This window comes from Lactuca serriola, chromosome 5 (genome assembly GCF_051521515.1).
Source record: "Lactuca serriola cultivar US96UC23 chromosome 5, Lser_US96UC23_V15, whole genome shotgun sequence".
Lineage (NCBI taxonomy): Eukaryota > Viridiplantae > Streptophyta > Magnoliopsida > Asterales > Asteraceae > Lactuca > Lactuca serriola.
The window spans coordinates 282,657,142-282,729,230 of record NC_136412.1 but is presented as its reverse complement, the minus strand read 5'-3'; the positions used below and the strand labels follow the sequence as shown (position 1 = coordinate 282,729,230).

The following is a 72,089-nucleotide window of genomic DNA, read 5'->3' as shown; positions in this document are numbered from 1 at the left end:
AACTTAGAAAAATCATAACTTTCTCATACGAGCTCCGTTTTTTACGTTCTTTATATCCACGCGTAGGTAAAATCAAGATCTACAACTTTCATTTAGACTTCGTCGGCTAAATCTTGACCGATCTTAAAGTTAACAGTAGGAGGTGTTTAGACTGTTAAACGACCGCGAAGAATTCGTAACTCCTTCATACGAACTCCGTTTTCGTCCATATTTTTACCGTTGAGTTCCTATTAATGAGACCTTCAACTCTCATTTAGGTCGCGTAAGCCAAAAACCGCTCGAACTAAAATTCGAGTTTCGGGTTGTGCACTGCTAAGCCGAATCTTAGAAAAATCATAACTTCCTCATACGAAGTCAGATTTGGGTGTTCTTTTTATTGACGCTCTTATCTTAACATATTCTACAACTTTTGTTTAGATTGATAAGGCTAAATCTCGCTCTATCTTAAATTCACTATTTACGCTTTCCGGTGCCGTGCCGGTTTTGCCGTAAAACTTCGACAGGTCATAACTTCTTCGTTATAACTCGGATTTCGGCATTCTTTATATCTTCGGAATCCTTGTTTCGACCACTAGAACTTTATCCAATGATATCAAGTTTATTTTAAACTTAAATTTCGACGCTTATTTTTATTCTTAATTAATCAAACCACATAATTAAGCAATTAAGCACAAAACACATAATACTCAAATAATACATTATTATTATTTCAAAACGGGTTACAAAGGTTAACCTAGACTATTACATTTCTAAAAGTGGCAAGCCCGGAAACACAGGCGTTACATGATAATCCCTCGATCTTGAATCTGACCCCTTGGGCCTTTTGCCCGAACTCGTGACTGCCTGCATCTCATCCGGCTTCCTCTTGCGGATCTGCTCTAAATCAATCTCTCTCTCTCTCTCTCTCTCTAGCTCGAGTGATCATATCCTCCAACATTTTGCAGCTGGACCTGCTCACAAACTGCCTGATGTCATCCCTCAACATCTCGTGATATCGGGCCTTCTTCATCTCCTCATCCGCGACATACTGCGGTACAAGAAGAGCCATCTCCCTGAACTTGGCGGTGATCTCCGCTACAGTCTTAGTGGTCTGCGTCAAATCCTGAAACTCCCATGCCAACTGTTGCACCTCAATAATCGGCGAAAACTCCACCCTGAACCTGGCCGAGAAATCGCTCCATGTCACCGTGTCCAACGCGGCATCATCCCCCAAAGCATGACCAATCTCCTCCCACCAATCCCTCGCTCTGTCCTTCAGAAGACAGGAGGCGAGTCTGACCTTGTCCCCCTCGGGAAACCGGCTCGTACCAAATGCATTGGCGACATCGGCCAACCACCTGCTGCTAGCAATGGGGTCCTTAGCCCCATGATAATCTGGTGCCCCACAAACCCTGAACTCTCGGAATGTCAAAGTACGAGCTCCCATCAAAGCCATCATCTCTGTATGGAAGGCTCCTAGCCTCTCGTCCAAGATCTCCAGTATACCCTCCTTGACCGTGCCAAAGATCACAGGAGTGTGGTCTAGAATATTGCGCGTAACTTCAGCTGATATTAACTTCCTCATCCACTCCTTGAGATGCTCGGTTCCCGAACCCGAGCCTGATCCCTCTCCGGCGCCTGGTCCACCCACTGGCCTCTCTCGCAATGTCACCATGCTGACAAACATATCACACAACTATCAAAATACACATCACTACTGAGGGATCATACACGTTCACACTACAAGTTCCCCGGTCTCATCTCGGCCTTTCCCGAATCGAGTACGGATCCTCTGCTTTCAGTAGTACGGGCCCATACTACCTTCCACATCTATCTGTACTTTCCTCGGGAACTGCTTCGACTCCACCAGGTCCCTTTTCTACTACTACTGCTCCCAGCACTACCTCATCCTAGGCTTACCCTAGGGAAATATCTGACTCAAACCAAACTAGTCCTCAGCCGCTGAAGGCCTCCTTGTGATGCCAATTAGTCATCACCTGAATAGCATCACATGTGACGAGGCTCGGAAAATCCTTCAAGTAAAAGACTCATCCCTACAACGGTTGGGCTCAGACAAGAGCTACGCAATAGGGCCAAATCTATCACTCTAAGATTATTCAACCCTGATCACATGTGACGTGACGTATTCACCTAATGGCTAACTCCCATCACTCATAATCCCACAATGCACAGAGAAAGCAGCATTCGGACAAGGGAAAATCTAACCATAACATACTCAAGCAATCATATCTACATGGCAAGAATCTATACTAGCATGCAACATAAGCTCATATAATCAGGCATAACCTAAACAAGCTATCCTATCACTGATTGATCAGTACTGTCATGCAGCTCAAAGCACATATAACACGCACATAAGGCATCCTCCCTAGATCCTTAGTCCTAATCTAGCATGCTGTTCTATTAACTGATAATCATAACATAAACTTGTATGGGTATTTTGGGGTACTTACTTGAGCTCGGCTGATTGCATGCACCACACCCCTTTTTCTCTTTTCAAAATTCTTTTCTTTCGGAATTTTTTTTGCTTTTCTAAAATTGTTTTCTTTCTCAAAACTCTCTTTTTACAAAACTGTCCTTTCATTTTGAAAACTTCTATACCAATTCCTCAGTTCGAGTTCAGACACACCCGAGAGCATGTCCGAATCCCTCAAACCAAGGCTCTGATACCAACTTGTAACGTCCCAAAATTCAAGACTAAAAATTTCTTTTATAAAACATTACTTAAATCATAATCATCAATCTATAGCATAATCAGAGTATTAATTACCAAAACATATGTTCATTATCAGAGTAAAACATCCCAGACTGTCTAATCTATGGTGTGTGCCATGCGATCACCCCGAGCTCCTTCCTCCGCTACCGGAAGTACCTGAAACCAAAACTGAAAACCGTAAGCACGAAGCTTAGTGAGTTCCCCAACCTACCACATACCATGCATAACCACATACTGCATATATTGGGCCACGCCCGCTATTCTGGGCCTCGCCTCCTACCTCGGGCCTCGCCCGCTACAACGGCCCCGCCTAGCTTCGAGCCCCGCTCGGATACAGATCTGTTTCGTTTAGGCCTCGCCTGTCACTAGGCCTCGCCCGCCAACATATACTAACACATAACATATCACAACACATAAACTAAACATATACTACCGAATCCTGTTCTAAAGGCCTCACCTATCTTGGGCCTCGCCCATGTCCTGCAACTGATGAGTCATGGAACCTCGTCCACGCTCCTACTGATAGTGAGATACGGGCCCAACCCACACTCACTCTTTCCCTAACCTGGGCCTCGCCCCTACTCTGCTGCTAATGATACATGGAACACCGTCCATACTCTGTTACTGGTGAGATACGGGACCTCGCCCACACTCACCTTCCTACCAGGCACATACATGTATCACACAAACAAAAAGTATAACTATCATACAAACCATTCCTTGGGCACCCGCCCGCTACACTGGACCTCGTCCTGAGTATCATACTAACATACTGTGCCTAGGGCTAACCCCCGGGTCTTCCTACTCATAACTACATGGGCGGCATTGTAGTCGTAGACCCATTCACACAAGGGGAAACTCACCTGCACTTGCTGAACTTGCTGAAACCCCTCGGCTGCTGCCCGACCACTCTTCTAAACTGCAGCTCCACTAGCTCCCCGAGCTATCAATATCAATATAACACTTAGTCTAACTGTCCTCCGAAAGTCAACTAAGTCAACTCTGGTCAAAGCCAAAGTCCTGGTCAAAGTCAACCTTCTAGGTCAACCCTACTCGCCGAGTCTGCCTACTGACTCGCCGAGTTCAAATGCTCAGAGTCCTTCCATTCGCGACTCGACTCGCCGAGTCAGCCCATGACTCGCCGAGTCCACCGATTTCCGAGTCATGTCCTGTCCAACTCACTGAGTCTCCACCCGACTCACTGATTCGAGTCTTAACTCAAAGGGTTTGGGGTTTCGCGGCCTGACTCGCCGAGTCCAAGGAAAACCTCAACAGACTCGCCGAGTTGTTCATCCAACTCTTCGAGTTCCTCCTAATCTTCATACTACTCGTCGACTCCACTCGAAGGACTCGCCGAGTCTATTCAGTCCTTCATACAAACAGAAGCTTTTTGAGTCATGCAGGGACTCCAAACTGTAGATCCACTCTTCCAAGGCTTATTCCTTACGTAAAGTTGCAAACTTTACGTATAACTAAGGAGATCTAGGCTCAAAACAGTCTAGGGCTAGGTCTTAAGACAAAAGGGCTTCACCAACCACTCAATAACTGATGGTTTACGACATATTGGACCATCCCAACACTAGATCTGAAGTGGCAACCTCAAATCTAAGCCCCAAACCCGAAATAGATCTCAAACAACCATAAAACCCCAAATCTCATAACAAAAATAGATCTAGATGCAAAGGAGGGAAGATAACAGCTTAATACCTCCAAGATGAGCACAAACTGAAGTAGATCTCGAATCTACACCTCTCCTTTGAAGCAACCCTCTTGATCTTAAAGTTCCTTTCAAAATTCCCTCCTCCAAAGCTATTTTCTCTCACATGATGGAATCTCACACGAAATCTAGGGTTTACAGGCTCTCTAGGATGATATGGAGGCTGAGGAAGGGACATTACACCCTTTATATAGGGTACAACCCCCGGGATTAGGGTTTTCTCCTTCCAGCACCAACTCGTCGAGTCCAAGATTCCGACTCGGCGAGTTGGTCACTTAATCTGCGACCCTACCCCGCTCCGACTCGGCAAGTAAGCGAGCCTACTCGTCGAGTCCCTTCTTCAAATTGAACTTTCATTCCTTAAATCAGACTTCTGAAATTTCAGATGTTACATCCATAGTCGCCAGGGTTTATACATTAGGCACGAAGTCCATCGTCGTCACGGTTTACACACGGGCACTAGGTCAGCATAGTCGCTAGGGTTTAGGCAATAAGGTTGCATAGTCACCAGGGTTTAGGCACTAAGTCTGCATAGTCGCCAGGGTTTAGGCACTAAGTCTACATAGTCGCCAGGGTTTTTAAATTACAACTGGTGAGCATGTAGTTCAAAAATGCCTTATCCATACTCCCGAATCTAAAACTAACCTCTCTACCTGATCCATACTCCCGGATCTGGTATGTATGATCCATACTCCTGGATCAATAACTAATAACTATGTCTATACTCTGCTAAATGACTAGATCATCTTAAACACCGAGACCTCTCATCAATCACACATAATCTAATTCATCTACCCATGTTTTACCCAACATATTTGTAGATATAAAATACATATACAGTTTAAATCAATTAAAACATGTATAAAATGGTTCATCCATCATAGATAGCAAGTATACAGATAATACGCACACATAGCACGTAATTTATATAAATTACTTCATATCTATGTGTAAGATGAAAATAATATGCACTCACTTGTAGCGTGTTTTAATAGAATCTATCTAGAAATGCTCAGCGGTTCGTGATCGTCGGGCTCGGGAAGCGGAAACAGCTTCGGAAAACGAGAGAGAGAGAGAGAGAGAGAGAGAGAGAGAGAGAAAGGATTTGGTGTAAGGAATGGAAGGGGCTGAACTTGCTATTTATAGGGTAATTTTTGGCCTCTCACGTCGTGAGCTCGATCCCGCTCATCTCGTAGCTTCGCCATCTGTGTTCTAGGCTTGAATAGTGTCTGTTTGACTCCTAGCTTTGAAATGTGGCGTTTTGACTCCTCGCATCGTAAGAAAATAGGCTCACGTCGTGAGTCCAGTCAAATTAGGGTTTCTGACACATGTCATGTTCTTAGACAACTGCATCTTCGGATGGCCATAACTTTTGCATACGAGCTCCGTTTTTGATGCTCTTTAGAATCCTAAGGCTAAAAATTACTCTATCATAAACTCACTTTGTATGATTCCCGGTGTCGTGCCGGTTTTGTCGTGAAACTTCGACAGGTCATAACTTATTCGTTACAACTCGGATTTTAGCGTTCTTTATATGTACGGAAACCTTGTGACATATAATACAAATTAGTTAAGATTATGAATTATAAATAATCATCTATAAAAAAAAGTCACTTTTGACGTTTATCGTCTCTAAATTGACTAGCCCGAATCTGCGGGCGTTACAGATTTGAACTTGAATGATGAAATTGAGTTAGTAGGTGATGTTATATAGATTAATTACAACTTATTCAATTGATTATGAACTTTGTATGTGAAAAGTAGAAGTTAAAATGGAAGTTTAATCTTTGGGGTTAAGAACATATAGAGAGAGAAGATGACATAATGAATTAAGAAATTTGGTGGTAAAAAGGTTATATATTTGGTGTTCATAACTGATGAAAATAAAACTTTAAGAGTGTTAGACAATTGAATTATGTATGAGTTATGTAAGCTTGAAATGATAGCATTGTTATCTAAAATAGATGATATATGTATATGTATATATGAGCTAAGTCATTTAATTGACTTAACCATTTATCAATATGAGTTGTTTGTGATTAAGGAATCAAGGAAAATCTATAGATAAGGAGGTTAAAAGCTTGTAGTATCATCTACATAGGCCATGAACAAGGTGGGTAATTCTTGATTTGATTCATGCATTTAATAAATAGAGTTTGAATCTATTTATTATAGATTCCAGAATTGTTTAGACAATAATCATATAATTGATGGTGATACATGATATAACTTGATTGAATATATGAATCATACATGGTGAACTCATGAAAGAGGAATGAGTTACATAATGTGTAAGATCTTTGAAAGAGATATTTGTTGAGATTATGATAATTACATGACGGACTGTGAGTTATGAATAAATCAGATCATGTGAATTAGTTATTCTTGAGACTTCCATGATAAGAATATGAGACTTATATACAATGATAAATGATTGGATTTATTCAGTAAAGATTATTACTATGTCAAAAGATAACGATTATTATTGTAATATTATCTAAAGAGGTGAAACGAGTTGATTATAAAGAAAGCTTGATTTGAGTATACTATTCGAGAATGGTTATATACTGAGTTTAACCATATGTTGATAAATTACTCACTAAGCAATTAAGCTTCTCATTGTTGATGTTTCATGATTTCAGGTACAAGTCATCTGGATCGAGGAAAAGTTGTGAAGCAGTACCCATAATGGATGTTTTTGAAACAAAAACTTAATGTGATATTTTATAAAATGTAAACCCGACTCGATCATGTACTATTACTTTTGATATGTATGATATTGACTTGTATGTTAGGTTGATGTAATATACACTCCTTTTGATTTTAAAAAGAAATTTTTTTGGGGTATACTTTATTTTAACCGGATGTTACAATCAGACATTGTGAAAATAACATTGGAACAACCTTTGAAACAAACTCATTCTTGTAAAAAAAAAACAACCTTGGGACAGCTGAGCACTATACAAGGTTTCTAAAACAACAGAAAGTTATGATCTGTACGTACATAAATATAATAAAACAATAGACAATGGATAAGATCCTTATAGATCAACTATCATAAAATGGTTATCGTGAATGTAGGCGATCACAGCAAGTACATGATTTGAGATATCTTGTGGGTCATACCAAATTAGGAACCATGTTATAGGACCTTTTTTTGCTTAGATAATGAACGATAACACCATATATGTTAGCAATGAGAATAATAATGTCGTTAATAATCAACCAATATTCAAATGTCGTAGAACCTAATGTAGCTAAATTCAACGAGTGACTCATTGTGTTAAAATATTTACCATAAATCATTATGTACTCTCTGGTTAATATATCTTTGTATAAATATGATCGAATCTAATGTCGGTAATGACCAAGAGAAAGAGTAATAACTCGTAATCTACAATTTCCATCTCTAATTACATCTTTAATGTGCTCGATGTATGGATGAAATTTATGTGATATTTCATTCATGAGCATATTTGAATTATATATTGGTTGTTTTTTGTTGAAGTATGAGTTGGACATTGAAGGTTCTCGAAACAAATACATGATACGTCTTATTGGTTCCCGATTAAAGTCAAACCAATTAGTCTCTCTAAATCTGATGCATACATAGAATTACTATGTCAATACAGAGGTATTGTAAAAACCTTTAACAACGTAGTTATAATGTAATATTTAACTTTTAAATATTTTTTGATAAATAATAACATATGGCTTACATGATGACATCTGTAGAAATTTATGGTTACACGATCTTAAGGGCATGTTCGACAACGAGTTTTTAAAAGTTTTTATGAGCTTTTAGTTTGTAGTTTTTAAAAAAAAACTATAATTAAAGAATGTTCAGGAGTCCAAGTATAAAATTTTTATTTTAAATAAAAAAATTCATAATCTAAAAATATTTTAAGTAGCTTTTAACTTTTTTGTTTTTTAATATAATTTTTAACTTTTGAAGTTTCCGACTAGTTTGTCGAACACTTCTATATGTATAGAAGTTATAGTTTTGCAATGGAAACATAGTGGTTGATATGTGGATACACAAAAGGTTTTGGGTTCAAATTCTAACACTTTCAAAATATTGCTACTGTTTTGCGATTGACATTCTTTGAGCGGTTAACGTGGACCACTCATATGAAAGAGTTTATCATTTTTAAAAGTAATAGGTTATAGCTTCCAACTACCATTAGTTTGCTAAACACATCCTAAGTTTGATTATTAATTCTTTGTAATTGTTTTTTCCCAATTATAGCTTTTGGCTAGTTAATAGTAACATTTATGTTGTTATAAGAAAAACTCACAACAAAACACCACCTAAATTTCATAATAAAATTTGTTAAAAAAAATTGAGATATTAGATGGGAGAGAACCATGTTTCATGACAAAGATGGTGTGAATTTCAATTTATCCTGCTTTATCTTTTATGTCGGAATAATGTATAATGTATAACAAGACCGATGAGCTAATCCGATAGATGACAAAAATGAAAATTATCACATGTAAAAGCATATAAAGCAAACCCACACCAATTTGGTTTTGTTTACATCAAATTAAACATAATATAATATGATCATGATACTTTTCGTTTTAATCTAAAAGTAAAAGTAAAATAATAATAATAATAATAATAATAATAATAATAATAATAATAATAATAATAATAATAAATCTTATTGTATAAAAATCAATATAAAACTCAAGTTTCTTTATTTCTAATTTCTACCAACAAAGTAGCACTTCTAAGTTCTAAGTTTTGACCAAAAATCTAATTAAAGATATGCGTATTTTCATCTTTGACTAATTTATTGTAAATTAAACGAATTTGATACACGTTTTGGTCCATTTTAATGGTATTTTTTTTTCAAATTTATATATTTAATTGTTACATTTTCAATACTTAGGTGACTTTATAAAACATTAACCTTATTATGTTTGGTGGCGTAAGCATCTATGTAAGCACAAATGATTTGTTGTTGGGACATCATATGGGCCAAAAAAGATTCAAAAGTAATTTGGTGTTGAGAAAACACTTTTAATCACTATCTGAATTATGCCTGATTAAAACTTTGATTTGGATTGATAGCTTATGTGTCACGAATCTACGAATGGTCCCCCTTCCTAGTTCCATTGCGAGAATTATAATGTATACATAAAATTATAAAGGCAAAATTACATAAATGGTCCCTATTATTTATTACATGTTACAAATTTAATCATTGTTGCTTTTTTTTTTAACGAAAATAATCACTATGGTATCCAAAACTTAGATGAATGATCTTTTTGTTAACATCGTTAATGTGACAGTAATTTGGATTTTTAAGGTAGCAACGACTAAGTTCATGACTAAGAACAAACCATAGTTACTATTTATGTAATTTTGTTTATGTTTTATGTTTATGAGTTTGTGATTTTTTTCATCTTTTTATTTTTTAAAATGTCATTTTGACCCCCTTCACTTTGAACTTTATAAAATGTTATTTTCATCGTTTCATTTTCTAAACTTTCGTATTTATCTCCTGTAGTATATAGAATTTGTTTTTTTCTTAATCACTTTTGTTCGTTAACCTAAAATTTTAATTTTTTACATGCTTATTTTTATATGTGTTGGTATAAATTAAAGGTGGTCAATGTTTCGACATGTATTTATAATTTCCATTCGTTAATTTTTTTTTAAAAAGTACTTGTTTTTTTTTTTGCACGTGTCGTTTTATATTCGAGTTTGTCTATGTTTCGATGTAATTTTTTTAGCTTTAGTGTTTAATTTTCTATATGTTTGGTACGTATAAATCATGTCACATATAATAACTTTCTTTCATTAACTTAAAAAAATATATTATATTTGAGTTTGTCTATATACCAAAACGTGTATATATATATATATATATATATATATATATATATATATATATATATATATATATATATAATAAGTAATTTTTGTATATTAATGAACGAAAGTTCTAAATTTACGCTGAATACGTCGAAAAGTTGACCACCTTGAATTTAAACTAACACATACATAAAAATAAGCACACAAAAAATTTGGTTTTTTATTTAACAAACAAATTTAATGATATGTTACCTGACTTATATGTGGGAACATACATAAAACTAAAAACATAAACATAAAATTAATTTACTTCGAAACATAGATAAACAAAATATAATATGTTTTTTAAGACAAAACTGTAAAATTGGTCTTTGTTGTTTCACAAAAACTATGGATAAGGTTCAAAAGTTTCTAACTTACATGGTAGGTCCAAAATCATGAATTTCCCATGTTTTTGTTCAAAAAAAATTAAAAAGACGGTAATGCCCTTTTAATTTATTTGTTATGTTTTTTAAATTATTTTAATACTAGTTTATTTTAAAAAAAAATAAAAAAATAAAAGAATTAGCCATTCACCACCCCCACCACTCTCTCTCTCTCTCTCTCTCTCTCTCTCTTATATGTTATCCATCCCAAGTATATCTTCCCTATCTTTCTCACCCCACCTCACTTGCAATTTAAACTGCATACATACATACATACATACATACATACATACATACATACATACATACTTAAATCAAATCACACATGTACACTTAGAAAAACAAAACATTTTATATGTAACATCTCAAAAATCACAACAAATTTAAATTTTTCAAAACAAATCATTTAATAAAGAGAAGTGTTTACATAACCATTGTTTTCAAAAACATTATTCAAATCAAAGACTCCCAAGATCAACATAAAACCAAGGATGTGTACGGTCACACCTTCAGCTTGCTACGGTCCTCAAAAATACCTGAAACAAAACTAAAATTATAAGCCAACACTTAGTGATTTTCCCCAAGGTACCACCACATAAACATAACAAACAACAACATGCATATAGAGCCTCCAGCATGACTGGACCGCCTCACATGGCCTTCAACCTAACTGGACCGTTCTTTGGGCCTTCAGCCTGACTGGTCCGCCTCGCAGGCCTTCAGTCTATCCGGACTACCCTGGGTGTCTTGGCCTTCAATCTCAGCTGGTCTGCCTCAACCTAGTAACCATCCCATATCAACATACACCATAAAAATAAATAGCTAGCAGATACAGGCATTCATACATATCTAACAGATCACTACAACATAGCAACATCCTATATACCATAATACAAATCTAATAGATCACTACAACATAGCAACATCCTATATACCATAATACAGATCTAATAGATCACTACAACATATCAACATCCTATATACCAGGATATATATCTAACAGATCACTATTGATGGGTTTGATACAAAAGAACAATCTTATGTACTCATGCAAAACCCTAAAGCTTGGATCTAGCTTTCTCTATTGTACATGCAATTCATCCAAGACTTGAATACCCTAATATAGCATATATTGAAATCGAAATCTATAACAAAACGAGTTTAGATAATACATTTCGATGGTTTCAAGAATCCTTAATCTTCAAGAAGCTTAGTGTCACAAGTGTAACACCTCTAATGGCTTACAAACACCACAAGCAAGAGGATGATCTAGAAGAGAAAAGGAAAGAGGCTAATTTCGGCTATAGTAACTCTAGGGTTATTGGTGTAGTCGAAACTTGAAGCCCTGGGGTCCCTTATATAGCTGAGCAGCTAGGGTTTCAGTCAAAACCCTAATTGGATGACTTAGGCCCTAAGCAGCTTGTGAATCTTCTAGAATAAGGCCTCTATGGCCGAAATTAGAGTGGGCTTCCACTCCTAATTCCGTCCACCTCATATCCAGGAAGATCCACAGCCCAAAAACTAACTATCACACAATTGACAGTTCCAGTCCCCTTTATTCAATTAATCTCTTTTAGCCACAAAATTAATTCTTGACTAATATTAATTAAACTATATGATTTCTCCTTTAATATATTATTCACATAATATATTAATAAACCATAATACTCTCTCTCTCTCTCTCTCCATAAATCATCCTGTCAAGTTGCTTTGGTGAAGGCAACCCAAAAGGACCATGCACAACCGGGTCAAATACATACCAAATATAGTTACGGACTTAGACACTAATCCAACAGTCTCCTGCTTGGATAAGTCTAGAGTTAAAGAAGTAATTTGTCGTGTAAAGTCCCCTGTAGGGTTATACATTATATATAAACATGTTACACAGTAAGAGATAAATACAAGATCCTAAACATATGGATCTGATAGATACAACAATACATTTGAATAATCTTATCTCTTAACTTATCCTTTTACATTCCCCCTCAATCTAAACCGTGACAAGGTTTAGATTGTGTCTTAAATTTTGCAACATGTGCTTGGTCATCGGCTTAGTAAATCCATCTGCTAGTTGATCTCCAGAGGATATGAATCGAACATCAAGAGCACCCATAGCAACTTTTTCTCTAACGAAATGAAAATCCACTTCTATATGCTTAGTGCGAGCATGAAAATGGGATTGGCTGTCAAATAAGTTGCTCCTAAATTATCACACCACAACACATGTGGTCTTGGCTAATGAACACCTAGATCCTTGAGCAAAGATTGTATCCATGTTGCTTCTGCTGTCCCGTTAGCAAGAGCCTTATACTCAGCCTCAGTACTTGAGCGAGCGACAATGGGTTGCTTGCGAGAGCTCCATGATATTAAGTTTGGACCAAGAAATATTGCAAATCCTCCTGTAGATCTTCTATAATCCACACATCCTGCCCAATCTGCATCAGTAAAGACACTTAGAAGTGTTGATTTTGAGGGTCTAAAACAAAGTCCTGTGTTCACCGTTCCCTTCACATATCTTAAGATCCTTTTAACAGCCTCCCAATGAGTATCCGTAGGTTGAGATAAAAATTGACACACTCTATTTACAGCAAATGAAATGTCGGGTCTAGTTAGTGTGAGATACTGCAATCCTCCAACCATGCTACGATACTTAAATGCATCTTCACCATTAAGAGGCTTCCCATGATTACGAGACAATTTATCCATTACCGACATTGGGGTTGAAACACTTTTGCAATTCTCCATGTTAACACGATGTAATAGATCTATGGCATACTTTTGTTGCATAAGAGTGATTCCCCCTGAATTGTGAAGTACTTCAAGCCCAAGAAAATAATTTAGTTTGCCAAGATCTTTAATAGGGAACGAACCAGAGAGAGCACGTACTAGGTTATCAATGAGTTGTTGAGAAGACCCGGTAATAACAATATCATCAACGTAGATTAGCATGTAAAGAATGGTGGTACCCTGATGAAAAATGAACAAGGATGTGTCAGCTTTAGACGAATGAAAGCCTAGTTGATGAAGCTTATCACTCAAACGAGAAAACCAAGCTCTAGGAGATTGCTTGAGCCCATATATTGCTTTATGTAACTTGCAAACATAGTGAGGATGAGTAGAATCCTCAAACCCCAGTGGTTGTTGCATATAGACCTCTTCATTGAGAAAACCATGGAGAAAAGCGTTATTAACATCAATCTGTCGCAGGGGCCATTTGGGAGAGACCGCCAAGGAGAGAATTAACCGAATCGTGGCTAGTTTAACAACAGGGCTAAAAGTGTCGTGATAGTCCACTCCATGTTGTTGAGTAAAACCACGCGCCACAAGCCGAGCCTTATGCTTATCAAGAGAACCATCAGCATGTTGTTTGAGCTTGAAAATCCATTTGCATCCCACTATATTGACACCTGGTGGACGAGGCACAAGTGACCATGTGTTATTATGTTGAAGTGCCAAGAATTCCGCTTCCATGGCTTTGCACCAAGCCGGGTGAGTAGAGGCAATGCGATGCGTGGAGGGAACAACCATGAAGCCACGCTTAGTAGCATCATAAAGAACAGTCCCATCAGTAAATTGTCGAGGCCGAGTTATACCAGCATGTCCTCTAGTAACAACCCCTTGAGGAAGGGGTGAGGGGCTAGGTTGATCACTCAAGTCAGGAGATGAGACTGTTGGTGACGTCGGGGTGGAGGAAACTGAAGCCTCGGTGGTGGTTGCTGGTGAAGACATGGTCGAGAGAACTGGAGAGGACGGATTTGGCGGTGACAGTGGCTGTGGAGGATCACCAAGATTTGGTAGCCCCTGACCTGGAGGTGGAGCTGCAGCTGCATTAGAATTATTAGATAGCAACGATAGGTCATAACTCTTCATATGATCATTAGTAATTTCTGGTTCAACTTGAGGAAATGACACGACTTCAGAAGAAGAAGGTGATGTGTGACTGTTTGTGGAAGCAGCGAATGGAAATCTAGATTCATCAAAAATAACATCACGGGATATATAAACTCGATCGGTACTCTTGTCAAGACATTTATACCCTTTATGCATGGAACTGTATCTAATGAAAACACATAATTTGGATCGAAAATCAAGCTTATGTGAGTTGTATTTGCGCAGGCTTGGCCAACATGCACACCCAAAATTGCGAAGGAAAGAATAATCAGGTGTTATATTAAGTAGTTTTGTAATGGGGGTGGAGTTATGTATAGTGGGACTAGGCATGCGATTTATAAGATAGCAAGCAGTAAGGAATGCTTCATCCCAGAAACGAAGTGGGAGTGAAGAATGAGCTAATAAGGCCAAACCTGTTTCGACTATATGTCGATGTTTACGTTCCGCAATAGCATTTTGTTGAGAGGTATGTGGACTAGAGACACGATGAGAAATTCTTGTTTGTTGAAAGTATTTATGGAGCTTTTGGTACTCACCTCCCCAATCAGATTGGATGGTGCAAATTTTGGCATTCAGGAGGCGTTCAACATGATGTTGGAAGTTATAAAAAATTTGTTCAACATCAGACTTATGTTTAACAAGATAAATCCAAGCGTAACGACTAAAATCATCAATAAAACTAACATACTATCTATAACCACCGCTAGACACTTGAGCCGGTCCCCAAACATCCGTGTGAACCAACTCAAGTGGAAAAGATGACACATGAACAGAGTTTTTATAAGGTAATTGATGACTTTTAGACCGTTGACATGCATCACACACCAAGTGCTCATTATCTAAAGACACAACTAACTAATTTGACTTTAAAATATAATTGACTACTGTTGAATTTGGATGACCCAATCGTTGGTGCCAGTGAGACTTAGATACTCGAGAACTTGTGAACACCTGGTGGGAAGATGGAACATATGAGTGACTAATTGGCACCTGATAGAGACCACCCTTGCTTCTACCTATGAGTAGGATTTTCTTCGTGACCTTGTCTTTAACAAAGAAAACATCAGGGTGAATTTCAACAAACACATTATTATCAGATACAAGTTTATAAGCAGACAAGAGATGTTTATTGATTTTAGGAACACGAAGAACGTTTGTGAGAGTGAGTGGTTTGCCTGAACCAGAAATTTTAGAATGACCAATATGAGAGATTTGCAAACCTGCTCCATTTGCCACTTGGACTTGATCTTTTCCTTGATAGCGTTCCTGCACCATGAGGCGATCAAGATCATTTGTTAGATGATTTGTAGCTCCAATATCGAGATACCAGTGAGGATCGTTGATGTAGGTTCCGGTGGTGGCACTATTTCCTCCACGGTATTCCTCAGCCTGATATGCATGGTTGAATATGTTCCTACAGCTTAAAGCAGTGTGACCTGGAATTCCACATACCTGACATCGAGGGCCACTATTTCCCCTTCCTCGTCCTCTTCCACGCCCACAATTTCTTCCTTCTCGATAGTTCCCTCATTGGTTATTGTAGGAGTTCCGGCGTGGGGTGCTTTGGTCTTGTCGAGTCACATTGTTGGCAAAGGTCGAGAATTATGTTGCATTATTCATGGTGCTAGCTTGTGCTTCATGAGCAATTAGATATGAATAAAAGTCAGGTAGGGTTACCGTATGTTGATTGCTTAGCATTGTAATTGCAGTGAAGAGGTCGCCATGACCTGGCCCTAGTCCGGCAAGAATGTATCCAATGACCTCTTCATCAGTCATTGGGTGACCAATATTAGCCATAGTATCTGCAAGGCTGGTCATTTTGTGATAATATTCAGAGGCCGTCATATCTCCTTTCTTAGTTGTGGAGAGTTGGGCGCGTATTTGAATAGAGTTGCCACGATGTTGAGCTGAAAACATAGTGTGGAGGGACGTCCAGAGTTCGTAGGATGTATTTGAACATCTTGTGATTTGGGCAAGCACTTCTTCTGTCATGGAGGACAGAAGGGAACCGATAATTGCTTGGTCTTGGACAACCCATTCAGCGTATTGGGGGTTGTCAATTTGCCTGGCATCTGCACCTGTTCCTGAGGTTATTTTGGCAGTGGGTTTCGGTGTGGTACCATCAAGGTACCCGAACAGTTGGACACCTCGCAATATAGGGATGACTTGGGCTTTCCACAGGAGAAAATTGGTTCGAGTAAGTTTGCATGAGATGGCAGTGGCGATCTTGAAGGAGTTTATTGGAGACATGGTGAAGAAGAATCTGATAGAGAGGATCAGAGAGCCGGAAGATGGAGAGAAAATTACCAAGCCCTAGGAAGGCTCTGATACCAAGTTAAAGAAGTAATTTGCCGTGTAAAGTCCCCTGTAGGGTTATACATTATATATAAACATGTTACACAGTAAGATATAAATACAAGATCCTAAACATATGGATCTGATAGATACAACAATACATTTGAATAATCTTATCTCTTAACTTATCCTTTTACATCTAGTAACTATAAGTGCAAGTACTATCTGATTAGCAATCGTAGCTCTCAAAGACGTTGTCGAAGTCTGATCTTATTAGTAACCTGTCCTTTAGATAAGGGATCGTATAGTCCTTTATTCTAGATATCGTGCGGACAATTACATGGAACATAGTCATACTTATTGTCCACCAATTTGTTTCTTGATCTTTGATTCATCTGACATAGAACTTAATTGAACACATCGACTCAGTCCTAACCGGCCCCAGCACATAAGTCAAACCAAATCATCGAGGGGCCCAGATATCGCTTTTACCCTCTTAGGATAAAAGGAATAGATAAACTTCGACTTATATGCATTTACCATTCACTCATCAAATCATGCACAACAATGTGTTTTATAACATCAAGCAAGTGATGCATTTACGCATTATCACTACACAACCAACTCGCAAATAATAAACCATATATCTAGGTTTCAAGACCATATGATATTATCTTCTTGCGATCACTCGTGATAAATCCCATGAAGTGATGCCAGCAAGTGCGGGTTTAATCCAGTGCTCAAATCTTATTCATAAGCACTCATGAATGTTGCAACAAACTTTTGCTATGTCTAATACACTTTTAGACAATCTACAAACTAATTCTTGAAAATATTCTTTCATACCTACTCCCAAAGTATGAGCAATTGTGGAACGTTCGAATAATCTTATTATTCAGGAAGACAAAACATGCAAAGTGAAACAATAGGTAAACAATTAACATAAGACAATAAATTTACTCATAAATAATACTCCTTTATTTAATCATCAAATGTTAATTATAATTTATCGATTACACGTTTCTAAGCTATCTAATCTAAACTAATATTGTCCTTCAGCCCGATGCTCCTAGCGTGCTACAAGTGCTTAACCCTACTCAGTCCCTTCGTAAGGGGATCTGTTGGGTTATCCTCTAATGATACCCTTTTCACTACGAGGAGTCCCTATTCCACCCGATGTCGAATAAAATGATATTTCGTGTCGATATGTCGAGATCTACCATGATCCCTCGTTTCCTTGGTCAAGTCAACCGCTCCTTGATTATCAAAGAAAATTTTCATGGGCTCCTTTATGGCTGGTACAACTCCAAGGTCTCCAATGAAGTTCTTCAACCATATTGCCTCCTTTGACGCTTTACTCACCGCTATGTACTCTGATTCGCACGTTGAATCAGCTACGGTCTCCTGCTTGGAACTTTTCCAAGTCACTGCTCCTCCATTTAGGGTAAAGACCCAGTCTGACTGAGAATGGTAGTTGTCTCGGTTGGTCTGAAAACGGGCGTCACTATACCCTCGTACCCGTAAGTCATCACTCCCACCAAGGACTAGAAACCATTCCTTGGTCCTCTAAAGGTACTTAAGAATATTTTTGACTATGGTTCAATGTGCTTTACCAAGGTTCCCTTGATATCTGCTGACCATGCTCAAAGCGAAGGCCACATCAGGGCAAGTGCAAGTCATAGCATACATGATCGAGCCAACTGCGAAAGTGTATGGTACTCGGTTTATCTCTGCTATCTCGAATTTGGTACACGGGCTTTGATTCTTACTCAACTTGGCATTACTTTGGATTGGTAACTCCCCTTTCTTGGAATTCTCCATACTAAAACGCTTTAGTACCTTGTCCAAGTAAGTGTTATGAATAAGTCTTATTAGTCTTTTACTCCTGTTTCTCACTATCCTTATTCCCAGAATATAAGTAGCCTCTCTGAGGTCCTTCATAGCGAAACACTTCCCAAGCAAGGACTTGACTTCCTGCAGGGTCGGGGATTCATCCTCGCTTCGCAGAAAACCAAACTCTTTGACTTTCTCATCGAAACAAAGATTCCATCTGTGAGACGCTTGTTTCAATCCATAAATGGATCTCTCAAGCTTACACACTCTATTGGGGTGCTTTGCATCGACAAAACCCTCTGACTGACTCATGTAAACATCCTCAGCCAACTTTCCGTTAAGGAAAGCAGTTTTGACATCCATCTGCCATATCTCATAGTCATGAAATGCAACAATGACTAGCATCTCCCTAATAGACTTTATCTTCGCAACTGGTGAGAAGGTCTCATCATAGTCAACTCTGGGAGTTTGAGTAAATCCCTTCGCAACCAATCGCGCCTTATAGGTGTGTACCTTCCCATCCATGTCGGTCTTCTTCTTGAAGATCCACTTACACCCGACCATCTTACGGCTTGGCACATTGTCAACCAAATTCCAAACCTGGTTGTCATACATGGACTGAATCTTGCTGTCCATAGCCTCTTTCCATTTCGTAGACTCCAGGCCTGCCATGGCTTCCTTGTAGCTATTAGGTTCATCCAAATTTATTAGTGTAATATAACTAATAAACGTAGCACCCTCACTTGTTATATGAAAACCATACAACACAGGTGGAACACTAACTCTACTGGAACATCTAAGAGGTAAGGATTCATCAATTGGTTCAACTGGAGTTTCTTCCTCGAGTTGAGCGCCAGTGTCAGAGGTTCCTTCATCGCTTGACTCTTGAAACAACAAATAGTGGCAGTTTGCGCTGCCACTACCCCCGCTGCTCCAGCACCCCTGAGGCAGTATGCTGGAAACCTCCCCAACTGTTACAAGTGCAACTTTCACCACACCAGCCCTTGTCGAGAGATGTATTGCAGCAACTGCAACAAGAAAGGGCATACCACCCGATTCTGCAAGGCGCCATCCCAACAACCCACCCTGGCCGCCAACGTCGGGGCAAGTCGAGCCTGCTAAAGCTGTGGGGAGACCGGGCACTACAAAAGAGATTGCCCAAAGGCAAGAAAAGCAAATGTCGGCGGTGTCGGAAGGGTATTGACCTTAGGGAAAGGGGAAGCCATGGACGATCCCACAGTGGTTACCGGTACGTTTCTACTCAATAACTCCTATGCATGCATATTATTCGATAGTGGAGCGGAGAGGAGTTTTGTTAACCATCAATTCAAACAATTACTAAAACAAAATCCCCAATCACTAAAAAATACATACATCGTAGAAATGGCAAACAGAAAGGCAGAAAGCACTAACAAAATATACAAAGGGTGTACCCTCACTCTAGACAAACACTAATTCAAAATTGACCTAATGCCTATTTCAATAAATAGCTTTAATGTCATCATTAGCATGGGTTGGTTAAGTTCTAATCATGCCAACATTCTGTGTTATGAAAGGGTCGTTTGCCTTAATCTGCCAAGTGGGAAAACTCTCGTCATTTATGGCGACATACCTAGCAAAAACCTACAAATCATCTCTTGCGTCAAAGCCCCAAAAGTATCTCCGTAAGGAATACCACACCTTCTTAGCCCATGTAGTGGATAAGAAGCTAGAGGTGAAAGACATCGACGACATTCCGGATGTTTGTAATTTCCCGGATGTATTTCCAGAAGACCTTCCAGGAGTTCCACCCGCACGACAAGTCAAATTCTGAACCGATCTAATCCCCGAAGATACCCCCGTAGCCAAAGCACCATATCGCCTAGTGTTAGCCGAGATGCAAGAATTGGCCAGCCAACTAAACGAACTGTTAAACAAAGGGTTCATCCGACCGAGCTTCTCGCCTTGGGGAGCGCCATTTCTATTTGTGAAAAAGAAGGATGGATCGTTCCGCATGTGCATTGACTACCGCGAGCTAAATAAGCTTACCATAAAAAACCGATACCCTCTACCCCGAATCGACGACCTTTTCGACCAAGTCCAAGGAGCAACTTACTTCTCAAAAATCGATCTGAGGTCGGGATACCATCAAATATGAGTCCAGAAGGAGGATGTTCCTAAAACGACATTCAGGACCTGGTACGGTCACTACAACTTTGTAGTGATGCCCTTCGGATTAACAAACGCACCCCGCGGTGTTCATGGACCTAATGAACCGGGTGTGCTGGCCTTATTTAGATAAGTTCGTGATTGTCTTCATAGACGAAATACTGGTTTATTCAAGAAGAAAGGAAGAGCACAACCAATACCTACGAAAAGTATTAGAGACATTAAGGGTGGAGAAATTATATGCAAAATTCTCAAAGTGCGAATTTTGGATCCGAGAAGTGGGCTTCCTCGGAGATGTGGTTAGAAAGGAGGGAATACACGTGGATCCTTCCAAAATCAAGGCGATCGAGAACTGGTCAACACCAAGGATGCCTACAGAAATCTATCAATTCTTAGGCCTCGTTGGCTACTACCGAAGGTGTTGGATTAGTGTCTAAGCCCGTAAATATATTTGGTATGTAATTGACTCGGTTGTACATGGTCCTTTTGGGTTGCCTTCACCAAAGCAACTTGATAGGATGATTTATGGAGAAAGAGGATTAATTATAATTTATTAATGTATTATATGAATAATATAATAAAGGAGAAATCATATTGTTTAATTAATATTAGTCAATAATTAATTGATAGTTAGTTTTGTGACTAAAAGACATTAATTAAACTTAGGGGCCGGACTGGAATTGTAATTTTAAGATAGTTACAATTGGGCTATGGATCACCTTGGAACATAGGTTGGACGAATTTTATGGAAAGCCTATAAGGAATTCATCCAAGGGTTGTTCTAAAGGGAGTCCATGGGCTGCTTAGGGCATAAGCAGTCAAATTAGGGTTTCCTAGCGGATAACCCTAATTGCCTCACTATGTAAAGATCCTTATAGCCCCAAAAACGTGGGGAACTCTTTTGGAAGAACCCTAGGACGTTTTTGGTGCTTCTCATCCTTCTCTTTAGTCATCCTCTTGCTTGTGGTGTTTGTAAGCCATTAGAGGAGTGACACTTGTGACTCTAAGCTCCAAAGACAAGAAGATTCAAGCCATTGAAGAAGAGGTAATCATATAGATATGTATTCTTATGTCTATTTCGAAATACATATGCTAGATTAGGGTTCTTGAGTCTTGGATGAATTGCATGTACAATAGAGAAACCTAGATCCAAGCATTAGGGTTTGCATGAGCACATAGGATGTTCTTTTGTATAAAACCCATCAGAAGGTTCATCTAGAACTACTCCAAGATCGCCAAACCACTTACCACCCTGACCCAAAAGGGTGTGACCTTCAACTGGGGAGAGAAGCAAGAAACCGAATTCCAAACGTTAAAGCAAGCCCTGTGCAGCGCTCCGATCTTATCCCTACCAGGAGGAACCAAAGATTGTGGTCTACTATGATGCGTCGAACCAGGGTCTTGGATGTGTGTTAATGCAACGAGCAAAGGTCATTACCTACGCCTCGAGGCAGCTAAAAACACACGAGGTCAACTACGCCACACATGACCTCGAATTGGGAGCATTAGTATTCGCCCTAAAGATCTGGAGGCACTACCTCTACGGATCAAAATGTACTATCTTCATCGATCATAAAAGCCTTCATCACATTCTCAACCAAAAGGAGTTCAACATGAGGCAGAGGTGATGGGTAGAACTACTGAATGATTACGAATGCGAGATTCGTTATCACCCAGGCAAGGCCAATGTGGTAGCGGACGCCCTCAGCCGAAAGGAATTCCCGGACCTCCGAGTAAAGTCATTAACCATGACCATCCATTCACTCCTGTCCACAAAAATCAAAGAGGCCCAGCTAGAAGCTTTGAAACCGGAGAATGTGACAGGAGAGGCTTTACGAGGAATATACAAGAACCTAGAGGTCAAGGACAACGGAGTTCGTTATCTCATGAATCATGTAACGCCCATGTTTCTGGGCTAAAGCATTAATAATGGTGTAATAGTCTAGGTCAACCTTTGTAACTCGTTTTAAAATAATAAAGAGGAATTATGTGAATTATATATTTATTTACTTAATTATTACGATTTAATAAGTTAAGAATAAAAATAAGAGTCGAAAATAAACGTTAAAAAAATAAAAAGATTATTTAAGATAAATAATCTTAACGAAAATTGTAACGATAGAAAATCTCAAATTATATAAGATGTATTTGGTCTAAATACATTCAAGAGTAAATCCAGGTAGTAAAATGGTATTTCTATGTTACACTCATTTTTCGATGATATATTTTACGATGTTGGTCATCAATTATTAAATTTAGATAGTCGTAAAATAATATTTATTAATTATTTGGTGATATTTTGATATAAGGATAATAATAATTTGATTTTATATTATATATTTGTAAGTTATGATTCTTACAAACTACGTGTATATATATAAAAAAAGATCAACTTATGTAATTGTAACAAAATAGACGTTTTATGTGATATTACTCTAAACAATTATTTATAAATATTTTACATCAAAATAAAAACAAATAGAGAGAAACCCCCTAAATAACGTGTACATAGACTATTGGCCAATATGAGAGATATATTTAAAAAAGAAAAGAAATGATACATGTACCATGTAGATAAAGGAATGCAGTTTGTAGGTGATATGTGTCCATCAAATTAAGATATCCATACCCTCCAATTGATTATTAATGGTATACGTGTAATTTAGATGAATGACCACTATTTAAGAATTGTATGGAGCCTTTCAAGAGTCGGTTTATATTTTAGTATAAATAGGAGAATCATCTTTAAGTTTTGATCGTACCATATAATTGTTATTTTAGAGAAAATAGAGCCAGTGTTTTAAAGAGAATAGATTCTCGTGGAAATTATTCAACTATTTCTTAAGTCAGAAATATACATCCATCGTCTTATCAAGTTAGTGTATAGTCACTTTCATCTTACACATAAATATGAAGTATTTTCTATAAAATACGTGTTATGTGTATATTTATTGTTTGTTTATTTGAGATAGATGTTGAATGGATGTTTTATACAAGTTTTAAACTGTATATATATATATATATATATATATATATATATATATATATATATATTTATCTACAAATATCTTGGGTATAACATGAGTATATGAAATAGTTGGTGTGTGATAAAATGATGAGAGGCCTCGATGTTGTTGTTGTTCCGGTCATCTAGCGGAGTATGGATGACGACCACAGACTTTTCTAGACAGTCCAGTGGAACGCTAGCAGGCTCGCAACATGTAGGTGTTTGTGGGCTTGATGTTCACCGGTGTACTCCATCCCCCACATGGTTGCCTTAAGGACATTTATTGCTCAGGAATCCCCTTAGCAGTAGTGTCCATCCCGATGACGATCCTTAGGCTAGGTCCCTTATGATAGGTGTTTTAGGGACGTAAAGTGAGGATAACGGGAACGGGTAATCGGGTTATTGTTGGTTGATGAAATTAATAAACTTATTTATTGTGGGTTGAAAACCCTATGTGCTCACCAGGCTCCCAAGCCTGACCCACTCAGTTTTATGTATTACAGGTAGCGGCGCTCGAGCATAGTTGTGATGTGTTGGGATGAGGGATTACAAATATAGGCCTGTAGATATGAAATAATGTAGTAAGGCTTATATTGTATTGTTTATACTTATGTACTGTATCGAACATGACATCCCGAGTCTTTTAATAAAATACATTTATAAGGAAATGTTTTTGATAAATCTTTATCATATTATTGTTTTGGGACAAATTCCGCAACTCTTTTATTAAAAGATTACTCTGATTTTGAAATAAAGTATAAACAAAACCGGTCTTTTTTGGCCGTGAAAATGGGATGTCACAAATCGGATGTGGACACCGAAGTTCGGTGGATCCAGGGACGTCGTCATGAACGAAGCACAGAAAACTCGATACTCCGTACATCCTGGTTCAGACAAGATGTATTTAGATCTTAAGAAGCTTTATTGGTGGTCGAACATGAAAGCTGAAATTGCTACCTTCGTGAGCAAGTGTCCGACTTGTGCCAAAGTCAAGGTAGAATACCAAAAGCCCTCGGGCCTGTTGCAACAACCAGAGATACCCGAGTGGAAGTGGGAGCGGATCACAATGGATTTCATAACCAAGTTACCTAAGACAGCGGGTGGTCTTGATACCATTTGGGTGGTCGTTGACAGATTGACCAAATCCGCACACTTCCTACCAATAAAGGAGACCGACAAGATAGAAAAACTGACTAGAACCTACATTGAGGAAATTATGTGATTGCATGGCGTACTAATACCCATTATCTCTGATAGGGATAGTCGATTTACCTCACGGTTCTGGCAGTCACTCCAAAAATCCTTGGGAACTAGGTTGGACATGAGTGTAGCCTACCACCCATAAACCGACGGGCAGAGTGAGAGGACTATACAAACTCTAGAAAACATGTTAAGAGTGCGTGTGATAGATTTTGGTAAAGCTTGGGATACCCATTTACCTCTTATCGAATTGTCATACAATAACAGCTATCACACTAGCATCAAGGTTGCTCCATTCGAAGCCCTCTATGGCCGCAAGTGCAGATCACTGTTGTGCTGGGCTGAAGTGGGTGACACACAACTAGCTAAGGGAGAAGTCCCTAACAACACTCTCACTGGCCCGGAAATCATAAGGGAAACGACCGAGAAGATTGTCTAAATCCGAGAACGATTAAAGGCTTCTAGAAACAGACAGAAGAGTTATGTGGATAACAGATGGAAGCCCTTGGAATTCCAGGTCGGAGATCGAGTGCTGCTAAAGGTCTCACCCTGGAAGGGATTGATACATTTTGGAAAATGTGGGAAACTAAATTCAAGGTATATCGGGCCGTTCGAGATCCTCCCTATGATTGGCCGGGTAGCATACAAGCTTCGATTACCACAAGAACTCAATAAGGTACATCTTACCTTTCATGTGTCCAACTTAAAGAAGTGCTTGTCCGATGAGACTCTCGTCATCCCTCTTGACGAAATCGAAATCAACGAGAGTCTCCACTTCATAGAAGAACTGGTAGAAATCATGGACTGGGAGATCAAAAGAACAAAACAAAGTCGCATTCCCATTATGAAGATCCGATGGAACGTTAAACGAGGACCCAAGTTCACATGGGAACGCGAAGATCAGATGAAACAAAAATACCCACATCTTTTCCCCAGCCCTTGAAGTCCCTGATGAAACGCTAATTTTGGGACGAAACTCCTTCTAACAGGGGAATGATGTGACAACCGTAAGTTTCTGGGCAAGTCAAAGTCAACAAGTCAAACCGGTAAACTTAACTAGTGCTTGTATGATAGGGCTTACTCTATGGTTACTAATGTACAACTCTCTATCTTGATACAAAGTATCACTCAGAAATTTCATATGTTCAGAAAATTTTAAACCCTAACCAGGGTGAGTGATGTAACGACTCTATAAAGTACTATTTTGTACCCTTCGGGGGCTTAAGACACTCATAACTAGGCATAACGGGGTTTACGAAACTTGAATTATGGGGCCAAACACTAACAAAGGCTACAAACGAAGTCTCTCTCAATCTCTCCCACTCCATCTCTATCTTTCCCAAACCGCTCCCAAAAATCACTCTCAAACCTCTTGGTGATAAAAATCACATTTTCCAACGTGTATATGAACATTCATGCCATCCCGAACCTCCCCTTAGTCGAAAACAACTTAAAACGAAAGAAGAAAGTCAAAAAGAGGCTTGAAGGTTCGTAGGTTACTGTTCACCTGCGAACCCTCTCAGGCATTCGCAGCCTCCTTGCCCAAGTTTGTTTTTGGTAAAAGGTTCGCTTTTATTCGGGAGGTTTCGCTTCTGAACCTCTTGCAAGCAAAACCGGACGCATTTACACCCTACCCGAATCCATTCGCTTCTGGTCGTCATCGTTCGCATCTTCTCGACTAGGTTCGCACCGGACACTCTCACACCGAGGCTCACCTTTGCAGACGAACCCTCTCGGACCGAACCCTCCTCTCACCTGCGAACCCTCTCAGACCGAAACCTCCCCTGTCATGGACCTTCTCGGCTGCGAGCCTTCCCTTTGGAGGTTCGCATCCACTTCTTCGGTTTTCGACCACTTTCGCATTTTAAGCCCATTTTTGACGTTTTTGACGTGGGAATTTCACCAAATTCGTATTGTCATCATTTTAAACTCCTAAGACTCATATTTTATTCCCACCTTGAAGATTTATTGTCCATAAATCATATCTTTTGTCCAAAATGACACATAAAGGCTTGTTGACTTTTCCCATAAAGTTATGACACAAAGTCATCCCCACATCAACTTTATGTCACTATTCACATCCTACCTAGTCAAATGAATATCTTTCTTCAACACTCCATAAGATTTTCCTTGACCAGATCCACTCAATAGATTTTAAATCTTCACCTATTAAACCTCATTTTGCTTCCTCCAAAAACAAACTTTTTCTTTCTTTCTCTCTCTCTCTCTCTCTCTCTCCCTCTCTCTCTGAAACTCAAAATTTTCTCCAGGAAGTCTTGAACTCTTCCCTCATTCTTGGTAAGTTCTTCATTTTACTCCTAAATATTCTACATTCCTTCACACAAATCGTGATCATTTACACAAATATTCACATAATTGTTCTTAGGATCTTCAAATCTTCAAGCATCCTTCAAGTGTTATTGACTTGAAACTCTTCATCTTCAACCTTCCATTCTTCAAGAAATCACAGAAGGTGAGTTCATACCCCTACTTTTTCATGTTTTCTTCAAGTTTTAGGGGGGATACAAGTTACAACACCCAAAACATATTCTAAACTATACTAACAGCTTACAATAGAAAAGTTATGGTCCATTCACAAACTGTTTTGACCATCTTAAACTTAATATTATTCAAAACTGTTCAATATGAAAATAGTTCAGGTTTATACCTTTCTAATGACTACTTGCACATATTCATACGATTTTTCTACAATTTATGGAGATTTTTACAAAACTGCCTATCATTTCAGAAGCGATTCAGACTAGTCTGTGAATATGGACATTTTCACACTGGTTAGATACCTCTAAAAATCATAATAAAAATTATGAACAAACTAGACATATTTTCTAAACTCTCAAAGTTTATGGATCTAGTTTTCAACTTATAGTGATTTTTCTAAAAACAGTGACAAAATTATCAAAACTAAGAAAAACAGTCTACAAGTTTATTAACACTTTGTAACATGTTGTGCAGAGTGTATAGCAATGTTTAGCTACATCTTGATTGTACTTCATGTTAGTTTACCTCCATGAAACAGAATTAGTCATTTATCATAAGGATTTTCCTTCATTGCAAACATATATGATAAACTATAATAGGAATAGTTTATGTTTAGTTACACTACAAACATACTATGAAATGTTTCTAATTACACTAAAAAAGGGGTTTTCATTCACTACAAACATTTAGGATAAACTATAATAGGTATAGTTTATGGTACATTAACACTACGAACATACTAAGGAAGGTTCCATTTACACTACAAAAAGGATTTTCATTTACACTACACGTAAACTCGTTGAATCAAATTTGTGAGACGTTACTTCATTGTACTCTTTAGGGTACTGGTTAAAGTCTTGTATTATAACCGTAGTCTCCTGTAGGGGGAGCGTGATACTTGTATATAGATCTATATTGGGTGTAACATCCCATTTAAAATAAGATGATTAAATAATAAACCTGAGACCCCGAGAAATAATTCTAATTATTATTTAATATCATTATAATAATCCAAAACCAAATAATAATTAGCTGGGAGTTGGCTTCGGGAAGCCAAATGACAAGATTTGAATATCCAGGGGTTAAAATGTAATTTTGGGACTTAAATTGTTAAATTTTCATAAGTCAAAGGTTGATTGGTAACATTTTGGACTTGAATGGTAAGGATTTTCAGAATACGGGGTCTAATTGGTAAATTATGTATTAGTTTTGAAAGAATTGGGGGATGGAGGGACTGATCTTGTTAATATGGGATAAATTTGTAAGAGGTGGGTATATAACCTCACCACCCGTGACCTTCTCTAACCAAAACCCTAACCCTAATTCACTATGCAGCCGCCACCCATACAAGTGACCACCTTCAGCCGCCACCCTCTCGTCTCCGATCTCTTGTATCGCTACGCCCATCCCTGCCGTTGAGTTGCAAACCTCCCTCGTTGGGGTCCCAAACCACCGAAGCCAACCTCCTCTTGTTCTTTCTAATGTCGGAAAAGAAGTGGAATGCGTCGCTACCGCTAATAGCTCGTTAGACTGCCTTCAGTCTTCGCTGCCACCTCCTCCCATTGTTGTCGATGAGTTTGTTGTCGTTGTTGTGCTGCCGTTGTGAGTCGTCCGAGATGATCGGGGGTGCGAGGTTTCTTGTGAAGCAGTTTTTGCCATGGTTCCCGATCGTCTTCTTCTCCCATCTCTTCTGTAGCCGTGTTCCAACATCAATTGTCGTCGATAGCCGCCGCCGTCGCCGCTCATATTGCTATATTCCATTACTCCGGTCAGCACTCGTTACTCCGAGTAGGGATGGAAATGGGGCGGGTTTGACCATCCTTGTCCCCATCCCCGAGTATCTAACCCTGTCCCCATCCCCATCCCCATCCCCATCCCCGATGGATGCAGAGAATCAAATCCCCTCCCCTTTGTATTTTGGGCTTTTCCCCAGCCCATCCCCGACCCATCCCCCAACCAATCCCCAATATATCAACATAATATAGTCAACTTACACAAAAAAACCAAGTCAAATAAGTGATGAAAACCAGATGCCATAATCAGATTCTGTTTGCATCAATCACAAGTTTAACAAGCACCAAAACAAAAGGAGACGATTTGGTATAAAGATCGTTGAACGAAGTGACGATTGACGAACTCTTGGAATTGGGAACAAAATTTGATATACGGACTCTATCTCTGATGGTCTAATATAGATAATTCATTTTAGTGGACTTAATTCAAATTCAATAAATGATCGATATATATATATATATATATATATATATATATATATATATATATATATATATATATATATATATATATAGTCATCAAAGCGGGGGCGGGGCGGGTTGGGGATTGTTATACCCGGCCCCATCCCTGGTTTTAGCATAATAGGGATCCCCGGTCCCGTAACCGGTACCAGTTTTAGCGGGGAATACCTATCCCCGATTGGAGCGGGTCAACCGGGTTCCCCACCAGGTCGGGTGAAATTTCCATCCCTAACTCCGAGGATGGATGTTGGGTGCATCCCGACATATGAGGACGGAAGTATGTGTGTCCTACGGTGTTGTTGACATGTTGATGGGCACGAGACCAAGAGGAAGCATCGCCACCACCGTGAAGTGGTGGCTGTCATTGCAAACCACCTCTACTGTCGCCTTCTAGTGTTGCTGCCATCACCGTACACCGCTAGGTGGGTGGCTGGACTCTTTTGTGAATAGAAGACTTGTCATGTGTGTGTGCATTTTTATTAGTGTGTGTGTGTGTGTTATTAAGATTTGCATTGTAAATCTGTAATAGGGTAGGATTAATGAAAAGAAAAGCTCAAACCACCACCATAGGGTAGTGGCTGCCACCACCGGCCGCCGTGTTGGGTGGCGGTGTGCCTCCTTTGCATTTTTGGAATCGTTTGCGGATGTCTGGACAAGGTGGGCCCAAAGAAACCCTAGTGGTCCCAATAAAACCCTAATGGACTTAGTGAAACTCTAGTGGGCCTAATGGGCCCAATAAAACCCTAATTGACCTAAAAACCCAACCATTTGATTAATGGACTAGTATTGGGTTGGAAACCCTAATTAGGGTATGGGAAACCCTGATGCCATGAAACCCAAAATTTTGGGACTGATCGGGACCGCATCAGGATTCTCTATTAAACTTAAATTATTAATTAATAATCATTGGCAAACTAATCTAAAACAATATTGGACTTAATGGATTAAGTCCTTAATGGGTTAAGTATGAACACTTAACCCTAATCATCATTTCATATGAAAAACCCTAATTTCACTTGGGCCTTGAGTTGGGCCTTCTATTGGACTTTGGTGATTGGGTTATTAATGGGCCATCCAAAATCAAGCATATGGACCAGAATAATTTAATGGGTTTTAGGGTAAGGCTCATGTAAGGGGTTTGGGCCCAATTTGGAAAATTGGGCCACAGATGGGCCATAATTGGACCTTTATGATTATGTGATATTGGGTCATGGGAATTGAACTGGAATCATTGGATGGGCCTTAAAGAAAGACCATGTAGAGGTCTGGGCCCAATTTGGAAAATTGGGCCACATGTTGGGCTTTGGCCCATTACTTGACTTTTGGGTTTTTGGTGTGAGTTGGACCTTGGGCTTGGAACCCAGTTATTAATTGGGTGTTGTTTGATGTTGGCAGTTCGGGAATCTGTCAACCAGCAGCTGAAGTTTCATCTGCAGGACTTCAGCAGCGCCAGGTGAGTTTTCCTCACTATACTCAAGGGTCTAAGGCACCAAGGTCGACCCTTTGAATTGTTATTGGTTATGTTATGCTAGTATGATCTGTTAGATCGGTATCCTAGAGGGTAGGATGATAATATGTGATATGTGGTATGACCTATTAGTTAGATATCCTAGAGGGTAGGATAATATTATCTGTTAGGTGGTATGATCCGGCAGATCAGTTTGTTGTCAATAGACTTTTATGTGATTATCTGTTATATGTGCACATGTTTTTTTATTGTTTGAGGCTTATCTGCTTTGTGCGAAAACCAATAGACCTGGGCATTCCAACCTGTTGGTTATGGGCCTGGGGTATTCCATCCCGAGGATGATTGGACCCATAGTATGTTGACATTCCAACCGAAAGGTTGAGGGCCTGGGGTATTCCAACCCGATGGTTGATTGGACCCATAGTATGTTGTTTATGATTATCCGTGTATTGTTGTGGATATGGGTATTTTGGGGGAACTCACTAAGCTTTGTGCTTATGATTTCAGTTTATTGTTTCAGGTGCTTCAGATGACTTGGCAAGACGAAGGTGTGACCGTACACATCCTCGTATTTTGGACTTATGGTTTTTGGGATACTCTGATATTAAACTATTTTGAAAACATTTATAATAACTAATGGCTTTTGGATGTTTGAAAAAGTTTTAAATTGACTTGATTTTTATGGGTGTTACATTGGGACTGACAATCCCGCACCTAAGCTGCATGCAACAGCTAGACCGTCAGGTCTGGGGTGACAAATGTCAAAACATTCCGACGCCCGAAGTACGTCGTAACAGGCTTACTATGTCAATTGCACGGTTGTAATAACTTACATAAGGAAACAACGACACATATAGTTTACGGGAATTCTTACATTTACAAGGGTTTTAATTATTTAAAACTGCCTACACTATCATAAGTATGAAAAAATACTTGTACATTTCGGTCTTTAGGTTTTAAGACTACAACTCATTTTATAAGGAAAATATTGGATTTTTCTTGAACATACACTACATTTACAAAGAAAGGATTTCAATTCTACATACAAAAGCTTATGAACTCACCAACTTAATTGTTGACACTCTTTCAAAATTACTTGTATTCTCAGGTAATCAATGAAAACAGATAACTATCAGCTTTTGAGGATGGAACGCTACGACGTTAGACAAACCATTTTATCATTATATTGTAATCGATTTTGAAACATGTAACATATGAAATCATGTAAATTTCTCGATTATATTTATGATGGTTGTATTTACTTTGATCACTATTATACTCGTTGTTATGATACTATACGTGAAGTCCTCCACCCCCGGATGTTTCCGCCATCCTTGGTTTGGGGGTGTGACAATTGAAGGCCACATGCAGTGATAATAGTAAATACACTTCTTCATACACTTTGGTTTTTGATCAATTGATTTGAAGATTATATTCTATTAGAATAAATTACAATTCTTTAATGTCTATTACATTTTATTAGAATTTATAGTTTTTATTCTCTTAGAATGCATTGGATTTTTAAATACTTGAAAGTTAATTATTATTTTCTTTGTGGATTTAGGTCTTGAAGAGGCTTCCATTGATGTGGAAAAGGAAAAAAAAATAGAGAACGAGAGTGTATTCTAGTAGAATGTATTCTGCCAGAATGTATAAACTGTTTCTTAACAATAATATTCTTTTGGAATGAAATTGTGTTTTTGTTAGATTTTGATGTTTTTTTTAACCAATCTTAGTTTTAATTTTTAAGAATGAATGTAATTCATAAACCATTATTAGTCGTATTGTTTTTTCCAAAATGAATGTAATACTTGTTTAGAGTCTTATTCTTTATGAATTAATGTAATTAATGGTTTTTAAGAATAAAATCCGTATTCTTTAGAAAATGTTATTGTTGATAATATGTTGTATAATTTTTTAAGCGTGTTAACTGTAATTTTTTTGAATGAAACAATATTCTGCAAGAATAAAACCGAAATATCTTTATTAGTTTATAGTTGACTTTCTGTCACTCTAACATAATAAAATCAGTTATTATTAAAAATTATATTAGAGTTAAATTTGAATTAATTTAAAAAGTTTAGATTTTTAAAAATAAAGGAATTAATTATCGTTAAAATCTTAAAGTTTCATTTTTTAATATAGGTTAAATGACCAAAGTACTTTTATGCTGAATTTTGTATGATTATATGATACATGTTAATTTATTGTAATATCATAATTAATTTTATTAACCCGTTAGTACAAATTTGTGCTAATTAATTTTATTAATCCGTTAGTACAAATTTGTGCTTACGAATGCTAGGAACATTTAAACCTAGTTCTCTCTCTCTCTCTCTCTCTCTCTATATATATATATATATATATATATATATATATATATATATAAAGGGTTAGGTTATTTTGTTTTTACTAAGTATTGTGTGCCAGAATGCACAGATTTGGACCAACGGATGAAATTAATCAATGTACATGATTTGAGAGTGTATGATATTACAATGGGGTAACATGTACCATATAATCACACAATTTTTAGCAAAATGGTATTTTGGACAATTAACTACATTTATAAAAGGAAATTTTCGAATTTTTAGGGATGATTAATTCTCCTAATTTAAAAAAATCTGAATTTTTTAATTAATTCAATTTCAATTTTTACCGATTTTATTCTATCAGAATATTTTTTGTTGGAATGATACTCATTCAGAATTTAATTCTAATAGAATATTATTGAAGAAAAACAAAATTCTTGAATAAGATGTTGAAAATAACAAACATTCTAATATATAATCATATACATCCGAACTTAAATATAAATTTATATATTCTTACAGACTAAAAGTCTTATACATTTTAAATATAGTTATAAATATTCTAAAAGAATATCAACAAAAATGAATAACATTCTTAAAAAATAACAACATTCTGCTAGAATACTCTTGTTCTCCATGTTTTCTTCTTGAATTCTTGAATTCTGAAAGAATATTGTTGTTTTTGGATGTTGAATCCTGAAGTTCTGAAAGAATATTGTTGTTTTTCTTCATTCTTTGAGAATGAAGTATCACATATCTTTTTTTCATAAGTTACCTTATCATTCCTGCATCATCCTAACATACATTAAATTCCAACAAAATATCTGAATCATGAATATTTGAAAGAAACACATGTTCCTGCTTACATCACCATAAAAAATACACACCAACTTTTAGCTTTTGTTTTCTTCTTATTATCTACAAAACTCAGAAGTTGTTAGTTTTTTTATATAATTTTACTCAATTCAAATGGTTTAGAAAAACAAAACAACTAAAGCGTGGTTGAAAATTGGAATTGATTCAGATATTCTTGTTGAATTTAATGTATTCAGATATTATCTGATCAAATCTCAGATAATAGAATATTGTAATCAATAAAGAAAATAAGATACCTGATTGAGTTTTAAATTAACTTTTATTCTGTTTCAACATGTGTTTCCTTTTGATTGACAGTCAATGAATCACCAAAGAAGCAACATCCAGTTCCGGTGATGGGGATGGTGGCCAAATGAACCAAGAACACCACAAACCCAATTAGAAGAGGAGCCAAAATCTACAATAAACACATTCAAATTTAATTCAAGATAAAAATCTCACCTTTTCTAAAGTGAATATTTGTATATAATTCAATAGTCAATGGAGTGAGTTGCATACAGGGACATGGGAGTCTTTGGCGCTTCTTTTAGCTAGGCCTGTTCACTATTTGGATAAAACCGAATTGTCCAATTGGACAATTTAGATTGGTTTTCAACAAAACCGAATTATTATTTTGGATTTTCGGATTGGTTTTGGTTTATAAAATAAGAACCGAATAGTCCAAAAAAACCGAATAAACATTTATTATTTATTTATTTATAATATATATCTATAGTTATCTATTGATTTTGTAATTTATTTTTTCACATAGGTTCAAAACATTTCACCCGATAAAAAAACATCAATATGTATTATCTCTCAAAAGTTTGCTATCTATAAAATATTTAACTATAATATATCTGCTTAGTAGTTGTTTGTACGTAAATTTCAAATCACAACTAAATAATTTTTTTCGTTTCTTGTGTAAAATTGAGTAATATTATAATTATATATCGTTTTAAAATGTTTTGGTTTTTGAAAACCGAATTATAAAAACCGATCCAACCGAATTGTAATTGGATCGGATCGGATCGGATTTGAATTTAGTTTGGACTATTCGGATCCATGTTTTGAAAACCGAAATCAATTTGGATTCACTTGATTGGATCGGATCAAACCGATCCATCCAAACGAACACCCTTACTTTTAGCATCAGTTGCAGAGAACACAGTGTAAACAAGCACGAAAGTGCCAACAATCTCAGCACCAAGACCATCACCCTTGGTGTAACCATGGGCGACGACATTAGCACCACCACCTAACGTCGTGTACTGCGCATCACCCTGAAACCCTTTCACAACTCCGGCACCACAGATCGCTCCAAGACACTGCATCACCATGTAGAACACTGCCTGGTCAACGACAGTTTTCTTGCTAATAGCAAACCGAATGTCACAGTTGGATTAATATGCCCTCCTGTTTGAAGATGAAACGTAGTTTTTAGACGATTTGAAGAAGAAAGAAGATAAAATTAGGGTTCTGGTGGAAAGTGGAAACATACCTGAGATATCGGCGGTGCAGTAGACAAGAGCGAAGATCATACCATCGAAAGCCCACGCAATTCCTTGAATACCCACCGTGCCACATTTCGTCGGAGATTTGACCACACCCATTACAGTCAACACCAAGATGTAGAGGAACAAGAAGGTGGTGATGAACTCTGCGATACCGACTCTGTAAAACGATCATGATGACAACTCGCCTGGCTCGAAAAATGGCGCCGGTGGTGGCTCCTTGTAGTCTTTATCCTCTTCTCTTCCGATCGCACAACCCCTCCCCTCCAGATTTGTCTTTAACAGCCGATATCAAAAAGGGAACCAACGCAACTAATCCTCACACAATGAACTTGGACGACTAGGGTTAGTTTAGGGCCTTTTATGGTAATTGTTCCATTAATTAAGGAGTTTTCTATCTATATAAAAGAATTATTTTGGTTTAATAAATGAAGGTGATGTAAAGTTGCAAAATTACCCTTATATTATTTTTTAATAATTTTATTAATCCTAAATTCCTATTGGTGCATTTATACACACAATATTTGCTAAAAACATATGAACCTAACTCTTATATATATATATATATATATATATATATATATATATATATATATATATATATATATATATATATTAAATAATGCAATATAAAAAGTTTTTAAAAAAATACAAAATATTTAAAAAGATCTTAAAATTTATTAATAATTTAAATATTTTATAAATATTTTGCCCGTAGCTCTCAACTTACGATAGTTTTGTGAGACGTTTAATCTACGAATACAGTGTTAAGCCGTTGAATATTAACGACTCACGTAAAAGACTTTGATGATTCGATGGCAATCTAACCTGAACCTGTAACTCAACCTAATAAATGACAACTTGGTTGAATCCATTTAATTAAAGGGGACCGATTCGTAAACCCGTATACACCGTCATTAGCCAAATACACAACAAAACGATATCGTTCGGAATCATAACAAAGGTTCCATAATTCCGTTACCCTATTGGGACTGGGAACGTTCCCTCATGAACCACACTCAGGTGTCCAGGTTTCTCCTTAGCAAGCGAAGAACGTGAACAATATTTGCAGCACATAATCGTTATCCTTCGTATAATCAAGGTTTGATTACGTGATTTTATCCATTTGATTAACGTACTTTGTTTCTACATAATAATCCCCCCAATTTTACCAAAATATGTGTTGTTTTTGGTTAATATTAGGGTTTTAATCAAATTGTTTTTGCAGTTTTTTGTCCCGTCAATGTTTTGTTGCTAATAGTTTCGAAGAAAATTGTATTCGTGTACTGTTAATGGAACTTGTGCGGAGATGAAGGTGTTTGTTCTTTTGTCTTGGTTGATTTTAAACGAACGTTTTCATTGCTTTGCGTTTATAGAGCAACGAAGGTGCACTGTAGTTATAGATGGACTTGCTTCTGTTTTTGTTCATTGGTTTGCAAAAACAGATAATGAATTTTATTTATAATTCGAAGTACATCTTGGTACGTAATGAACAATTGAACATGACAAACAATCTGTACCGATGAATTAAAGAAGTGAGACTGCAAGAGTAGTCCTTAAGAACACAATTGAGGCATTCAAACAGGGGTTTTGTCTTACTAAATTAGTGAGAAATCACATCATCTTTGTACACTTGTAGCTTTAAGAATGACATGTTTTGTGTAGTTGTCATTCTACTTGATCATATGTTTTTATACTTCCATTAGGGCCATCTTAAATGTCAGGGAGAAAGCGTTATCCTCGTGGGCCCTATGACAACCGGCATGAGCATCTCCGAGGAGTGGCTCCATCACGGGGCCCTATGCCACGTCATCCTGCCATGTTGGAGGAGGAACTTGAAATGCAACATCATGAAATCCGCAGACTTTTGGGTGAAAATAGGCGCTTAGCTGAAGATCGAATTGCTCTGCAACAAGAGTTGGGTGATGCCAGAGAGGAACTTAGGCGAATGAATATTGCAATTGTTGATATTCAAGAAGATAATGAAATACACTCAAGGCAGCTTATTGAAAACAATTTGAAACTAGAAGCTGATTTACTTGCCACTGAACCTATAAAAAACGAGGCTTCACAACTCCATGTGGAAATTGAGAGGCTAAATTCATTAAGGCGTGATTTATCTGGGCAAGTTCAGATTCTCAAGAAAGACCTTGCAAAATTTCAAGGAGATAACAAGCATCTTCCGGGTTTAAGAGCAGAGCATGAAGGACTTCACAATGAGCTTATGCATGCTAGGTTTTCAACTTTTTGATCCCCTCTTATCTCTGAAGATTAATTGCTAAATGAATAGAGTTTTTTGAGCTAAAGTTGTTGCATATTCTGTAGAGCTGCAATTGATTATGAGAAGAAAGGAGGTATAGAGATGATGGAACAAAGACAAGCTATGGAGAAGAATTTGGTTTCCATGGCGCGTGAAGTTGAAAAGCTTCGAGCAGAACTTTCAAATACTGATGTTGGATCATGGGGTGCTGGTATTTACCATTATACCATTATCTTCATATTTGGCTAAATCTACATCCTTCTTTTGCTAACTTTTTAGCAGCCTACTTTAAATTTTAAACCATAGCCAATACCCATTTAACTTCTTGTTTTTCCTACTTTCTACTTTTTGAATATGGATTTTTTGATACATGATTATTTAGGTGGGTCATATGGGATGAAATTTGGCAGTTCAGATGGTCATTTTCCTCCTCCTTATGGGGATGGATATGGGGTTCACCTGGTATTGCTTACAATATTGTTCAAAATTACACTTATGCCACTTGTAAATTTACTTGAAATTTCTGGATTGAAGTGTCTCCATTGTTCTTCCTCAGGGTGCTGGGGACAAGGGTCCGTTGTATGGCTCAAGTTCTGCTTCAAGGGCTGGGCTTGAGAAATCTCGCATGACACGTCATTGAAATGTGGATTGTTTGTGTTCCAGTTTGAAGAAAGACATATTTTCTTCAACATTATGGTTCCTCCTAGGTTTGCATTTAAATAAGTAATCCATTGATTTGAACTCATTAGCTATATTATGGAATATGGACTATGGTGACAAAGATCCTCATGTTACACAATTTAGACGCAGTGTTAAATCACCACAATTTGGATTTTTAACCATTAATTGTAATGTTACACAATTTACAACATACTGTTTCTTTTTTCTTGCTTCTTTATCTATTAAGACCACATACTCATTAACTTATATATGACCACATCCATAAAGCAACAGAATGCTTCATCACTTCAGATTGGCATATAGAAAGACAATTAGAGGATTCTATGGACCCAAAACCTGTAGGTGTATTACTACCAATCTCTTAAAGTTACAGGCTCTGAAGAAATAGTGTATGCTAAGTTGGGGAGTATAGTATCATAGATGGTAAAACTTAGATGTCTAGTTATTGATCAAGTGATCATAGCACAGCTTGCTGTATGACTTCATATTTTCATCTCAAAAACTTTGTGTCCTCTACAACACTCTCTCAAAATCTGTTGATGGTAGTGGTATTGGGGGAAGATGGAACTCAGCTACACAGAAGGTCAGAAGCATTTGCCACACAACACAAGTGCTTGAGGACTTAGAGCTCTTACTTAGAGATTATCACTGATGTTGTATTTTTGTAAATTCAGACACTGGATGCAGTTACATCAAGATCAAGTCATATAAAGTATTTCTCTTAAAGAATTGGCAATTTTGGTCCTTCTGACAGATCCAATATTATCTAGGAATAGCTATTAAGCTTTTTTTCAAAGGGATTTATAGTATGGTAGGTGTATCTGAGATTTTGTTAGCCAGCAGTGTTATAGCACTAGGTTCTTGAGCTTTGTTGGTTTATCCTACAAATTGTTCATGTTTTTGTTATCAGTGCACTGTCCACCATTTTTTAATGAAGAAATTGATAACCAGTTTATAAGGAAAGATTCTGGAAAAGTGAAGAGGAAAATCAAGGAGGGGTCCATAACATTGTGAAGATTGTTTATGAAGACTAAAGAGTTTGATTTCTCCTGTTGATTTGCTGCAGCACTTTGGGCAACCTATATGCAGTCTCATGTACCTTGTTTTGGTGCGATCTTTTGCTGTTTATTTCTTCATCTAATAATGCTGTGATATAGCCACGAAGACCAGATGTTCATTTTGCATTATTGGCTAGCTTGAAGGAAGGTTGACATAGCGTTTGATGTGGGGCTGTGTTCACAATGTACTTTATGGTAGGCAAATTTTCTGACTCAGTCTGTGGGAAAAGTTGGTTTTTATCATGTGAACATATATCTTGACCTACACCTATGTTATCAAACGTTTACACTAGGCGTTTGTTCATTATTAGAACTCAGACCCATAGCTCGATGTGTCTCTTTGGAAAGTTATTTGAACGCTTTAGGGTAGATTCTTTTGGTTTTCATATTGGTAGAAATGTTTTTAATTCTTATTATCCAACTTCATTTTCTCTATCCAATATCCATACCGCTTCACCTCTCTAGGTGTTGGGGTTTCTCAAAGAGAGCAGTGGCAGAGATTCAATTTTGTATCCGGTTGCAAATGCTTTTGGGTTCAACATGTCGGTTTTTTATAGGAACAAAATTGGGATTGTCAGTGAAGTTATTTCTAAGGATGAATATAAGGTTTCATTTTCAAGGTGAAGTTGACAATTGCTGCAATCTCATAAAGATTTCACCTTTGAGTAGTTACCAGGCACAGTGGACCAAATATTTACACGACCAGTTTTTCATCTTAAGGAAACTTAAAAGCTTAACTATCTGTGCATGAGTAATGAGTTGCACGGTGGGTATGAGACACCAGACTTTGTGATACCTTTGAGCAGTTAACATAAGGGGTTGTGCATGAGTTACACATTGGGTATGAGACAGTAGACTTTGTGATACCTTGGAGCAGTTACCATAAGACCAGGTATAGTGGACCTAATAAGTTTATAGGCCCATATGGTTATGTCTTTTGTTTGCATTATTTGTAACAAATATGGAGTTTAAAGGAAGAACTTCACTTGGCCATTAAACTATGGGAGAGAGTGGTGGAGGTGAGGTTGCAACTTGAAACAACTGTATCTGAAAATCAGTGTAGCTTTATGCTAGGAAGGTCAACTATTGGGGCAATCCATCCACCTCTTGTGACGCCTTATGAGAAAACATAAAGGTGGTATTTATTTTGGAAGAGGTAAAATAACTTCCGTCTTTTTCCATATCTGCAGAATAAGATATGGACCAAAAGTCTTTTTTCATGTCTTTAATCTTCATAAAAAATTGTTTGTTTTGTTTTGTTTTGTTTTTTTAAATCTTCTATAAAAAAGAATGATGGTGTTGGTGGAGGGGGTGGTGGCAGAGGTGGGGGTGGTGGGGCAGTGGCAGTTATGGCAGTGATGGTAGTGGCGGCGGTGGTGGCAGCGATGGCGGAGGCTGTGGTGGTGGTCGAAAAAAAATATTACATTAGGATTAGAACTAAGACAATTTGGTGGAGAAGGCATATGATAGGCTGATAGCATACTATGGGAGACGATTTGGAGGACCTTGGAACTGGAACTAGAATATTTACAGGGAGTTGGTTACACGCGATATGTACAACCTATGAACTGCAATTGGCTACACAGAGAGTTTCACTGTGGAAATTAGGCTACATTAAGGATCAAATCTTAGCCCATAATCTTTGCTTTGATTATGGGATGAGTTTCTCTCAAGATAAATAGGAAAGGGGTGTCAATAGCATATGCTTTTTTCCGTTGACATTGTTTTGGTGGTAGAAACTAGGATTGAGTTGAATGCTAGGTTACATACTTGGGGCCAATGATGTTGGACGAAAAGGGGTTTACAAATCAGCTTAGTTAAGATGGAATATCATATCTATGGCATGAATTCAATGTGGAGCAAAATGATGAAGGCGAAGAAGTATGTATTGGTGAGCAAGTTCTACATCCAAAATGATGAAGGCGTAAAATTCAATGTGGAGCAAAGGGGGCGTTGAGGATGATGTTACCATTTGCATAAAGGCAAGATGGTTAAAGTGGAGGTTGGCCACAAGAGTTTTGTGTGAGAAGAAGGTCCTTTTGAATTTGAAGAGAGGGGAGTATGTTTGTTGTATGGATCAGAATGTTGGTCAATCAAGGAGCATCGAGCATGAAAGTCGTGGAAATGTGGATATTTGGTAGAACATTGTTGGACAAAATACCCAACATGAAAAAATTAGATATTTGGCGTTGATCACCAAAAAATTGAGGGACATAAGATTGTCGTGGCTCATGGATGTCCAAAGGAGATAACTGACAACTGCATTTAGGAGGGTGGAGACGGTTATAGTGAGAAGGAAGTGGGAAGATATCTTGTCCTTTTTTACATTTAGCTTTATTGCTAGTATTTGCTTTATCCCCTCCCCCTCCTTGTTTTTATTCACCATTATGGGCTCATGTTTCATTTTCAAATGCGGGATGTCATCTATGGAAGTAGTCTCTGTTGTTAAGTATTGTGATAAGGAGGGACTATTCTACCTCATAATATTTGTTCTTTTTATGTTGTTTTGCAGAAGGACTTGGTTCTGGATGTTGGAAATACGTTTCTTAATGGTTTTGGAAGAATGGATATGATTGTATTTGAAGTACCGAAACAGGTAAAGTCCTAAATCTTGGCTAGTACAATTAAGTAAGGGAAACCTTAAGGAGAAAGTTAAATTCACACCAAAATTTCAACTTCATCTGTTACACCATTGCTTGGGGGTAGATTCTGATGATTTTCACTTCCCTTTTTTCCCTTTAATCTCCCAGAACTGGTCATAACTTTAAAAACAGGTTTTCTTATGTTTTCCCCTCCCAATGTCCCATCATCAGAACCTGAATGCTATTTTGTTTTAAATATTTGAATTAGATATACGAATCATGGTGATTCCTTTGGTTAAATGAGTTCACGGTTTCATGTTTCATTCTTCCTTCTGTGTACTTGACATGCTAAATCAGTTTTGTATTCCCTGGTTGCTTATAGGCTTCGAATGTTTGCAATTATGACAGTTGTGAACTTGTGATATAGTTTCATTTTTTGTAACATGTAATTGGCAAAGTAATTAAAATGATAATAATCAGACTTTGATTATTTTCATAGTTGAGCAAAAAAATTATTTATCTAATTGTACTATTATTAATATGTTGTTTCTCAAGTACTTTTAATCAAATTACTTTGACAAAATTTCTCAATAAATTACTAAATTTTAATCAAGTCACAAGGAAGTTTTGTTTTTTCAAAATTATAATTAAAAGCTCACTGGAAAAATCAAGTCACAAGAAAATTCTGGAAAATTTTAATTATCTAATTATACTTTTATCATCAATTTTAAAAATTCTCTCATAAATATTATGTTTCTCATGTAAATAACTGAAGATATCAAGTAGATTGTGAACACTTACCATACTGTTCTCCAGTTGATGGTTCTTGTATGATCCAAAATTCTGATGAAGTGATATATTTCAGATTGGCATGATGCAATCATGTGTTAGAACATCCATCTAAGTAATCCTGCGATTTTTGTCAGCTCCAATCCTGCATCAACATTCAACAATTTTAATGTCTTCATGTGCATTTGGCAAATTGGTAAGTCAAAATTTCCTCTACATTGTTTGCTACATCTTCAGGGAAAACTATATGTGTTTTGGATAAGTTATTGAACACGCCCTTGGTGAAAAAGCCAATCTCAAAAATTTTGACCATCTAATTTTTTTGGTCCAAACAGCTGTTTTTTAAGCTTTGCTGGTTACTATTGATGACGTGGAAGCTGAATAAAGAGTCATTGTCCGTCTTGACATTTGCACGATTCATTAACACGTGGGGTTGGGGGTGGGGACCATAATAATAATAATAACAATTTAAATTTAGATTTTCTTTTTAAAGAAAAAGTAACTTTGTTGGATTCTAATTATTTAATTATAGAAGAGTTCTCTTTTTTTATGTTTGAGCACTACAAAAATCGTAATCAGGGGATATTTATGTCATTTTTCAAGATTTTGTGTATATGACCTCCAAGCAAAAGTTTATCTTTATTCCATTTGAGTTATTGAACTTTTAGTTGTACATCCTAAGTCATGAAAATTGTGATCAACAAGAATGGTTTCGAGTGTGTCTTTTCAGCAACAAGTTAATTATTGTTGGAAAATTTTGTTGTCATTTAATGAGCTTAACCCATACTAAATAAACCCAACATTAACAATAATTTTGATGTTAATTTCTAAAACACAAGTAGTAATCGAAACCTCTTGGCGTGGATCACCATTGTCTTAAACATATATGGATAATAATATACTACAAGGGCACTTAAGTATGCAAAAATCTAAAAAATGTTACCTTTATTTGGACTAGTTGGGTTGCTTTTTATTAAAACTTATGGAGACAATGGTCCTCTTGTGTCGCATATTAGCTCTTATAGTTGCAGCATCTAAATTCTAAAAAATAGTGTATGTTGAGTTGGGAAGTATAGTATCATAGGTGATAAAACTTAGAAGTCTAGCTCTTGATAACATGATCCTATTCAAAATAGCATCATAGAGATTTTTGATCTAATTCAATGCAATGTTTATTAACTATCAAGTATTTTGTTCGAAACTATGCCTGATGATATTTGTTATTTTTTCTGTTGTTTTGCAGATGGACTTGGTTCTTCTTCAAATATATATTAAAAAAACTTGCTCTACAACTAAAACTATTTGAAGGTTGTCTCAGTTTTTCATTTGCAGCTATCATTAAAGGGGCATGTCCAATTTCCTCTCTTTTATTCATCAATTTTCAAGTTCTATCATAAGATCAGATTTCTCACGTATTTACATGTATTCCTCTGTTGAGGCCTGATTAGAAACAATCTTCTGATGTTATATGTACAGAATCTATTAAAACATGAGGTGAAGGGCGTTTTCGTCTACGTCGTAAATATTGGAGGTAAAACTTTCGATCTTCTCCCTTTTACTTGTGCTTTGGTGTCAGGAAAGCAGCCACCAGAATCCACATAATCCTCAACCTCACCCTCACGTGTTATACTCACAGGGTAACTAATTAGATGAGCACCCTCCATATCTATAACCTCATCCCCTGAATAAATCTCCCACATTCGCTCCCCAAACAAACGCATCATCACCACACATTCCAAACTTTCAGGATCCTGAAAAACTTGTTCAACTCTTCCCGTATGCTCATACCACAATGACATTCGATAACCATGAACATCTCTTTTATCTGTCTTCTCTACGTTCTCATCTTTTGATTGGTAGCATCCTACTGCAATCTCTGTGTCTCGTGTCCCATCCATGGATCGTTGGTTTATATTTGCAGATCCTATCAACATGTAACTATCATCCACTAAAATACAACAACAAAAGATTCTCATTAGCTTTATGACTATGAATCGATGAAAAGTATTGATAAAAATTAAGATTACCTACCTATCATGAGTTTTGCATGTACATAAACCATGAACCTCCTATGTTTTTGAGCATTCCAATATTGTGTCCCATGATGCGGAGAATAACGCGGGATATACTCTCCTTCCTTTTCCACTTCCCTATTACCAAGACAAAAGAAATTCAAGTAATCTTTTGGATGATACCCCTCACCACTATCCCTAATCGCGTCCCCAATCAAACCATACATCATCTTCATAGTCTCCCTTGTCCAATACAATATGTCTTGCACCGGTTCACTCTCCGGTACACCTTCGGGCCACATAGGTATCAAAATATACACTGCAAACCTCTCTTTCGCTTTAATCTTGCTCACCACCTTAAGTGCAATCTCAATCGGAATCAAATTCCTACACCCCGAATGTTGATCTTTCTCTTTCTCCCATAAATCACATCCCCCAATGAAATACTGATTCTCGATGTATATAAACCTCTCTGCTCGCCTAATCGCCTCCACATACGCGTTTTGTATGCTTCGTTCGATTGTAAAATTCTTCGCCACGTGGCAAACCGACACGTGGTCGATCGATCTAAACACTTGAACATTCCAATTCCTTTCGGTTATGGTAACCGACTCACGTCCCAAATCGGTTATTTTGTTAACCGGGATTAACAACGAAGGATCAAATTGTTTCACCCAACGTTGCTCGAAGTTACGCATTATGTCCCATGCAGCTTCACCGATAATACACGCGTGTGCATCATGCCATGGCTCTCGTGGGCCCCCTCGGTCAACCTGTGCTCCAGATATACTCGTTTGGTAGAAATCCGTATTTGATTTTTGAAAAATCGAATGTTTTTCAGTATCGTATCGGCCATCGCAAAGATCGATTCCGCCTATAAAACTAGTTATTTCTCGTTTGCTTGAAGATGAGTGCCCACGCGTGTCCATTGTTATGGTTTTTTGATGATGTGTGAATAAGGTTGGGAAGTTATGGGCTAATCTAGGGCACAATTTGCATACCACTTTTGTGTTTTTGAAATAGGCGAAAGCGTCTTCATCGTGAGTCCTCATTACTCCTTTGTTTTTTATAAATGGTAATGAAGTTTCGTCATCCCAAATCATGATCCTTACAGATACACCTTCTTCTGCTTTTCTCTTCAATATTTCACCTAATGATACTCCTTTTGCGTGTGGGATTTCCGTTTCGGAATCCCTAACCTGCATGATATATAAATTGTCAATCTTTTTGTTAAAGGAAAATTGTCGGGAATAGCAACGTATTTTCCTCAATGTACTTTATTTTTTACCTATAATAACAACATACTATATTATTACATTGCTACCAGTATGAGCAATGTACTTCATACATATTACTTGTCATAAAGAAATTCAAGTATGTTGCTATTATGTGTAAGGAATTGTAAATACGTTGCTATTATGTGTAAAAAAATAAGTATGCTTATTATAGGTAAAAAATGTTAGTACGTTGCTATAATGATAAAAATAAAGTACATTGCCTATATTGGTAAAAAAAAAAAAAGTAAAGTACGTTGCAACTTTTTCTTTTGCTTACCAGAATCATCTTAGGATTGAAAGACCACCCGGCGATATAAATCAAATATTTTGCATTTTCAATGGCTACAAAAACATCCTCCCAGAGTTTTCTTGGGGACCCACATGGCGGTTTGAAAGTAGGATGATGATGAGAGTCTTGATAAAGGGTAACACCACATTTACCCCTTAGTGGAAATGTAGCATCTTTTACCCCATGAAATACATTTTTATCGATTATTTTTCGCCAATTTGGTTCAAGATTCGCAGGTTTGAACCATAACATGAGTCTAAGTTCTAATTCCGGATTTGGCTTCCCGTTTTCCATGCAAACTGGAAACAAACCATCGATCAAGCTTGACTCTTGTAACAATCGATCGGCTTGAATGTTGACTTTTCCAAGAATTGAGCATTTTGTCTTGAGGGTGATTGTGATTGTTGTGTTTATCGAATGAGCACAAAGAACACGTATTGTTTGGTTCCAAATTCGACTACTTTCGTGACTTGTCGATGCTATTTTTTTATGATTTATCTTGATGGTAACGTATGTCGGTTTTCCAGCTGGATTTATGCACTGTAAAAAACAAGAAGCAAAGTTAAAAAAAAAGAAGAAATAATAATAAAAGGATAACAATTTATTCATACATTAAGTAGAAATGGTGGTGAATAAGGTGTGGCATGAAAGATGGTGGCTTCGAGTGTCCCATGAAGGAATTTTGGTTTTCCCTCCATTGAGTTGTTGCTGAATTGGTTTATAATGAAACTGATCTTTATAGAAAATTGTTAAGTGGATATGTTATGTTATAAAAATAAAAGATATGAAAGAAATTTGGAAAGCAATGATGAATTTTGAGTGGATATGCAGTTTTGGAAAACTTGTGGAAGTCTGTAGTTTAAATCTTAGAGGCAACCTTCATGCCTAATAGCTTAGCTTTCCCTTCAAGTTCAGGTTCTTAGACTTTTTACTTATTAGTTTATAATCACACCAATAGGACACAACACAAGTGTGAACATGCGAAATATACGAAAAAAAAAATACTTGGATTTTCGGTTTATATATAGTACAGAAATAAACACATGATCTGAAACAAATAAAATTACAATCAAAAGTTGGATAAAAACAAAAATAATTTCAACGGAAATCATTTTTTATTAAATAAACATGATTTATCATTCTTTTCTATTCAAATAAAAATTATTAAAAGTATTTTTTTTCAAAACAACTAACTTATTTATTTAAGATTTAAAAATATTAGATAAACATAAAAATATTTAACATTCATCAACATACTTAAAAAAAAAATTCAAAACTGTTAATTTTTTTTATGAGCTCGATCATATCATTTTTTAGAGCGGTGTGAGTTTTTTTTTTTTTTTTTTTTTTTCCTATTGGTTATATAATTGAATAGGCTTGCAATTAATTTAGTAGAATATTCGAAATATTGTTCATCATCTTGACTAGAGCTGCTTCGTTGCTACCGTTGTTTTCTAGGCATGTCATTTAGAAATCCGGTTGGATCATAATAGTGAATGTATGTTGTCTCATTCATCATCAGTGATCATATTATTGATGATGATACACGTAATCATATTTCCCATAATATCATTGTCGCACATTAGACATGGCCGTTGAAAAAATGCAAAACAAGCATGTAAAACTCCAAATACTCATCCAAGGCAAACTCTTAACGTTTAGCAAACAACTTCTATTTTTGGATTTATGGAGTTGTTATTGGCTTGACAAAGGCAGGCCATGAATGATAAATGTCATCAATGAGATAATGTCATATTACTTTTTTGACCACTCACAAACAAAGTAACACACATTTGGTGCTCGGTTAAACCAATAGATCACTAAAAATAGGAGATCGATGGACTATATTAATATTATTGCACATACGTTATGTTCTGAAGAAGAATGCGTGCCATATCGATAAGCCATAAGGTGCAATGGCTTCCAAGATGATTGTTGTTTTACATCTTCTACCTGCATATTGCCTGACCTAAGCAGTTGAGCAATTTTTTCATTCTCAATGCATGCAGTTAATACGAATACTATACCTGAAAATCCATATTCCTCTCCTAACATAGAGTAGTCTTGTCAAATCATCTTGGTTTGGCATTTTAAGGTACTCTTTACACTGCAGGAATGACATCTTCATGGTAGACGTCAATCCATTTTTTGTTATTTTCGCTATGTAGAGTATAACAACCTCTTATTTGATTTTGTTCATCGTATAGTTTCTTTATTTGTGTCCATGGTTAGGGATGAACGTGAGACGGAACCGGTACCGACCCGTCCCGTTCCCGATTTTCCGAATACCGAATTTGATCGAAAGTTAATCCCGAATACCGAAACGAATTAACGTCACCGTCACCGGTACCGGGAATGGTACCGGTACCCGCGGTACCGATTCCCGAATTTCATGTATTTGGAGTACCAAGTACCGTCCCGTATTTTTAAATTCAATACGGTTCGGTACTGGTTCCAGTATGGGATCAGGATTTGGGACAAACTGCTCATCCCTACCCATGATGATATTTTTTTTATGTTTTTTCCATAAATATTATTTTTATTAGCATTCCACCTCATATTAAAACGATACCTTTAGCAACATCTCATTTATTACTACGTGGTTGTTTTTCAATGTTGTATGAGGGTTGAGGATTTTCATAAACTTGATTTGGATTTGAAAAAAGAACCAAGAGTTTTCATAGTATTTGGTATTTAGATAATCTTGAGATCCACAAGATTAAAATAAAACTTATTTGGCATTGAAGGATCAATGACAGAAAATATGAAATCGAAAGGGGAAATCAGAATTGGATACGGTGATTGTAGATTTTTTAGATAAAAATCTGATCCAAAATATATATTTGGTCCAATTATAAAAAGCCATGTGGAAATCCTCCTTAACAAATGAAGGTTTTTTGCCACATGTCAATTTCTCATTAATTTTGACACTTGTCATTTTGTGGTATTTTTGAAATAAATATTATCCACTTGTCAATTTTTGGTTTGTTCCAATTTTTAAAATTAAAGTCATATACTTATATATGTAAAGTATTAAATATGATATATATGATATATTAAATTGCAATAAATATGTATCTTCCTTAATTTAAAGTTATACATTAAAAAATATTTTTCGTTTACACTTTAATGTTTAATTTTATGTTTTTAAATCAACCCGTGTAATACACGTGTTTCACACCTAGTATGATTTATAATTATCTTATCAACTATAATAAATAAAGATCTATTTTGCCACATGTCAATCTTTCATGAGTTTTGACACTTGTCATTTTATGATATTTTTGAAATAAATAATATCCACGTGTCAATTTCTAGGTTTTTCTAATTTTTAAAATTAAAAAGTCACATAATACTTGTATATTTATATATACAAAGTATTAAATGTAATAAATATGATAGTAATTGTAATTAATACTTTTTTTATTTTTTATTTTAAAATTTTATTTAAAAAATATACTTAATGTTTACATTTTAATATTTAATTTTTTAATCAATCCGTATAATATATGAGTTTTATAACTAGTTTAATAATAAATTAATAACATGTCAAAAAACTTAACCTACAAGAGGGCTTGACAACTATTCCGTCGGATTGTATTTGACAATCTTTTTCTTGGTTTTAACAATATCTTCATTTTTATTATTATTATTATTATTATTATTATTATTATTTTTCTAATGTATCTTAATGACCAACCAAACAAATAATTCGCCCACGGTGATAGTCCCATGTTGGTCGATTCTTTCTTATTTGTTTGCTTATTCATATATATAATTAATGTACTAAATATGATTATGAAAATCATATTATCTGATTGTGGATGAATAATGATCCAGTTTTTCAAAATGAAAGAATATTGGAGATTTTCAATCATTGGAATGAAGTCAATAAACTTAAGCAAATTTGGACCAGTTAGACATTTGATTCATTACTTTTGAGTTGATTTTATCTATTTTGTGGTTGACTCGTCTTTAATATGATACAATAATCCGAATTGAACTGTTTTTCTAACATTTTAATATTTAAAAGCAAAAAATATATAAATGTATTTTGATGTAATATATAACATCATAGAGGTCAAACCAACAACGTGAAGCCTTCTCCATCTTTTAGTAATGTTTTATAGATTGAAATAATTTTATATATGGTTATAACAACATACCTGTCATCTGTCAATGCTTGGAACGTTGGCGTTTCTTGCCCCTTAAGAATTTCGAAACATTGATTATTTGCACAGTTAAGTGTTCTTTTTTTAAGTTTCTTTAAATAATAATATTTAGGTGTGTTACACGTGGTAATATTCTATTGAAAAAATACATTTTGTATGTTCATCCAAAATGGCAACAAGGTAATGTGGTTGTTAACAATTTTCAACCAAGATAGTAGCGGTTCTTTAACCTTTTTTACGTATCAGATAAGTTTGACATTCATTTATAATTTAGAGTGTTTGTCTTTGAGTTAATTCACAAACTCACTATATTTCCAACATTTTATTCAAATTTTTTTTTTGGAAAGAGAAAACCATAAGAGTTTTGCAAAATTTTATAGTTTAAATTAGAAAATTTTACAATTTAGTCGTATTCTTGAGGAACATTTTCTTATTCTCGTGGGTTCGCTTATTGATGGGAGTCGCTATCAATAATTTTCTTATTAGCAGAAGTCATTATTTTAGCTTGTGTGTAATATAAACAGTCGTATTTTGTTGATAATCAAATGTCTGATTACTTGTGCGAAGACAATATATTTTTTTATAAATTTATTTCTCTAGTCTTCTATACGTAAAGTTGTTTCTTAAGATTTCATGTTAAAACTTAAAAAGATAAACAAAATAATGCTTTTTGAATAACATGCTGAAAAATAAAATGTTTTTTTGTGAAATTCTCTATTTTTTTCAGAAAGAGTTAGGTTTTATTTGTCATATGTTGGAGGCAGAGTTTTTAATATTTGCATTATTTGATTTTGTAATTGTCAAGTGTTACTTGTCTTGACAATCTCTTATCCAATAAGTGATTTACCAATTCTTTACTTTTAGATTATTACTATTGTTATTTACTTATTTAGTAATGTTGATGTTATTGTTATTATTAATAAACTATTTTATTGTTATTGTTATTACTTATTACCATTCTTAGTGTTTAGCCTTTTACCATTTATTTTACGCTTTATGAATCTCTTTCAATTTTTATAATCGGTTGATGTGTTTTTTATGTTTGAAGTAATAATCGTCATATGATCAATTAATTGTTTGAGTGTGTGACAATGACTTAATATTTCTAACTTTTAAGTGCCAATAAATTACCAAAAGGACTATTATTGTACTTTATGATGGACCGCTTTGTTTCAACTAGTATAAGTTTTATCCCTTTATTTTTACCATAGTTTGCGAGAGGGCTTTTTTGGAAGACATGGCTAAAAAAGAAAACTATAGTATAAAACATAATTATTCTATGAATAATAAAATGATAACTTGGAGAGTACTTATTGGAAACTTTATTTTGGAAAATAATTTTTTTGTTTAAAAAAAAGTTATGATAACCTTTGCTTGAATCTTAAAATAATGCTCGTAAGTTAATGCCTCTTGTGACTTGCGTAGCTTACTAAATACCATTTCATCCACAAAGTGTGGAATGTGGACAGATAGATTATTGCTTGACTTCCTTTAGAAATAGACACTCCTCAAATATTTTAATATGTTTAGATAGAAGTACACAACGATATAAATCAATTATCTTACTTGTCAAATCACATGACTGGTTTTGTTGTGCACATGTATCTTTTTATTTTTGGTACATCAATTACATTAAAAAAAGGATCATAGCAAGTCGTTAGAAAGCTGAAGAAACATTATATTATAATGTGGAAATATAACAAGAAGTGTTGTGTAACCAACCAATTGAATTAATTTTACGCTATGGTCCCTATTTGAAATCTAAGAAAAAAAAACATGGCTGACCATGTTGTGCACCTCTATGTGATTGGAACTACATAGGGGTGGTCATAAGATGCTACTAGGATTGGAAACCAAACCTTATATGGTCTTGGTTTGTAATCGATTCACTTAGTACCAAAGGGCTTATAGTCCAACGGTATCCGGTGTTGTCTTTCCTCTTTGAGGTCAATGGTTCAAGTCCCACTGTGGACATAGATGAAATACTTTATGAGTAATTTAGTATATATTTGTATTTACCATTAAAAAAAATCGATTCCCTTAGTGAACTGAATGCATACGTACTTAGTTGCGTTTTGTTTTAAATTGAAACATATAAAGCTTAATTACGTCATGTTCATGTTTGAAAAACTAAAAATAAAACTATTTAGTTTAGGTTTTGGAACTTGACAGCGTGGTCCAAGAACCATTTTAAGGAAAATATCGATTTGATTTTTTTTTCTTTTTGCTGGTTTGGACCGAATTTTTGTTCACCCTATGGCTTAGTTAATATCATTTGGATTTTTGATAATGATATCAAAAAATTGACAACATAAAACTCGATGTTAATAGTAGTTAGTGGTTAAAATGATGTGTTGTTGGTCTTTTTTTTTTATTCTAACCACACTACATTTTTTAGTTGTAAATGACAATCTTTTTGGAATAGAACTGCATTTATCAATTGCCACTTTGCAATAATAATACAATTATAAGAAAAGGCTATAATTTTTTTTATATAAGATATCTGAAATATTTGAAAATTTATAAAATGACTATCCGAATCCGAATCTGAATCCATAAAATCATATATTTAAAAAATTGGATATTTGTTTTTTCATATAATTTTGGATAAGATTTTTTTGTTCATTTGAATGTTTTTAGACACCCATAGGTGGATCATTTTGTTTTTAATATTTGCATTATTTGCTTTTGTAATTGTCAAGTCTCTTATCCAACAAGTGATTTACCAATTCTTTACTTTTAGATTATTACTATTGTTATTTACTTATTTAGTAATGTTGATGTTATTGTTATTATTAATAAAATATTTTATTGTTATTGTTATTACTTATTACCATTCTTAGTGTTTAGCTTTTTACCATTTATTTTACGCTTTATGAATCTCTTTCAATTTTAATAATCGGTTGATGTGTTTTTTATGTTTGAAGTAATAATCGTCATATGATCAATTAATTGTTTGAGTGTGTGACAATGACTTAATATTTCTAACTTTTAAGTGCCAATAAATTACCAAAAGGACTATTATTGTACTTTATGATGGACCGCTTTGTTTCAACTAGTATAAGTTTTATCCCTTTATTTTTACCATAGTTTGCAAGAGGGCTTTTTTGGGAGACATGGCTAAAAAAAAAACTATAGTATAAAACATAATTATTCTATGAATAATAAAATGATAACTTGGAGAGTACTTATTGGAAACTTTATTTTGGAAAATAATTTTTTTGTTTAAAAAAAAGTTATGATAACCTTTGCTTGAATCTTAAAATAATGCTCGTAAGTTAATGCCTCTTGTGACTTGCGTAGCTTACTAAATACCATTTCATCCACAAAGTGTGGAATGTGGACAGATAGATTATTGCTTGACTTCGTTTAGAAATAGACACTCCTCAAATATTTTAATATGTTTAGATAGAAGTGCACAACGATATAAATCAATTATCTTACTTGCCAAATCAGATGACTGGTTTTGTTGTGCACATGTATCTTTTTATTTTTGGTACATCAATTACATTAAAAAAAAGGATCATAGCAAGTCGTTAGAAAGCTGAAGAAACATTATATTATAATGTGGAAATATAACAAGAAGTGCTGTGTAACCAACCAATTGAATTAATTTTACGCTATGGTCCCTATTTCAAATCTAAGAAAAAAAACATGGTTGACCATGTTGTGCACCTCTATGTGATTGGAACTACAGAGGGGTGGTCATAAGATGCTACTAGGATTGGAAACCAAACCTTATATGGTCTTGGTTTGTAATCGATTCACTTAATACCAAAGGGCTTATAGTCCAACGGTATCCGGTGTTGTCTTTCCTCTTTGAGGTCAATGGTTCAAGTCCCACTGTGGACATAGATGAAATAATTTATGAGTAATTTACTATATATTTGTATTTACCATTAAAAAAAAATCGATTCCCTTAGTGAACTGAATGCATACGTACTTAGTTGCGTTTTGTTTTAAATTGAAACATATAAAGCTTAATTACGTCATGTTCATGTTTGAAAAACTAAAAATAAAACTATTTAGTTTAGGTTTTGGAACTTGACAGAGTGGTCCAAGAACCATTTTAAGGAAAATATCGATTTGATTTTTTTTTCTTTTTGCTGGTTTGGACCGAATTTTTGTTCATCCTATGGCTTAGTTAATATCATTTGGATTTTTGATAATGATATCAAAAAATTGGCAACATAAAACTCGATGTTAATAGTAGTTAGTGGTTAAAATGATGTGTTGTTGGTCTTTTTTTTATTCTAACTACACTACATTTTTTAGTTGTAAATGGCAATCTTTTTGGAATAGAATTGCATTTATCAATTGCCACTTTGCAATAATAATACAATGACTATCCAAAATATTTGAAATATTTGAAATACTTGAAAATTTATAAAATGACTATCCGAATCCGAATCTGAATCCATAAAATCATATATTTAAAAAATTGGATATTTGTTTTTTCATATAATTTTGGATAAGATTTTTTTTTTCATTTGAATGTTTTTAGACACCCATAGGTGGATCATTTTGTTTTTAATATTTGCATTATTTGCTTTTGTAATTGTCAAGTCTCTTATCCAACAAGTGATTTACCAATTCTTTACTTTTAGATTATTACTATTGTTATTTACTTATTTAGTATTTAGTAATGTTGATGTTATTGTTATTATTAATAAAATACTTTATTGTTATTGTTATTACTTATTACCATTCTTAGTGTTTAGCTTTTTACCATTTATTTTACGCTTTATGAATCTCTTTCAATTTTTATAATCGGTTGATGTGTTTTTTATGTTTGAAGTAATAATCGTCATATGATCAATTGTTTCAGTGTGTGACAATGACTTAATATTTCTAACTTTTAAGTGCTAATAAATTACCAAAAGGACTATTATTGTACTTTATGATGGACCGCTTTGTTTCAACTAGTATAAGTTTTATCACTTTATTTTTACCATAGTTTGTAAGAGGGCTTTTTTGGGAGACATGGGTAAAAAAAAAACTATAGTATAAAACATAATTATTCTATGAATAATAAAATGATAACTTGGAGAGTACTTATTGGAAACTTTATTTTGGAAAATAATTTTTTTGTTTAAAAAAAAGTTATGATAACCTTTGCTTGAATTTTAAAATAATGCTCGTAAGTTAACGCCTCTTGTGACTTGCGTAGCTTACTAAATACCATTTCATCCACAAAGTGTGGAATGTGGACAGATAGATTATTGCTTGACTTCGTTTAGAAATAGACACTCCTCAAATATTTTAATATGTTTAGATAGAAGTGCACAACGATATAAATCAATTATCTTACTTGTCAAATCAGATGACTGGTTTTGTTGTGCACATGTATCTTTTTATTTTTGGTACATCAATTACATTAAAAAAAGGATCATAGCAAGTCGTTAGAAAGCTAAAGAAACATTATATTATAATGTGGAAATATAACAAGAAGTGTTGTGTAACCAACCAATTGAATTAATTTTACGCTATGGTCCCTATTTGAAATCTAAGAAAAAAAAACATGGCTGACCATGTTGTGCACCTCTATGTGATTGGAACTACATAGGGGTGGTCATAAGATGCTACTAGGATTGGAAACCAAACCTTATATGGTCTTGGTTTGTAATCGATTCACTTAGTACCAAAGGGCTTATAGTCCAACGGTATCCGGTGTTGTCTTTCCTCTTTGAGATCAATGGTTCAAGTCCCACTGTGGACATAGATGAAATAATTTATGAGTAATTTAGTATATATTTGTATTTACCATTAAAAAAAAATCGATTCCCTTAGTGAACTGAATGCATACGTACTTAGTTGCGTTTTGTTTTAAATTGAAACATATAAAGCTTAATTACGTCATGTTCATGTTTGAAAAACTAAAAATAAAACTATTTAGTTTAGGTTTTGGAACTTGACAGAGTGGTCCAAGAACCATTTTAAGGAAAATATCGATTTGATTTTTTTTTTCTTTTTGCTGGTTTGGACCGCATTTTTGTTCACCCTATGGCTTAGTTAATATAATTTGGATTTTTGATAATGATATCAAAAAATTGGCAATATAAAACTCGATGTTAATAGTAGTTAGTGGTTAAAATGATGTGTTGTTGGTCTTTTTTTTTATTCTAACTACACTACATTTTTTAGTTGTAAATGACAATCTTTTTGGAATAGAACTGCATTTATCAATTGCCACTTTGCAATAATAATACAATTATAAGAATAGGCTATAATTTTTTTTATATAAGATATCTGAAATATTTGAAAATTTATAAAATGACTATCCAAATCCGAATCTGAATCCATAAAATCATATATTTAAAAAATTGGATATTTGTTTTTTCATATAATTTTGGATAAGATTTTTTTTTTCATTTGAATGTTTTTAGACACCCATAGGTGGATCATTTTGTTGTTAATTTTAAAGAGAAAAATTATGATAAGGGTTGAGAAGTGATTGACATACCATGTAAGCATGTAACATATGCTATATGGTCGATCTATATGTAAGGGAAAAAGAAAGAAAATGTGGATAGACCTAAAATATGGGTTCATCTACCATATTGGTTGGATACTTTGGAGAATGTATAGGGTTAAAATATAGGGAATATGATTTATTAAGGTAATTAACTTTTCGGTATGTTTATATCTGAGTAATTATCTTTTTTTTTTTTACACATCTAGGTAACAAACTTGTTGGAAGTGTTTACATATGACCATTATGACCTGCTATAGCAGGTAAAATCCTAGATATGAACGCTTCCAACAAATTCGTTAACTAGATGTGTACAAAAAAAATAGTTACCTAAATATGAACAAAACGAAAAGTAAAAATTAAATTAGACGAATGGTCCCTGTGGTTTGGGGGAATTTGTGTTTTTGTCCCTAACTTATTTTTTTTAACTTAGATGGTCCCTACTGTTTATTTTTGTAGCGCGTTTGGTCTCTGTCTTACCTAAAAAGACTATTTTGCCCTTATTAATTTATTTTTCAATTAATTTTCTTATTTATGTATTTATTTTTTATATATTTAAAAAATTAATATACCCCACATATCATTCATATAATTTAATTTTTTACTTTTAGGTAATCTTAGGGGCCGTTTGATAGTCTTTTTTGGTAAGGTAGGGACCAAACGCATAACAAAAATAAACAGTAGGGAACATCCGAATTAAAAAAATAAATTAATTAAAAAATAAACAGTAGGGATCATCCGAGGAGATACAAATATGTGGGGTGCATTAATTTTTTTAAATATGTAAAAAATAAATGCATAAATAAGAAAATTAATTAAAAAAATAAATTAATAAGGGCACAATTGTTTTTTTAGGTAAGACAGTGACCAAACGTGCAACAAAAATAAACAGTAGAGACCATCCAAGTTAAAAAAATAAGTTAGGGACCAAAAACACAAATTCTCCGAACCACAGGGACCATTCGTGTAATTTAACTTTACTTTTCGTTTTGTTCATATTTGGGTAACTATTTTTTTGTACACATCTAGGTAACGAACTTGTTGAAAGTGTTCACATTTAGGATTTAACCTGCTGTAGCAGGTCATAATGGTCATATGTGAACACTTCCAACAAGTTTGTTACCTAGATGTGTACAAAAAAAAAGATAGTTACCCAGATGTGAACATACCGAAAAGTTAATTACCTTAATAAGTCATATTCCCTAAAATATACGCTATTAACTGGAGACGTATGTAGACTAATACTAGTTTTCAAACACAAATCTTAGCACCAAAACATCATATGCAAGTTGGGACCCAAAAAAACTAGACAAGAGCAGTAGATGAAAAAGCATGAGGGAAGTAATCAGTCACATAAACTGTCAAGAAAGTATGTTTGTGTAACTTGCAGCACGTGTCACAACAAGTTCCATAATTAAGTAATATAAAAGGTGCAAATGCTAAGGAGGTGTAACGGAAAGCAGTTACATTGGCGCAAAGGAAAAAGAATGTGAAGAAAGTGTAAGCAAATGAAGAAGGGAAATGGAAAACGAGGAGGATGTTTAGGAACTTCAAATATATTTGTTAAGGTTTATAGGTGTACTTTAAACATCAGTTTTGCTTCACATGGGTGGAGCACGATTTAACGATTTAAGAATAATGGGCTGCGGATGTATATTATATTATTATGAACATCTTATTCAATATTATCACTAAGCGGATGTAATTATGGGTCTTACAAATTGTCTATTTGTTTGAAAAAAAAAACTTTCTTGCTAATAATTTACCCTATAAATTTATAATTATAATCAACCAAATTATCAAATCATAATTAAATTATTAATTATAAATAACAGTAAATAAAGTATGCAATAAGATTAAAAATTTACCTTCTTAATTAGAGAATTGAAATCCTTGATGTAACAGTGTTGCCAGCAATTTGTTAATTGAAAATTAACCTCTTCGACGAATAAAAGTAGCTACCCATTGTCTTGAACTTTGATGAATCATCAAATAATAAACACTATTTATAAACAAACAAGGTATTCTTGCTACTTACAAATTGACATAGATAGATATTGATTAATAACAAGGCGGTGATTATAAAGTCGATCGTGGCCTCGTAATTCTCATACCCTTATGATTCATTGTTTTATAAATATATATTAATTGTCTTTTTAAAGTAATTAGGAGGGGCTCAATCATTCATCAATACATCAATGATGTGGGAATATGAGTTTATCATTAGCTTATCTTATAATAATATAGCTGCAATTTTAAAAGAGGTTGGAGGGGGCAAAGCACCCGACAGCCCCCCTACTGCCTCCGCCACTGTTGCTTCATTTACATGTATTTTTGTTTTAGTTGACATGGTACTTTGACACTCTAGTAAGGTAAGTGCAGTGACTTTATGGTTGTAGTTGGTTAAAATTGAACCATATGTATTTTTTTGGATGTACGGTTTGTGTAACGAATTCAATTTTTTTTCTACTAATATTCTAGGGATTATCAAAGATTTCTAACAATTGCGGAATTTTACTCTTTCAAAAACGCTTTATATCTCAACCAATATTCATGTTTAAAATAAAACCATAAACATAATTTAAGCAACAAAGTACACTAAATTAAAACTACTTATAGTCTAAGTCCTTGTGCTCCTACCTTTTCTCATACAATGGCTACTACCTGCACCTGCAAAACATGGAGAAATCTACTAGATAAGGCCACAGGTCTGATGCGTTATACTTTGTTCTGTTTTCATACTCTACTACTATGTTCTTTCTTTCGTTCTTCCGTCTCTTATCTCAATTCTTGCCTTCTTATTCCCACTTCATACTCTACTCACACTCTATCTCAACCTCTTCCTGACTCCTCTCATTACTCCTCATCTCATCTCTTTCTTCTTGTTCCACTCTATCTACACTTCTTTTTATGTCCTTTTCTCTCACCTCACACTCTCTTCTCATTCCAGCGCATACATTCTTTCTTTCTCTTCGTCCCTTCTCATCTTGGCTCTTGTCTCTCTATTCTCATTTAGACACAACTGATCTAATCATTTATGATAGCTTCACCTATCATATAAGGGACAACACAACTCTAACTTAACGGGGTACAACCATCTGGATTAAGTCCCCTCACTTTGACCCCACACGGATCCATTAACAACTTCTCTTTCCTTGAAACCCTCACAAATTATAATGATCCCTTACGGATCCTCTACACTTAATCCCTCAGGGATTACGTCAAGTTTCTCTAAGGAAACTCCTTACATTGTTCCATTCATGGAACCCTTTCTCAATCTTTTCTAACCACACAACATTTTATTATGGTAGGAATAATCTATCTACATTCCTGAAGGAATCATTATCTCATTCCCGAATGAATCATTTATCTCATTCCTAAAGGAATCATCTATCTCATTCCCAAAGGAATCATCTATAACATTCTCATAATCCATTATGTGAATGCTATGGTCTTGCCGTAGTCTTACACGTCACATTATACATAGCAATCTATTTCATTATCCCATTAAGAGATCCTCTACTAACCATCTAATACTTAACTCATTAAGTACTTAACACATATCTTTATATAATAACATATATGTATTTAACACAATACCGTTAACATCTAACCATCTATCCGTACTCTATCTTCATCTAATCTATGATGGTTATCTAACACAATACCATCCATATCTAACCCCATATACATTCTCAATCTCAACCACACAATCATAATCTATCTTCATCTACACATACATACTCTATCTTCAATCATACATACATAATCTATTCTCAACTATACAAACATACTCTATCTTTAATCATGCATACATACTCTAATCATACATACATGCTCATTTACATGATTATAAACATATAATCATAATCTAAATCTCCATCTAACATCTTGTAGGTATTTAACATAATACCATTTGCCTTTAATCATACCATTCACATTCTATCTGCATCTAATGTCTCGGGTATTTAACACAATACCACTAGCATCTACTCATATATACATAATCATTTACTAAAGTACAATTCATGTAATCACATTCTATCTTCACTTACTATATTGTGGGTATTTGTCACAATACCAATAACATATAAACATACATACATAATGACATTTACATATAAGCATGAATACATAATCTAGTGAGAGAGTGAATTATAACTCACCTTGTTAGTTAGTGAAGACTAACTAACCTTTGCTTCTATTCTTGAATTGATGCGTCCTGCTCATTCTTCTTTTCTGAAGGCCTAATCATATACATATCAAGTCCTTAGAACTTGTCTTGGCCTATTAAGAGCTTAATCACTCTCTGAATCAAAATGATCACTTAATTGATCATAATTCTAATATTTCATCTTCTACCTCTAAATCTAATTTACGTAATGAATAAGCATCCCATACTACCTAACTTATTATACTCTAATCTCTAATGTGTCAACTCACTAATCTCACTAGTTAAGGTTTCAAACCCGAACTTCCTATATATGGATTTCACCATGGAAATCACATAATGTATCGACCCGTTTCCGTTACGATAATTCCAGAGTATTTAATTAGAAGTTTGCAAGAGGGACTCGGCGAGTTCATAGCCTGACTCGCCGAGTAGGGACAGGATTTTCGAGCACGTGTTAGTCGGCGACTCGGCGAGTCCATATTCGGGACTCGGCGAGTCTGCCTGCCTGGAAGAAACCCTAAATCCCCGGGTTGTTCATTATTTAAACCACCTTATAGCCCCCAATCTCGCCTCCTTCACCCTCAGAAAGCTGTGAGAAAACCCTAATCCATCCTTGAGTGATCTAAGTGTTCTTGTGTTAAATTTTGAAGGCTTGAAGAAGGAGAAGAAGAAAGGAGCAAGGAGAAGAGGTGTAGAGCAAAGATTCAAGGGCAAATCAGAGTTCTTTGAGGTATTCTTCATATTCCCTCCTGTTTTATGCTTTTAACCTCCGTTAGAACTCTTCTAGATCTAGTTTGATGCTTTCCTCAAGCCTTATGATTGTATGGATACCCTATTATGTTGGGATATCCTTAGATCTGTTCATTTAGGAGTTGTAGAGCCCAGATCTATTTCCTTTTTGAAGTTACCTTGCATGAAAACCCTAGATCTAGCCTTTATTATGCTTTTTGAGCCATTTTAGCTTCATGGATGCATATGGGCACGTAAAGATAGAATCTTTACGTGCTAATCGAGTTAAGGGAGTCCAGATCTATAAGTTTTGTACACTGGATTCAAGCAGAATCGAGTTTAGAGTTGCTGCATGCAAGCGACTCGGCGAGTCGAGTCGCGAGTCCTGGATTTTTTTTTCCTTTTTGAGTGATGCCAAGTGGGACCAGTGAGTAGTAGAGTGGACTCAACGATTTCGAGGTCAGACTCAGTAATGGAGGGACTCGGTGAGTTGTTCATACAACTCGGCGAGTCCAAGGTAATCTTCTTAGCTCGAAGAACAACTCGTCGAGTCGGATGCAGATTGCCTGAAGTTTTAGATTCGAAAGGGAACTCGTCGAGTTGATGCTATACTCGACGAGTAGCAGCGAGTAGGGTGGAGAAGTGAGAATAGGGACTCGGCGAGTTGGCGGTCCAACTCGGCGAGTCAGGTCATCTATGGGTTGACTTTGACCGAGAGAGTGGACTTTGACCAAGGGTAAAAGAGTCATTTTACCCAGTGCAGTGTTTAGCAATTGATTAAGTGTGTTTATAGACTTGTATCCGGGGAGATACCGGAGCAGCAGCAGTTAGCTTCCAGAGCCATTCACACAGCAGCCAGTTCATGAGGTGAGTCTCCTTTCAGTAGGAACGGGTCTACGGCCACAATGCCGGCCCGTTTAGTTAGCAGTAGTCCCGGACTTTGGTCCGATGCAGTAGTTAGGGTGCTTTATGTCTTTGTGATTCAAGCATGTTTGTGTTATGTGTTCCGGACTCTGTTACGATGCAGTATGCAGTATATGTGATTATAATAGTTGATATGTGTTATGCTATGCTATGATCAGTCAGTTCCGGACTTCGGTCCGATGCAGGGGACAAGGTCCCAGTCAGTTCCGGACTTCGGTCCGATGCAGCTAATTTCGGACTTCGGTCCGATGCAGTCAGTTCCGGACTTTGGTCTGATGCAGTTAGTTCCAGACTCTGGTCCGATGCAGGGGACATGGTCCCAGTCAGTTCCGGACTTCGGTCCGATGCAGCTAGTTCCAGACTTCGGTCTGATGCAGTGGGCAAGGCCCAGTATGTGCTTTATATGTATTGTAGGGTATGTGGTAGTTTGGGGGAGCTCACTAAGCTTCGTGCTTACAGTTTCAGTTTTGGTTTCAGGTACTTCCGCAAGCAAAGGGAAGAGCTCGGGATGATGGCATCGCACACACCACAGCTTCAGTCTTGTCCTGGGAGTTGATTTAGTTTTCTTGATATGTTTGGATAGCAGTTGTGATACATTTTTTTCCCACAGTATTTTACTATGATTTTCGAATTACGCAGCATATGGTTTTATTATGTGATACTCAGTCTCGTGGTTTTGTTATAATAAAAATCGAAATTTTTGGGTGGTATTTTTGGGTTGTTTCAAGTTGGTATCAGAGCCTTGGTTTGAGGGATTCGGATACACCTCCGGGTGCATCTGAACTCAAACTAAGGGAAAGATAAAAAGATTTTCAAAAAGAAAAATGTTTTCGAATGAAATTTTTAAAAGCACTTAGAAAGAAAAGAATTTTTTTAAACAAGATAAGGGTGTGGTGCATGCGATCAGCCGAGCTCAAGTAAGTACTCCCAAATTACCAATACAAGTTTTATTATTATGATTAATTGTTCCAGTTTCAGTAGAACAACATGCTAGTATAGGACTAAGGATCTAGGAGGATGCCTTATGTGCCTGCTATATGTGTTACAGCTTTATGAGAATTGCATGCTAGTATTGAGTAGACAGCAGTAGGATAGCCTGTTTAGGTTATGCCTGGTAGCGTGAGCTTAGCATTGTATGCTAGAGTAGCTTCTTGTTATGAGAATAGTTTGCCTGAGTATGTTTCCCTTATCCGAATGTTGCTTGCTTTGTGCCTTGTGGGACTCTAAGTGATGGGAGTTAGCCATTGGGTGAATACGTCACATCACATGTGATCAGGGTTGAATAATCTCAGAGTGCTGGATTTGGCCCTATTGCGCAGCTCTCGTTTGAGTCCAACCATTATAGGGACGAGTCTTTTACTCGAAGGATTATCCGAGCCTCATTGCATGTGATGGTATTCAGGTGGTGGCTAATTAGCATTACAAGGAGGCCTTCAGCAGCTGAGGACTGGTTTGAGTGGAGTCAGAGATTTCCCTAGGGCAAGCCTAGGATGAGAGTAGCAGAGATCGGTAGTAGTAGAAGTGACTTGGTGGAGTCAAGGCAGTTCTTGAGGAAAGTAAGGATAGATGTGGAAGGTAGTATGGGCCCGTACTACTGAAAGCAGAGGATCCGTACTCGAATCAAGGAAGGCCGAGACAAGACCAGGGAGCTAGTAGTAGTATCGATGATCCCTTGAGATATTTCAGTTTTCTGATGTTGCTATGATGTGTTTCAGAATGGTGGTTTTTCGTCCGAGGACAGCAGCCGGCAGTGGAGGTGCCGGGGAGGGATCAAGATCAGGCTCGGGGGACGAGCGCATGGATGAGCAGACCAGAGAGTTTCTTTCTTCAGAGATTACTCGTATCATTTTAGAGCAGACTCCTGTGATCTTCGGTTCGATCAAGGAGGGTATCTTAGAGCTGATGGATGAGAGATTAGGCACCTTCCGTGCTGAGGTGGCGGCCATGATGGGGTTGCGTACACTTACATTCAGGGAGTTCAGGGCATGTGGAGCTCCAGACTATCACGAGGCGCGGGACCCCATAGCGAGTACTAGATGGTTGGCGGATGTGTCCAACGCGTTCCGCACTAGCAGGTGTCCCGAGGGGGACAAGGTCAGATTGGCGTCCTGTCTTCTGAAGGACAGGGCACGGGATTGGTGGGAGGAGGTCGGACATACCATTGGAGATGATGCAGCGTTGGATGCCATGACCTGGGCTGATTTCTCTACCAGGTTTAGGGCGGAGTTTGCACCAGTTATTGAGGTGCAGCAGTTAGCCAGAGAGTTTCAGGACCTCACCCAGACGACAGAGACTGTGGCGGAGATCACCGCCAAGTTCAGGGAGAGGGCTCTTCTTGTTCCTCAGTATGCGGCCGATGAGGAAATGAAGAAGGCCCGTTATCATGAGATGTTGCGGAGCGATATCCGCCAGTTTGTGAGTCGATCCAGCTGTAAAACGCTGGATGACATGATTGCTAGGGCTCGAGAGAGGGAGATTGATCTCGAGATGGAGAAGAAGAGGAAACCGGAGGCGGTTTCGTGTTCAGACAGTTCAGGCAAAAAGCCCAAGGTTTCTGATCACAGATCCAGGAGTCAGCAGAGCCACGGTCGATGTGGCAAGTGTGGGAGATTGCACGAGGGGGTGTGCAAGGCAGGGAGTTCCGGTTGCTACAAGTGCGGTCGGACTGGGCAGTTGAGCAGGGATTGTACGGCCCCTGCTACTACTGTTGCAGCATCAGATCTGATTTGCTTTCAGTGCAATCAGAGGGGACATAAAAAGTCCCAGTGTCCGAGTTTAGCTGCAGTAGGGAAGGTGGCTGCACCTGCCCCTGCTACTTTGAGGATTACAGACGGCCGGCAGGGCCGAGCCGAGGCGCCAGTGGCGAAGAGTAGGGCGTTTCAGATGACAGCAGAGGAGGCGTGAGCGACTCCTGATGTGGTGACGGGTATGTATCTTCCCTTCATCTCTTTATTTTATTGATTGATTATTGCTTATGATTGTATGTTTTATATTGGGTCGTTCTCTGTGAACGACATTTCTGCTATGGTATTATTCGATTCGGGGGCTACCCGATCATTCGTATCGCTTGCGCTTAGCAAGAGATTTAGCAGAGCTCCAGGGGAGCTGGATTGTCCATTAGAGGTTGAGATAGCAGATGACAGGACCGTGAGGGTCGGCAGAGTGCATAGAGGGTGTTCTCTTCAGTTGTTTGATGAGCAGTTTTCGGTGGACCTGGTTCCTATTCCCCTGCGAGGGAATAAGGTTATTGTGGGCATGGATTGGCTAAGCCCCAATGGGGCGGTGATTGATTATGAGCTTCAGCTAGTGAGGGTTCGCACTCCTAGTGGGGGAGAGTTAGTGATTCAGGGCGAGAGGCCACAGTGTGGACCGACCTTTTGTTCCGCCGCAAGGGCGAGGCGCTATTTTCAGCAGGGTTGCGCTGGTTATCTAGCTTATGTCTTGGATGCCCGGGAGAAGGGAAAGATGACAGTTGATGATGTCCCGATAGTGCGAGACTTCCCGGATGTATTTCCCGAGGATTTACCGGGAATACCTCCTGAGAGGCAGGTTGAGTTTAGGATCGACCTGATTCCTGGTGCGGCTCCGATAGCCAAGGCACCGTATCGCCTAGCTCCCCCTGAGATGCAGGAGTTGTCTACGCAGCTGCAGGAGCTGCTAGACAAGGGTTTCATTCGGCCGAGCAGTTCACCTTGGGGAGCGCCGATCTTGTTTGTGAGGAAGAAGGATGGGTCGCATCGTATGTGTATAGATTACCGGGAGTTGAATAAGGTAACGGTGAAGAACCATTACCCACTTCCGAGGATAGATGATTTGTTTGACCAGCTTCAGGGAGCGTCTTGGTTCTCCAAGATCGATCTACGCTCCGGGTATCATCAGATGCGGGTTAGAGATGAGGATGTGCAGAAGACTGCTTTCAGGACCAGGTATGGTCATTATGAGTTTGTGGTGATGCCATTTGGGCTCACCAATGCCCCAGCCGCGTTCATGGATCTCATGAATCGCGTGTGCAGGCCGATGCTGGATCGGTCAGTGATAGTATTCATAGATGATATCTTGGTGTATTCCAAGATGCAGGAGCAGCACGAGGAGCACCTGAGGGAAGTGCTGGAAGTTTTGAGGAGGGAGAGACTTTTCGCAAAGTTCTCCAAGTGTGAGTTCTGGTTGCGCGAGGTGCAGTTCCTTGGTCACCTCGTCAACCAGAAGGGTATTTTGGTGGATCCGGCCAAGATAGAGGCCGTGATGCAGTGGGAGGTCCCGAAGTCTCCATCTGAGATTCGGAGCTTCCTAGGACTGGCAGGGTATCACCGGAGATTCATTCAGGATTTCTCCAAGATAGCAGTGCCGCTCACCCGACTGACCAAGAAGTCGGTGGTATTTCGTTGGGGGCCTGAGCAGCAGGCAGCGTTTGAGACCCTCAGACAGAGATTGTGTGAGGCTCCGATCCTTACCTTGCCAGAGGGAGTAGAGGACTTCGTAGTCTACTGTGATGCCTCAATCATAGGTATGGGAGCAGTGTTGATGCAGCGAGGCCATGTGATAGCTTACGCCTCGAGACAGTTGAAGTCTCACGAGGCTAACTATCCTACCCATGATTTAGAGCTGGGGGCGGTTGTGTTTGCCCTCAAGATTTGGAGGCATTATGTTTATGGGGTCCGTTGTACTATCTACACGGATCACAAGAGTTTGAAATACCTTATGGATCAGCCGAGTCTGAACATGAGACAGAGGAGGTGGTTGGATGTGCTGAAGGATTATGATTGTGAGATCCTTTACCATCCAGGGAAGGCCAACGTGGTGGCCGACGCCCTAAGCCGCAAAGTGTCGGCAGCCCCTATCAGAGATTTGTGTTTGAGGATGATAGTGATTACTCCGTTGTTGGAACGGATCAGGGAGGCTCAGGTTGAGGGCCTCAAGGAGGAGAGGCAGAAGTGTGAGAGGATAGTGGGCCGAGCATCTTCGTTTGATTATGATAGTCGGGGATTGCTGGCACTTCATAGGAGAGTGTGGGTACCGTACTGGGGAGGAGTACGGCAGGTGTTGATGGACGAGGCTCATAAGTCTCGATTTTCTATTCATCTAGGGGCGACGAAGATGTATAGAGATCTTTGACCCGATTATTGGTGGCCCTGCATGAAGCGGGACGTCGCCTGGTATGTTAAGAGATGCCTGACCTGCAGGAAGGTCAAGGCGGAGCACCAGAGGCCTCACGGGAAGATGCAGCCGTTAGACATTCCCGTGTGGAAATGGGTGGACATTACCATGGATTTTGTCACCAAGCTTCCCAGGACCGCACGAGGAGTAGATTCGATATGGGTAGTAGTGGATCGGTTGACGAAGAGTGCTCATTTTATCCCGATCCAGGAAAGTATATCGGCAGAAACGTTAGCCGATATCTATGTGCGTGAGATCGTGGCACGTCATGGAGTGCCGGTATCGGTGGTGTCAGACCGAGATGTCCGTTTTACATCCAGATTCTGGAAGCGGTTTCACGACGAGATGGGTACTCGTCTTCATTTCAGCACCGCTTTCCACCCTCAGACGGATGGGCAGAGTGAGAGGACGATTCAGACTCTCGAGGACATGCTCAGGGCATGTGTTCTAGACTTCGGTGGCAGTTGGGATACGTACCTTCCGTTAGCGGAATTTTCGTATAACAACAGTTATCATGCGAGCATTGATCGACCTCCCTTTGAGATGCTTTATGGGAGGAAGTGCAGGACCCCGATTTGTTGGGGCGAGGTAGGTCAGCGAGTCATTGGAAGCACAGAGGTGGTGCTCAAGACGACCGAGTTCATCTAGCAGGTCCGTAGTAGACTGCAGACTGCATAGAGTCGGCAGAAGAGTTACGCCGATAGGAGGCGTTCAGACTTGGAGTTCCGGGTGGGTGATATGGTCCTTTTGAAGGTCTCACCTTGGAAGGGTGTTATCAGGTTCCGGAAGAGGGGCAAGTTGGGTCCCAAGTTTATTGGTCCTTTTAGGGTTTTGGCCCGGGTGGGTCGGGTTGCTTATCGGTTAGATCTTCCTGAGGAGCTTAGTCAGATCCACAACACTTTCCATGTGTCTCAGTTGAGGAAGTGTTTGGTGGATGAGTCAGCAGTTGTTCCCCTAGAGGATATTCAGGTTGATAGCAGCCTGAATTATATTGAGAGGTCGGTCGCGATTCTGGATCGGAAGACAAAGACCTTGAGGAACAAGGAAATTCAGTTAGTGAAAGTGCAGTGGCAGCACCGGAAGGGGTCTGAGTGGACGTGGGAGGCTGAGGAGGAGATGAGAGAGCACTATCCGGAGATATTTGCGGATTCAGCCGTAGCAGACTTCGAGGACGAAGTCTGAGACAAGTGGGGGAGAATTGTAACGACCCGTTTCCGGTACGATAATTCCAGAGTATTTAATTAGAAGTTTGCAAGAGGGACTCGGCGAGTTCATAGCCTGACTCGCCGAGTAGGGACAGGATTTTCGAGCACGTGTTAGTCGGCGACTCGGCGAGTCCATATTCGGGACTCGGCGAGTCTGCCTGCCTGGAAGAAACCCTAAATCCCCGGGTTGTTCATTATTTAAACCACCTTATAGCCCCCAATCTCGCCTCCTTCACCCTCAGAAAGCTGTGAGAAAACCCTAATCCATCCTTGAGTGATCTAAGTGTTCTTGTGTTAAATTTTGAAGGCTTGAAGAAGGAGAAGAAGAAAGGAGCAAGGAGAAGAGGTGTAGAGCAAAGATTCAAGGGCAAATCAGAGTTCTTTGAGGTATTCTTCGGATTCCCTCCTGTTTTATGCTTTTAACCTCCGTTAGAACTCTTATAGATCTAGTTTGATGCTTTCCTCAAGCCTTATGATTGTATGGATACCCTATTATGTTGGGATATCCTTAGATCTGTTCATTTAGGAGTTGTAGAGCCCAGATCTATTGCCTTTTTGAAGTTACCTTGCATGAAAACCCTAGATCTAGCCTTTATTATGCTTTTTGAGCCATTTTAGCTTCATGGATGCATATGGGCACGTAAAGATAGAATCTTTACGTGCTAATCGAGTTAAGGGAGTCCAGATCTATAAGTTTTGTACACTGGATTCAAGCAGAATCGAGTTTAGAGTTGCTGCATGCAAGCGACTCGGCGAGTCGAGTCGCGAGTCCTCGATTTTTTTTCCTTTTTGAGTGATGCCAAGTGGGACCAGTGAGTAGTAGAGTGGACTCAGCGATTTCGAGGTCAGACTCAGTAATGGAGGGACTCGGTGAGTTGTTCATACAACTCGGCGAGTCCAAGGTAATCTTCTTAGCTCGAAGAACAACTCGTCGAGTTTTTCATACGACTCGGCGAGTCGGATGCAGATTGCCTGAAGTTTTAGATTCGAAAGGGAACTCGTCGAGTTGATGCTATACTCGACGAGTAGCAGCGAGTAGGGTGGAGAAGTGAGAATAGGGACTCGGCGAGTTGGCGGTCCAACTCGGCGAGTCAGGTCATCTATGGGTTGACTTTGACCGAGAGAGTGGACTTTGACCAAGGGTAAAAGAGTCATTTTACCCAGTGCAGTGTTTAGCAATTGATTAAGTGTGTTTATGGACTTGTAGCCGGGGAGATACCGGAGCAGCAATAGTTAGCTTCCAGACCCATTCACACAGCAGCCAGTTCACGAGGTGAGTCTCCTTTCAGTAGGAACGGGTCTACGGCCACAATGCCGGCCCGTTTAGTTAGCAGTATTCCCGGACTTTGGTCCGATGCAATAGTTAGGGTGCTTGATGTCTTTGTGATTCAAGCATGTTTGTGTTATGTGTTTCGGACTCTGTTCCGATGCAGTATGCAGTATATGTGATTATAATAGTTGATATGTGTTATGCTATGCTATGATCAGTCAGTTCCGGACTTCGGTCCGATGCAGGGGACAAGGTCCCAGTCAGTTCCGGACTTCGGTCCGATGCAGCTAGTTCCGGACTTCGGTCCGATGCAGTTAGTTCCGGACTCTGGTCCGATGCAGGGGACATGGTCCTAGTCAGTTCCGGACTTTGGTCCGATGCAGCTAGTTCCAGACTTCGGTCTGATGCAGTGGGCAAGGCCCAGTATGTGCTTTATATGTATTGTAGGGTATGTGGTAGTTTGGGGGAGCTCACTAAGCTTCGTGCTTACAGTTTCAGTTTTGGTTTCAGGTACTTCCGCAAGCAAAGGGAAGAGCTCGGGATGATGGCATCGCACACACCACAGCTTCAGTCTTGTCCTGGGAGTTGATTTAGTTTTCTTGATATGTTTGGATAGCAGTTGTGATACAGTTTTTCCCACAGTATTTTACTATGATTTTCGAATTACGCAGCATATGGTTTTATTATGTGATACTCAGTCTCGTGGTTTTGTTATAATAAAAATCGAAATTTTTGGGTGGTATTTTTGGGTTGTTTCACATATAAAGCTTTTTCAAAGCTTCTAAACACTCTCAATAACATACTAATTGAGTTATAAACTGATTAACTCAACCAATCTTACCAAATTAATGATTCCACCGTTGAAGCTCAAAGCTTCATAAAAGGAAGAAATCATTACCTCAAGGGGGAAAGGATGTTAATCCTTGTAATCCTCCATATTTAGCTCATATTAGCACTGTCTTAACTTCAAAATCGCCATTCTCCAGCTTCAATTCAATTTTGGGAGAAATTGGATTGAAAATGAGGCTTAAACAAATTTAAATATGTTTCTTGCACTGCGAAACCGCGCCGTGGTGCAT

At 37.2% G+C, this 72,089-nt stretch overlaps 2 protein-coding genes and 1 pseudogene across 4 annotated transcripts; 1 reads left to right on the top strand and 2 right to left on the bottom strand.

Moving 5' to 3' along the window:
• Nucleotides 1-34,728: 34,728 nt before the first annotated feature.
• LOC145050559 (aquaporin PIP1-2-like) lies at nt 34,729-37,039 on the bottom strand (annotated as a pseudogene).
• LOC145054482 (protein FLX-like 3) lies at nt 36,869-44,846 on the top strand. 3 transcript variants are annotated; one of them, XR_013684806.1, is made up of 9 exons: nt 36,869-37,064; nt 37,669-38,197; nt 38,288-38,433; nt 38,605-38,684; nt 38,779-38,929; nt 39,814-40,156; nt 42,474-42,557; nt 43,409-43,528; nt 44,576-44,846. XR_013684806.1 is itself a non-coding variant. In XM_079002690.1 (5 exons), exons 2-5 carry the CDS (start codon nt 37,680-37,682, stop codon nt 38,860-38,862), a joined length of 828 nt encoding a protein of 275 aa, XP_078858816.1. In that variant the 5' UTR covers nt 36,870-37,064; nt 37,669-37,679; the 3' UTR covers nt 38,863-39,106. The 3 variants fall into 3 exon arrangements, 1 of the variants encoding a protein (XP_078858816.1); XR_013684805.1 differs by lacking the exon at nt 39,814-40,156 and having other exon boundaries at nt 36,870-37,064; XM_079002690.1 differs by lacking the exons at nt 39,814-40,156; nt 42,474-42,557; nt 43,409-43,528; nt 44,576-44,846 and having other exon boundaries at nt 36,870-37,064; nt 38,779-39,106.
• PLDEPSILON (phospholipase D alpha 4) lies at nt 44,844-47,636 on the bottom strand. Its single transcript, XM_079002689.1, has 4 exons — nt 47,522-47,636; nt 46,899-47,450; nt 45,364-46,543; nt 44,844-45,280 (listed from the first exon to the last, which is right to left on the bottom strand). The coding sequence occupies exons 1-4, from the start codon at nt 47,606-47,608 to the stop codon at nt 44,844-44,846; spliced, it is 2,256 nt and encodes a 751-aa protein (XP_078858815.1). The 5' UTR covers nt 47,609-47,636.
• Between the last annotated feature and the right edge of the window lie 24,453 nt (nt 47,637-72,089).

What these genes read in the sequence shown, in the direction of transcription:
- LOC145054482 (XM_079002690.1), top strand. Translation starts at nt 37,680, where the DNA reads ATGTCAGGGAGAAAGCGTTATCCTCGTGGGCCCTATGACAACCGGCAT. An exon ending in AATGAGCTTATGCATGCTAG is followed by an intron (nt 38,198 to 38,287) that starts GTTTTCAACTTT and finishes CATATTCTGTAG; the next exon opens with AGCTGCAATTGATTATGAGA. An exon ending in TGTTGGATCATGGGGTGCTG is followed by an intron (nt 38,434 to 38,604) that starts GTATTTACCATT and finishes ATGATTATTTAG; the next exon opens with GTGGGTCATATGGGATGAAA.
- PLDEPSILON (XM_079002689.1), bottom strand. Translation starts at nt 47,608, where the DNA reads ATGGAGGGAAAACCAAAATTCCTTCATGGGACACTCGAAGCCACCATC. An exon ending in CACCACCATTTCTACTTAAT is followed by an intron (nt 47,451 to 47,521) that starts GTATGAATAAAT and finishes TGTTTTTTACAG; the next exon opens with TGCATAAATCCAGCTGGAAA. An exon ending in TCAATCCTAAGATGATTCTG is followed by an intron (nt 46,544 to 46,898) that starts GTAAGCAAAAGA and finishes TATATCATGCAG; the next exon opens with GTTAGGGATTCCGAAACGGA.